The sequence below is a fragment of the Silene latifolia genome, chromosome 6 (genome assembly GCF_048544455.1).
Source record: "Silene latifolia isolate original U9 population chromosome 6, ASM4854445v1, whole genome shotgun sequence".
Classification (NCBI taxonomy): Eukaryota; Viridiplantae; Streptophyta; class Magnoliopsida; order Caryophyllales; family Caryophyllaceae; genus Silene; species Silene latifolia.
Window position 1 is genome coordinate 42,672,316 of NC_133531.1, and position 72,089 is coordinate 42,744,404.

The window sequence follows — 72,089 nt, forward strand, 5'->3', positions numbered from 1 at the left end:
AAGGTCACTCGAGGAGTAGTTAACTGGAAATGTGTGGCCACGCTCGGAAGGTATCTATGGTAGATAATTCCGGTCAGACAGTTACTCTCCAGATCGAGGAAACCACTCAAGATATGATCAAATGAAAGTACGACCTGAGAGACACTTTGCATTGAGTGGGAGATTGTAATAGGACAAGAGAATTGGTGACGCACACTTGTCTCGGACAAGTGGGAGATTGTTGGAAAATGTGTCCTCAACAATAGTCCGATCACATGATTTAATATCATAATTAAATCTCATATTAAGAATATGTAAGGGATGATTTATTATATAATGAACTGATCATCATTAATCGGTAATGATTGGCTGATTAAAGTTTGGCATTACTGTCGTATGACGGTGGTGGTCAGTTGATCCTTTAAGGTCACACCTAAAGGACAATTCCCTTAATAGATAAATTGATTAATTGTATGACGATACAAGGTGATCAATTCCTTAAAATTGAACAATTCACTTGTGAGAAAGAATATTGATATCTTATTGTAATGGGATTAAATAAGATTTATTTTAGTAATAAAAATGCTTTATTACTAAAATTTTTTATTGTTTGAGAAACAATAGAGATAAGAATGAATGGTTAATTATAATTATAAGATATTGTGAATTATAATTATATGACCCATTTTATTTATGTGATCAAGTATCACTAGTCAATTTGTTGTATGTAATTTAATTAATTTGTAAAATGATATTTATGTGATAAATATGCATTGAATTAATTAATAACATGTAAAATATTATATGTGACATATTGTGTGACAAATGACAAATTGACAAAATAAAATGGTAGTCCATTTTATGGAGGATGGACCGAAATGGAGGGAGTGTTAGTGGGTTTTGGTTGTTTTTATTTTATTTGATAAAATGGCATGATGATGCCTACCTAAAACTAGCCTTACACCTACTCTTACACATCTTACACATCCAATTCTTGTGAAGACAAAAAGAGGAAAGTAAGATGCCCCTTTGGACACACCCTACCCGGCTTCACCTCCTCTTTATGAGAACTTTTGTTCTCATTTTACCACCTACTCATTCATTCACTTCCTCTACATGCAAAAACTCTTATATTCTCTCAATCTCTCTAAAACAAGGTTTTTAAGATACACAAGCATTTGTTCATCCATTCTAATATCACAACAAGATTAATAGTGTAGTAATAGTAATAATATTAGAATCATTTTAAGGATACTAGTTTATTAATCTAGTTAATTAGTATACTAGTTTAAGGGATAAGTCTTGGGTGCAATCTAAGGAGGATCTCTACTTTGGGATTTTGGAGGATCATCCAACACATTAAGCTCAAGAATAAGTGAAGGATGGTGACTTTACTTGTGCCCTATATTTTGAACCATCTCACAATGTAAGGGACATTGTTTTTCTCATAAATCTTACATTTTGTTATGCATGCACTAGATCTAAAGAACAAATAATTAAGAAGTTAATTAGTTCACTATTAGAGGGGTCTAATAATAGGTAAATAAACCTAACAGACGTATCTTACAAGGAATTAGGGGCAAACTGTTTGGGCCAAATTCCGTATATTGGCCTAATAGGGAGCAAGCCGATCAACACTCTCTGAAGCATGTTGGGCCGAGAAGATTAACAATAACAAATGGCCCGTGAGCAAAAGTGACCCGCGTGTTACCATCAGGGAGAATTCAGAGAGATCAGGGAGAATAGAATACAAGGTCGCGTTATGGAAAGAAGCATGGTAGGGCTAATATTGCTTGCCATAAACGGAGTAGGACGCAACTAGGGTTCCTACCCTATAAATAGCCAAGGAGACAAGGAAGAATATTCATTCAAGAACTATCATGCAAACATAACGCATTGTACTAACTAGACTATCGAGTCGTCTCCATAGTACTCATTCTCATACTCAAAGCTAGTGCAATCATTGGAAGGGTATCGTCCCTTCCCGCGGTTGTTTCCCACATTGGGTTTTCCGCGTCACCAAATCTCTTGTGTTAAATCTCTATTTACATCTTTAATTTCCTTATTTAGCCTTAACGTAAACAAATCGATCGACATACAACGAATAAGACCACATTGACCTTACTTAACCTAATTCGGTAGAAAATTACCAAAACAGTAAATAACTGTCTTTTCAACATTTTGTACGAGTTTTACATCTTTTTTATATTTGGAACTTTTCTCCCAACCCGGTCATTGAAGAATAAGACGATATAACTTTAGGCCTGTAAGAGATATTGATAGAATGGATGTCTACCATGTTGCAGATCAATCAAAATGTGAGTATTATTTCAGTTTCTACATAATACCCTCTATTTTTTCAAAATCTATAAGGTACCTCCGTGTTATTTATAGTTCCACATGGTGCCCTTAATCAGAATTTCCGTTAACTTTTCTGTCAATTAGTCATTTTTCCGTCAAACTTGTTTGCTTAATCCACAATTAGCGCCATGTTCATCAATACACATATTTATTAACCCAATTAATGTTCCGTTTTCTCTTCACCCACTATCTTTTTCACCACCATCCCATCATCTGCTCATGATTTTCTTTCTCCTTTTGCTACCCACTTTTCTGCAACTTTTATTTTCTTATTTTAACAATATTTTTGGTAGTTTAGAAGAGAATTGAAGGTCGTGGTATTGGTGCAAAAAAACGAGCATATCTGTAATACTCCGTATTTATAAGTCTTGGGGTACTCTATCGAGTAGGCCTTACTCTGTCGAGTAAGGGTAAGTTGCGAAATAAAATAGTTTCTGACCTGTTGGGTACTCGATCGAGTAGCTGGGGCACTCGATCGAGTAGGGGGGTACTCGATCGAGTACCTTGGGTACTCGATCGAGTGTCCGGTTTTACGGGGGAGTTTTCTCGGGTTTTGTTAATTACGCGATTAAGGTATTTAAACATATTCGTAATTGTTTTAAATCACTTTTTACAAAACCTAAAACCTGTTTAAGAGAGAAAGCAACTAGTTCTTCTTCCTAATCGCGTTCTTGACAATTCCCGGAGTTCAGACGGTCAGTTCGTATCGTAGTTCGTATCGTTGAGTTCCTTGCGTCGAGGGTAAGATCTATGTACCCTTTTTATTGTATTTCCTTTGAATTGGTTAAACCCTAATTTAGAGATTGGGGGTTTTTGTGTAGATTGTGATTCGGTAGTGTTTGTATGTTTGTATGATAGGAGGAGGTTTTGTAGAAGAGCCTTTTTGATACAGCTGTAGAGACCGTCTGATAATTGTGCTTTCCAGGTAGGATTTCTACTCGGTATTAGTCCCATAATGGGATATTGGTGATGTCTTTGTAGTTAGTTGTTGATATGATGATTGTGATTGTGATTGTGATTGTGATTGGTTTCTATGGCTCTCGAGATGCGTTCTCGGCTGAGTGGGGTCACTTGCGGGAGTGACTTCACGCCCTAGTTTCGCCCTTCGTGGAACCCGCCACGGAAGGGGATGTGCACATTAATGGGACAGGGTTATCGCTCGGTATGACGAGCGGGGCTTAGGTGGGAACGGCTGCGGTCCCCCACTGGCAGGGCTGGTCCAGTGGACAGTTAGTGATTGAGTTGATTGGAGTTGGATTGGTTGTGTATGTGTGACAGTTAAGCTGTCTGCTTATCTTATTGTGACATGTATGTTAATTGTGTGATTAGTATTGACCCCGTTTAAATGTTTTAAAAACTGTGGTGATCCATTCGGGGTGGTGAGCGATTGATTGACGGTATATCTTGATACGCGTGGGGATCTAGGCTGGGAATGGAGTCATCATATATCGAGTCTTTAGTCTTCCGTGTGTTTGTTAGGGCAGTTCCTTTCGATTGGTTTATAGTTTGAGAAACAGTTGTATTTTGCTTACGATTGGTTTTGTAATGTGATCACTTAAACTTATTCAATAAAGTATGTTTCTTCATTGTCTTATGATTATCATGCCTCGGGTAACCGAGATGGTGGCATCCTTATACCTGAGTGGTCCTGGTAAGGCACTTGGAGTATGGGGGTGTTACAAATGGTATCAGAGCGACGATCCTGAAACCTGTAACCAATGAACTTAATGAACATAGGGAGTCAATTAAAATGAACCCGGGGTAAAAGTTGTAGGAGCTAGTGCAAAGGCTTGGGAGACGTCCTAAAGTCGCAGGGGTCGCCCTACAATTTTGAACCGGTCACATGGGATATGAGTCGGGATCGCTATGTGCATACTTTGTGTGTTGTGTATCTGTATAGTAAGGTGTTGTATGAATCAATGGATGTATACATGTGGAGTATGTGAGATGTGTAGTGAAGGATAATGATGATATGATTATAATTGTCATTGATTGAATACATGAATTGCAAGACGGTTGGTTTATAATGTTGTTTTGAATTGGTTGGAAAAAAAAAAAAAAAAAAAAAAAAAAAAAAATGAGTTAAGGAATTGCATGAGAATATGAAATTCATGTGGAGGACATGTTTATGTGATGGAAGTGGATTTTCTACTTTTGCTATGTTAGTAACATGTGAATAGGGGATTTCATGTCGTATATTATGTTATTGTGTACGTGAAGTTATAAAATAAGAGCATGTGAGTAAAGCGTGATTGACAAGTTAAATGATCTATGTGCATGATGAATGTTGTTGCTTGGCTTTGAACATAGTAACATATGATTAGCAATACTGGTGTTATGAGTTTTGGGTTGTTTTGTTTACCTTGTTGTCGCTTACGTTGTTTGGAACTAAAATCAAATAGTGATGTCGTCTGATTACAACAAAGTTGTCTTTAAACTGTTATAACTTGAGATGCATAAATGATTTTAATGTGATTCCAATTGGAGGTGATAGCTTGTTCTTTTACGATTCTAACGATAGGTCACACGCCCAAACGACCAAGAAATGAGTGAGTTATGACTGTTTCTGGCTGGACAATCTTGAGAATTGGGGTACTCGATCGAGTATCCTTGGTACTCGATCGAGTAAGGGGCACTCGATCGAGTACGTTAGTTACTCGATCGAGTAGCCCTGGTGATTTGTTTTACGTGCTTCTGATCTTGACCTACTCGATCGAGTAAGTCCCTTACTCGATCGAGTGGCTGGCTATACTCGATCTAGTGACCCCTGTTTTGGGTCATATGCTTATCTTTTGACTTCGTTGCATATTATGTTTAATTCAAAGTGGTTATTTTACTTCTTTATGCATTGTTTTACATGTATGTTGGTCTTGACGCGTAAGTTATCCAATCTTGTGGTGTAGTGAGTGGCACTTGTGGTGAGTATGAGTTCGGTGGGAGGACATGAGTTATACGTGGTTGTAATAGATAGTGGAAAAAGAAAAGGAAGATTGTCATGGCTTAATTGAGACATAGAGCATGTTTTCTGAGATGAAATGAGATGAGTGATACGAGTGTGTGTTGAGTAACGTAAAAGTAAGTGAATGTGGGCAATGGATGATGTGAGTATAAGGAACGTGAGAATGAAAGGATTGAGAGTAAGGATATGGATAGTGACAACTTGAGATGTGTAAAGAATTATGGAGGGAGGTAGTTAAGAGCCGTGTGGGTTAAGAATATACATAATGAAAGTTCGTTTTAAAGGGGTTGAGAAGAGTGGTATATAGTGAACTTTGTGGAGACATGTCGCGGGGTGGAGATTTGGCTTTTTAAGAGATGAAACTATTGTGGTTTTTCCTTGGGCAATTAGCGGTATGAAAGGAATTTTGATTTCTAGAGATGTAAGAAGGGAGATGCAATTGTTGAACAGTAAACGTTGATTCTATGGATGGATTAGTGGCAAGGGTGATTGATGACATAATAAGAGAATATTTGTGGTAAGAAAGAGGGAGATGATATCGATATAAAATAATGGGATTTGAGTTTTGGAGCGATGAGAAGGTAACTGGTGCACTAAAGGGTTAGATAGAAGTAATAAGGAGTTTAGCTATTAAATTGGTATTATTGAGTGTAAAGAGAAAAGAAGGATAAAAGTAAAGTGAGGAAAATGTTCCCTGGAGTTATGTGATATAAAGGTAAGGAATCATCGAAATGTGTGATAGTATCACGAGGATGTTAGCTGAAGGTTATATAGGAGTTTCAGGACAACATGATTGATAATGAGTTTCGAGGAATTAAGGGAGTAAGAAGTTGGTGGAGTATTGGCACGATACGAGATATTTGGTGGAGAGTTGGATAACAATACAAATAAGATAGTATTGGGAATAATATTGAGGTAATTTTGTGGATGGGTTTGTTGTTCGTTATTTGGAATGTTAACCAAAAATAGGAGAAAAACCATGTTATTTTGATATGAGTGTAAGAGGTTTGATATACGAGCAGTGGTGGCCTTGTGGTGTTACCACTAGTGGTTAAGAGTGATGGTATATTAGAAAGGTAGCAATTCTAAAGAGTTGATTTGGTAGGGACTTGATTGTTGTGTATGATTGTGAGAGGGTATAAGATGTGGTTAGATGAGGCGGATGCTAATAGTTGAATAGTAAAGGTATGGTTATATTTGGCGGGAAGTGATGGTTGTGCGAATGGGGGAATATGTTATGAGGGCATATGAGTTAAACTCGGGCGACAGTAACCTTTATCGAGTGGTAACTTACGTGGTCGGGATTGACTAGTTGGTTGTGATTACGGGTCTATGATATGTGTAAATGTTTGTGTGAGGTTCTGACCTCACAAGAAGTGGTATGGTGTGATAATTATAAAGTTGTTTTATGAATGTTCTGTAATATATATGTTGGACACGGTAATCTAATTGAATGATATCCAAAAAGGTAATAATTTGATTAATTGACATGGCTAGTTATAATTTTATGTGTATTAATAACACATGTGTATTCCGTGAAATGGTAGAGATGATGTTCATGAGATGCTTATCTGTGTATCCATATAATATGTTGCGTGGTGACTTAATAAAGTGGATTTGAGTAAGTTTTTCTTGTCGAGAAGTTATCTTTGAGTCGGTGTTTATGGGAAACGTATGCGATTGTGATATCTATCGGTGTGGTTGTGGTGCCTCGGGTGGTGATCCGGGCACGGTACATAGTGCTGTGATACGGGTATTTTCGCACTACGGTGTGGCTGTTGGTGGCGGTATTGTGATGTCGTCACCGGTTGTGGTGGAGTAGGCGGGATGATTATGATTCGAATTTCAAAAATACATACCGATCATACATAGATTGTTGTTTTATTTGTTGTTGTTTCTGTGAGTTTCAATTTGGACAAATAGACTATTGTTTTGTTTGCTAATGTTTCTTACAAGTTTCAGTTTGAGAAGGAGGGTAGAGTTTAATATAAAGAGAGTTGTATATGTTTTCGTTGTTGTCATGGTATAGTGACATTCATTCATGGGACACGGTTGTGAGAGGTTGTTACAATAATTATGATCTTGTTCTAGTTAAGGTTTCGATAGACACGGTAATGGCAAGTGAGTCGTAGAACATGTGTGGTAATGACCCGAAAGATGCAGGTGGTTCATAATCTTTTGTTGAGAAAGTGAGTGTAGGGTATTGGGAATTAGTGTCATGTTAAGTTGTGTATGAGTTTTGCGGTAATGGAAGAAAGAACTTGAGGATCTAGTGTGCGTGTACGTAACGAGTGTGGATCGTGAGTTATGCTTCTGGGAGATAAGTGCCTTACATAGAGAGGTATGTTGTTTTGCAGTAATAATGAAGAGTTGGTATGGTGATTTTGCTACGAATTTTATGGTATAGGTTAGGTGGTATGCCAAATGAGTTGAGGTATGAGAAATGTTTATGTATGGGAGCCTTTGATATAGGAATGGTGAGTGTTGGGTTTATAGGCGGTTATCTATGACATGTGATGGTGATGAAAATAATGAGAAGATATAGTTAAGGATATAGTATTAGTGAGTTACGAGGACGTAACATTTATCTCAAGAGGAGTAGGATGTGATAAAAGAAAATTTGATGATTGTGCATGTCTTAGTATAATTCGAAGTAGAGTTGTATATATTGTGGTTGATGTTGTTAATAGGCCATGGCCGTGCTTGTAGTAGCGTGATGTTTAGGAGTGTGAGAATATTTCACTAGTGTTGTGATTGGATGATGAGGTTATGAGTGTGAGTAAACTTCGAGGACGAAGTTCCTTTTAAGGGTGGTAGAATGTAACATTCCGTTTGAGGTCTATGAGTGTCTTGGTATTGGGTTTGATAGTTGATGATATTATGGAGCTAGCAGCATTAGAGGATGGTAGTTGATTATGTATGGAGTGGGTGTCGTGAGAGATATGTATGGGGTAGATACGATATAGTGAGTCATGTTGTGGAATAAACATAGTTGGTAGAATGGGGGTTAAGAGTTCATGTTCTATGTTTGGTCGAGTTGTTGAGTTCTTAGTTATGTTGTTGTGTCTGGGTCGAGTAAGTATGGTTGTTTTTAGTGTATGGGTTGAACTTCGGGGACGAAGTTCTTTTTAAGGAGGGAAGACTGTAATACTCCGTATTTATAAGTCTTGGGGTACTCTATCGAGTAGGCCTTACTCTGTCGAGTAAGGGTAAGTTGCGAAATAAAATAGTTTCTGACCTGTTGGGTACTCGATCGAGTAGCTGGGGCACTCGATCGAGTAGGGGGGTACTCGATCGAGTACCTTGGGTACTCGATCGAGTGTCCGGTTTTACGGGGGAGTTTTCTCGGGTTTTGTTAATTACGCGATTAAGGTATTTAAACATATTCGTAATTGTTTTAAATCACTTTTTACAAAACCTAAAACCTGTTTAAGAGAGAAAGCAACTAGTTCTTCTTCCTAATCGCGTTCTTGACAATTCCCGGAGTTCAGACGGTCAGTTCGTATCGTAGTTCGTATCGTTGAGTTCCTTGCGTCGAGGGTAAGATCTATGTACCCTTTTTATTGTATTTCCTTTGAATTGGTTAAACCCTAATTTAGAGATTGGGGGTTTTTGTGTAGATTGTGATTCGGTAGTGTTTGTATGTTTGTATGATAGGAGGAGGTTTTGTAGAAGAGCCTTTTTGATACAGCTGTAGAGACCGTCTGATAATTGTGCTTTCCAGGTAGGATTTCCTACTCAGTATTAGTCCCATAATGGGATATTGGTGATGTGCTGTAGTTAGTTGTTGATATGATGATTGTGATTGTGATTGTGATTGTGATTGTGATTGTGATTGGTTTCTATGGCTCTCGAGATGCGTTCTCGGCTGAGTGGGGTCACTTGCGGGAGTGACTTCACGCCCTAGTTTCGCCCTTCGTGGAACCCGCCACGGAAGGGGATGTGCACATTAATGGGACAGGTTATCGCTCGGTATGATGAGCGGGGCTTAGGTGGAACGGCCCGCGTCCCCAGCTGGCGGTAGTCCGGTGGACGATCGATGATTGAGTTGATTGGAGTTGGGTTGGTTGTGTATGTGTGACGTTAAGGCATGCCTTATCTTATTGTGACATGTATGTTAATTGTGTGATTAGTACTGACCCCGTTTAAATGTTTTAAAAACTATGGTGATCCATTCGGGGGTGGTGAGCAGTTGATTGACAGGTATATCTTGGATACGCGTGGGATCTAGCTGGGGAATGGAGTCATCACATATCGAGTCTTTAGTCTTCCATTTGTGTTTGTTAGGACAGTTCCTTTCAGTTGGTTTATAGTTTGAGAACAGTTGTATTTTGCTTACAGTTGGTTTTGTAATGTGATCACTTAAACTTATTCAATAAAGTATGTTTCTTCATTGTCTTATGATTATCATGCCTCGGGTAACCGAGATGGTGGCATCCTTATACCTGAGTGGTCCTGGTAAGGCACTTGGAGTATGGGGGTGTTACAATATCAGTGTGTGGTTATTTTGATTAAGTAAAGAATAAATATGAGTATTATTGATTTAATTGTGTTAATGGTGAAAATGGTGGAAGGTAGAAGAAGGATTAAGAATATTAGTTATGGTGAGGTGATTGAGGAAGAAGGTGGATTAAACATTAAATAAGGGTATAAAAGTCATTCATCTACCTAATTAGAAAATTTAACAAATAACTGAACGGTTTTCAAAGTTCAAGGTCACGGTTGGATTTGCTTGTTGAATTTAGGGGGTATCATGTAGAACTTTAAAAATCAAAGGGTACCTTATAGAATTTGTAAAAATTGGAGGGTACTATATAGAAAAACCCTAATTTATTTATAGTACTCAAGTTAATGTGTAGAATTAGTCTTAGTTATTAGACTGTTAATGAAATGTATTAGTGTTCGTAATTTAGTCAATTTGGAGTTGTACTAATAATTAATAGGTATAGAGTTGAAAACTCCATATGTATACGTGTCAACGGTGACAGATTACCAATGTTTTTGGATATGAAAATAATTCATTTGGATCCTCTTCATATGGAGAGTCCATTTCCTCTCCCAAATCTATTTAATAATCATTTTCCCTCCGATTTTCATTTTCCCTTTATTTCTAATTTTTATGCATAAAGCTAAAACTCGTTAGATGTTAGAATGCGATCTCAACCATAAAAAGGAAATGGACTCTCCACTTCTTTTTAGGAATGGAGAGGATCTTCCTCGAAAATAATAGGGAGCAAACTAATTACGAGTACAACAAATACGTCATAAAAAAAATTAAAAAGACTCACGCATATGAATAATTCAAATAGTGTCTTATTAAGATAAATAATTCAAATAATATCTACACTATTATCTTACTAAGATTTTTAAGTTAAAGATGGAACATAATAAAATAATGATTTTGCTTTTAGCTATCAGAACATTAATATCATAACTGAGACAACGTAGCATAAAGTTACGATTATGAACACACTTTTCTGATACTACATTATACATGATAGAGTATTACAAAAAGGCTCGTGCATCGCACGGGTATTAACTCTAGTATATATATAAAAGAGAGTTTTTTCGAGCGATCTGAGAGCGTCCACATCATCAAAAATTAATTTAGGAAAGTATCATAAATAATAATTTTTGATGTAAAAAATAAAGTGGAGAATCTTTTAATTATTATAATATATATATTTCCTAAATAATATTCAAGTGATATTTCCAATTTTTATATCAAACTTTTACATTTGACTTGCCAAAAAAGTATCGTTTAAAAAATTATTAAAATAATATAATTAGCTTCGTGGTAAAAAAAAAATGTTATCATTAGAGTATAGATTTCATATTCTTTGCACATATTAAAACTTCTTAGTATGTAAAATTGTGTACTTTTTAGTATGTTTTGTCTCACATTGGAAAATAACGTAGGTGTGGTGAATATACTACATATAAATAGTAGAATTGTCCCACATCGAAAGATTAGTATAAGGTGATGTGATTCTATGATTATAAATATGAGGCATATTTGGAACTTATGTATCCACCCAAAAAACATTGAGTCTCATAAATATTATTTTAAAGAACTCTTAAGATTTTCTATCATTATCTACGATATGATATAAAAAATAAAGTGGAAATTGTTGGGAATTATCCGGGAAAAAGTTAAGAACATGAACAAGAAAATAAAAAAATACAAAACTAAAGGTTTTACTAATGATAGACTCCTGACACAGTACAAAACTAAAAATTTTACTAATGGTTGTCTTCTGAATGCAGTAATAGAGCGTTAGTGAGTCGTTATATGTACGATGTAGAGATCCATATCTAATGATCGAGACTAAGTGATTTTACCTTCAAAGAAAATTAATATGTATACAATAATGGGTTTTTTAAGAAGAGACATGTACTTCTTGGTATGTTATATCTTTCACATTGAAAAATAATGTAGGCATGATGAACATACTACGTCTAAATAATTAAATTATGTATCTCACATCGAAAGAATAGTATATTGTAGAGTGATTCTATAAATATAAATATGAGGTATCCTTGAAACTTAGTTATTAATCCAAATTTTTTGATATAAAAGATATGTACTTTTTAGTATGTTATATGTCCCACATTGAAAAATAATGTAGGTGTGGTGAATATATTATGTATAAATAATAGAACTGGCCCATATATATACATTTTCTATATTATATTAAAGTGATGTTTATAATTTTGATATAAAAATTTTATATTTCATTTGACAAAAAAGTATCGTATGAAAATTATATAATTAGATTGTGACAAAAAAATGTTATCATTAGAGTGTAGATTGTATTGTATTTTCTCATTATTAAATCGGGTTGATGTCAAAGTAGGTGCGAAAAAAAAAGGTGTACTTAGTATGTTATTTGTCCTACATTGAAAAGTAATGTAAGTGTGGTGAATATACTATGTATAAATATTAGAATTGTCCCACATCGGAAGATTATCATAAGGCAGAGTGATCTTGTGATTATAAATAGAAGTCATAACCCAAAATCTTTTGATTCTCTTAAGTATTGTCAGAGAGAGCTCTTGAAAGAGTTTGTATTACCGTCTCTACAATAATGATTTATAACCTAAGTTAATCTTTGAAAAATCTTTTAGTTATTATAATATATACTCTGTATTTCTTATTTTATATTAAAGTGATGTTTCTAATTTTTATATAAAAACTTTTACATTTCATTTGACAAAATAATGTCGGTAACAAAATTATGAAAATTATATTATTAGATTCATGGTAAGAAATGCTATCACTAGAGTATATATAGATTTTATATAATTTGCACATATTTAAGATGGTGTATTTTATAGTATGTTATATGTTCCATATTGAAAAATAATATAGGTGTGACAAATATACTACATATAAAAAATAGAATTTTCCCACATCGAAATATAACATAAGATGGGTGATTCTATGATTATAAATAGGAGACATCCTTGGAACTTAGGCATCAACCCAAAATCTTTTGAGTCTCTTAAATATTGTTTTGGAGAGCTCTTAAAAGTTTATATCATTATATTTTCTACCTATAGATTTTATATGTCCCACATTGAAAAATAATGTAGGTGCGGTAAATATACTACGTTTAAATAATATAATTAGAATTGCGTTATCATTAGAGTATATGTTCGTATTTGTACATATTTTAATTATGATAAAAAAAAAATAGAAAACAAACCTATGAATATTAATAGACAATAAATAGTATTTGCTTATTATTAAATCGGGTTGGATGTCAAATTAGGTTCAAAAAATATGGTATACTTTTAAATATGTTATTCGTCTCACATTGAAAAATAATGTAGGTGTAATAAATATATACTACGTATATATAGTTGAATTGTCCCACATCAGAAGATTATCATGAGGTGGGGTTATCCCATGATTATAAATAGGATTTATACTTGGAACTTAGGTATCACCCCAAATATATTGAATCTCTCAAAGTATACCTATTATAGGGTTATTTAATGACAATACTCTGAACTATGAGGGTTCTTCTCATAATACTCTAAACTTTAAATTAACTAGGAATACTACCGACTAATACATCATATCCCATGTAATAGAATGCCCTCTTTTTTACCCGATGCAGCAGGTAACTCGTAAGATGGCACCCAGATTTTGCTTATCTAGAAACTTCATTTCTTCTTCCCTTTACATTCTACCTAAATACAACATTTTGATAAAAAACATGAATCTTCAATGGTTGATACATTCACTAAAATAAACACCAATCCAGTGAAATACCTCCATTTTCAAAACTTCTAACACATAAAAAAATTACAAATCTTATACCTTTACCTTCCATTTCCCTTTTCTTATTCCTTCCTTAATACTCAATGCGCCATTGTTGATCCTTCATCATCTCTGTTCAAATCACTTGATTCATTCAAAGCGACCTAATCTCAATTTCGCCCCTAATTGATTCCATGATAAAAACTTTAAATCAATTCTATTGTTGTTATTTATCCTAATTTTTTTCACCGTGCTCGACTTTGTTCAATTTGCGTGGATTTACTATTCTCATTATTTGTTCAATGTTATTAAATAAACAAAAACCTGGGTCTGATTGTACTATTGTGTTAATAAATGAGGCAAGAGAGAATAACAGGTTGATGAAATAAAGTTATAATGGAGGGTAATTAAGTGATTTACTCTTCTCTTTTTGCCGAAAAATGGATTTGCTATGAATTTTGAGGCAGGTGTTTACAAAAGGTACAAGATTTGTAGTTTTTTTTGGCAAATTTAACAAAAATAACCCAACTTTTAATATGTCTTCCAGAAATAACTCAACCTTTTAACTTAAACAATAATAATCCAACCTTTGTATTTTTGTCAAAAAAATATCGTCCCAAAATCTCACCTAAAGTAATTTCTACCTAATATTGAGAAATGATATTTTGTAAAATAGTTTCATAAATCTTTATATAAAGTTTATTTTGCGATATCATACTTAAAAAAAAATTATAACCAAAAAATTTGAAACATTATAATTTCCTTAGTTATAAATAGAAAATTAATAAATAAAACAAATATATAATTTTTTGAAAAAAAAATAGTTTGAAAAAGATTGCAAGTTTCAAACTTTTTTTGTGATTTCTCAATGAATAAAAAGTTTGGTGAAGATGAAAGTTTGGATCTTTTTAATTTTCTACTTGATTATTTGATTTTATGTAGTGTTAATAAACTTTATATAAAGATTTATGTAACTATTTTAAAAAATATCATTTCTCAATATTAGGTAGAAATTAGTTTAGGTGAAATTTTAGGATATTTTTGTGACAAAAATACAAAGGCTGGATTATTATTGTTTAAGTTAAAAGGTTGGGTTATTTCTGGAAGACATATCAAAGGTTGGGTTATTTTTGTTAAATTTGCCTTTTTTTTAGGTAGAAGTTTTGAAAATGGAAGATAAAGGAGAAAGAGTGACTGAATCAATTAAAAAAAAAGTTTCTAAACAATGGCAACCGGTAGAACAGGTAACCCTTCTACCTGTTTCAATGTGTGGGATATGCTGTATTAGTTGGTAGTATTCCTAGTTAATTTAAAGTTCATAGTATTTTGAGAAGGACGCTCATAGTTCAGAGTATTATCATTAAATAACCCTATTATATAAGAGACTTTAAACATAATCTTGAATTAAATGTTAAATTTTTAAAGTTGTAACATTTTTTTAGCTGGGAGAGAGGCGATAAAATGGTCAATATTATAAGGGAAATTTTTCATGGTACCCTCGAATTTTGGTAAATTACACATAATACCCCTATGAGTAACTAGATGAGTAATTGAGCATCCCATGCTATTTGTGTTTTATTTTTTAAGTATAAAAATGTTAGTTTATTAAATAAAATATGGATTTAGGAATTAGATGATGAAGTGTTTGTGTAATAGATAACAAAAGAAAAAGGCGTCACAAGTCATAGGAGTAATGACGTTATGACGGAAGTTGTCAAATGGTATTCTGGGAAAGAAAAAGGTGAATACAGGGGTACCATTTATATAAAATTAAAATTAGGGGTAGCATGTGTTATCTATCAAAGTTCAAGGTTATCATGAGAAATTTCCAATATTATAATGATATAATTAATTAAAATTTCATTTAAAATAGAGAGATATTCGTACCAATAAAACAATAAAGGAGGTATCATTTTTTAATTGTTATTTTATTGTCACGCCATCAAACTTAACGTCCATTTAACAGCCTTTACATTAGGGGGTAGCATTGGGCAAAAAAATGGAACCTCAAGGGTATCATAGGCATATTCTTAAAAGTAGGAATAACATGGAAAATCTGACAAAATTAAGGGGTACCACTGAAAATTTCCGTATCTCAATTATGATAAAAAAAATTGAAGAAAAACAACGTACAAATATTAATGGAGAGTACTTGATCATATTATTAAATTTAAATATAATTATTAGATATAATGAGTAGCAATTGTCCGTATTCGGTATTCAGGATCTGGTTGGATGTCGAACTAAGTGTAAAAAAGATGGTGTAATTCTGAGTATGTTATTTGTCCCACATTGAAAAACAATGCACGTTCGATGAATATATATTACGTATAAATAGTAGAATTGTCCACATCAGAAAAATAATCCAAGTTTGGTGAATATATTACTTATAAATAGTAGAATTGTCACACATCGAAAGATTAGTCAAGGTGGGGTGACTATATTTTTATAAATAAGAGCTAACCCACGTATATATTAATCTTTTATTTTTTTTGAAAGAGATATTTTAATAATATATAAACAAATCATTAGACATAGAATGTAAACAATAAACCCTTATAACATTTTTTTTTACATTATAAATAAGTTAATTACTCCGTTACAACGCACGTGCATTCAAACTAGTATTATATAGTTTTGGTTGAAGTATAAATTTAGAGAACACCGGAATTTTGTGAGTTTCCTTAAAATAAACATGCCCCATTTATGATATTAATTAGTATAAATATGTTAATTATTTAACATACACAAATATAATATAAGTATGTTATATTTTGGGAACTATTAAAAGGTAAATAAATCAAGCTAGATTTCCAAAAAAATATAACATTCCATAATTATTTCTATTTGATTTAATGCATATATATAATATATTTATATAAATATATAAGCCTCTTAAAATTGCATATCTAAATAGTAAAAGTAATTCTGTTATTAGTGAAAAGAATTGTAGTAACATTGGATATAGTAATATGATACGGAGTAGTAATCACTCATTTTAATAGTCTGAGTAACAATATTGGCAGCAAGCAGTGTTGTCCCATTATATCCAATCGATTTAAATAATGCGGCAAGCAGTTTTTTCTCAGTGTAGTGAAATTATCAAATATTAATGCGGCAGTAGTGAAAGTAACATTAATTACGGCGGGAGTAGTGAAAGTAACAGTAGTAATAACGAATGTAATAAAAGTAACAATATTAAAACGTACTCCCTCCTATTCATTTTAATTCTCCTCCTTTCCTTTTACATCTATTCATATAATTCTCCCCATTTCCTTATTTAGTAAAGTTTTATACTTATTTTAATCACCTTACCCCACAACAATACCCCACAATACTCATACTTTATCTTATTTTAATCACTTTACCACACAACAATACTTATTTTAATCATCTTACCCCACAATAATACTTTCCCTCTCCAATTACCTTACATCACCACAATACTTTACAATAAAATAATCTTCCCCTAAATTTGCGTGCCCTTTTGAAAGGGGAGAGTTAAAATGAATAAGAGGGAGTAATTGCTAAATCCTACACATGTTTTTACTATATCATACACACTTTTTTTTTCATCACTACCCTCCTCATAAAAATAACAAAAAAAAAAAAAAAAAATCTTCCTTCTATCTCTTCTCCAAAACCCAATCAAATTGGTAACAATTTGACAATTATAGATCTAAGTTATTCATATCACATGTAATTTTTTACATTTTATTAACAAATTTCATTATTTCATTAATATTCATCTTTTAAATTGTTTGAATTACATTTTTTTAAAAGGGTTTTTCTTATACAATTAGGGTTTGAAGGTGGGTGATTGAAGGGATGGCTGTGGTGGTTGTCGAAATAGAGGGTCGGGGTAAGGAGGATGTCGGCGACGGGGTTGTGGTGGCTGTATGGGAGATGGTGTGGTGGTCGTAGGCTGGTGAGAATGGGACTAGGGTGGCCGGTTGATTTAGAGGGACAAAAGTGGTTGCGTAGGGGCGGGAGGTTTGGGCCGTTTGGCTGGTGTAGGGGAGGAGGACGAGGGATGGCGGTATGACGGTGGCTGAGGAGGACGGCGGTGGTGAGAGTGTTTATTTTTTTAAAAAAATTTCTCATTCATTGAAGGTGGTGTGGTGGTTGGATGACCGCGGTGGCGGAGGAGGGACGAGAGGGGAGGTCGGTCGTGGCCCATGGGGGAGGAGAGGGGTCGCCTAAGCCGGGGAGGGAGTGGTTGGCTGGTGGGGGCAATTTCTTGAACTTTTTTTATACCTCTAAAGTTTGTTATTTGTTGGTAAGAATGAAAGGGGCAAAGTTGGAAAAAGTTGTAAAAATGTGTAGGATTTAGTAATATATTGTGTAGGAAATAGCAAGTCCCTATTAAAAAAACGTATATATGAAAAATTAGCTAACCAATCGATTTAAATAAAATATTAATAGCGGGAGTAGTGAATTTGTCTCGTAATTTATTTCATCGTAATTTTAAGATATGTCATAAAAAATATATTAATGATAAATTTATGAGTTATGTAACTTTAAAATAATCTTATTTAATTGAAAATAAATTTTAATGCTAAATAGAGGTAGCCCGGACGAGGCCGGGCACCAATACTAGTATATATATATAGAGAGAGAGATTTAGGATCCGACGAGAACGACTACTCGGTGAGAACGGTGAGAATGTCCTTTATAATAAACTTCATGCGTATTTTTACTTTTTCACAACCAAACTTCACCTCTCATTCTCTCCCAATCACATTTCTCCTTTATAAATCCCCCATCACCACCTACCCTCCTGCCATCACTACCTATCACTTTGTCGTCGTCACCGGCAACGATCGCCAACTCCGGCAAGCACACGTGATAGAGGCGTCATCTCTAACACCATCAGACGCCGCAATCACCACGCAAAATCAATCAAAACCAAAATCACAAAAAATGAAAAAATTGGGGATTGATCGATTGAAGAATTTTGGTCAAATCATTATGAATCCCCAGAAATTTGAAGAGAGAAAATATATTACTCAATTTATTATGAATCCTAAATCATCATCTTCGTTTGTTACCACTGCCATGCTCGTAATTGTGTTATTAATCAGCGCAATTTCCGAATTAGGATGGTCGGGAGTTAGTTCGGAATTGATCGATTGAAGAATCTTGGTCGTTAAATCTACGATTTCTGCAGATCCGATGATGTCAAATTGACGCGTTTTCTGTCGTTATCACAGGGTGGTCGGGAGGTAAGATATGCACGCACAGGAAAGTAGTTGTAGCACGTCGGAGTTGATTGTCGAGAGTTAGTTGACTGGTACTTCTCTGACGATGTCGATGTTTACCGGCGATGGATTAGTATGGTGGTGGTCATGGTTTTGGGTTGAGTTGCTATTGTTGTTGTTGGTGGTGGCGGCATGGTTGGTGGTGGTACGGGAGTTAAGGTGGGAGGTGGGATAATAGATGTGGAGATAATAAATGAGGGAGACGACGGTTGTTCTACTCCTCGCCAGTGTCGTGAGGTGGTTGGGGGATCGAAGGTGCGCCAGGATGCATGTCGGCGGTGGGAGGTGCTGGCTATGAGTGCATAGTGGTGGTGGTGCGGTGGTAGTTATGGTGGTGACTCGTAATTTGAGAAATTGTTATAAGTGTATCTAGTTAGCATATTTATTTATTTAGAGCACTATTTTTGTGTATCTAGATAAATTGTATTTTTTGTATCTAGCGTGGGGAAAAATGTACCTAGCACGGAAAAAAATGTATCTATCGTGTTAAAAAACGTATCTAGAATTATGAAAAAAAAGGTGTTTCTACGATAGTTTAAAGCATACATGGGATTTAGTTTAAAAAAAAAAACAAAAAAAAAACGTATCTACATTGTTAAAAAATGTATCTAGATTTATGAAAAAAAAGTGTATCTACCATAGATTAAAGTGTACCTCATATTTTGTTAAAAAAAAAGGTATCTAACCTATATTTCAATATATCTAGTTCATTCTCACCGTTCTCATTGAATGTTCGTTCTCACCAGATCTCACCTCTCTCTCTATACTCCATCCATTCAATCCCACTTTGCAAGTTTGCTTTTTGCACGAGTATTAAGGAGCGGATTAAAAAAGCTACTCCCTCCATACCACACCAATGATAACATTGACTTTTTCACACTTGTCGAGACACGTTTTGCAACGTAAATATCTTTTGTTACTCATTATTAAAAATTATAAAAATTTGATATTCTTATAGCATTCATGACGATAAATCAAACAAGATCTCACATGACTATATTTTGTCTTATAGATTAAGAATAATATCGAAGATTCCTTACGACCATCAATAGTGGCAAAACGGTCAATGATACCATTGGTCTGATATGGAGAGAGTATTAAAAGTAATAGGGAAAGAAAATGGAGAGGTTAAAAATATTAAAAAAATATAAAGGTGGGGTTTTATGGTGGATTAATGTGGGGTATATATGTCATTTTTTGTAAATATAGATTTTAAATAAGGATAAAATGGTCATTTTCTTAGTCAAATAAAAAAACATATAAAGTGAAGTTAAATGGATGAAAAATGACTGCTTGTAAAATGAAGTTGAATGGAGGGAGTATATATATCGCCCCCTATGTCTGACACAAGTGTCTCAGTGTTGTCCCACTAGTATAGATCCCGTGCTACAACACGGTATTTGTAGAGGTTGTGTTAGAGAAGGTTGTAAATAAAATGTTGTCATTAACTTATTTTTACATTTTATAAATCTACTATTTATCAACTCATTTTTACATTTAAAATGTCATGAAATGTATATATTAATGAATTTTTGTTTTATCAAAGAACTAATAATTTTATTTTGTAATTTTCTCAACTTATTTTAATGATTTTTTTTCTCACGAATCTAATAATATGAGTTATATTTTGTTTTATAGACAGAAAGTATAGTCAAATTATCTTCTAACAAAGATTAGCAATTTATATTTAAACTTTTATTTTATGCTAGTTAAAAAATTCTAGCTTTATGTCTATAGGAGATTATATCCCGAGTGAATATGACCCTCTACCAAGCACAACGGCGGGAAACGCAAGTGTGTTTTTCACCCAAATTTCGTCCCCTCCAAAATTCCAAAAAAGAACATCAATTCATTCATTCCCCTTCACTCTCTCTCTCTCTCTCTCTCCCTCCTTCAACCCTAAAACCCTCAATTTCCCCCCTCATTCAAAACAGTAACATACACCCCTTTTCCAAATTCTCTCTAAAATTGTGATGGCTACCGTGGTTATCGAGGAGCACCACTCACCCGACATCCAACCCGACCCGATTTCAAAACCCTCCTTCCCCGAAGACATTGACAACCACTACGGTGGTTCCCCTATCAAGTTCCTCCCCCTCCACCACGTCTACTCCGCCACCTCCCCCTCCGTCATCTCCAAAAAGGTTCGTGCTCGTAAACTTACCGATCCTTTCTACCAATTCGACCACATAAAACAACCACAACCACACCCACAACCACAACCACAACCGGAATTACGCCAGATTACGCATGTCTACTCCCGCCGGAAGAGGAAGGCGGAAATTGTCGTCAAGACCGAACCCGTGGTTGAGGATGACGATGACGAGGGTTTTGTAGGGTTTGAGGACAGCAAAAGGCGGCAACGGAGCTCTGAGCTTGTCAAATTGGGGGTGGATTCCAGTGTTTTGTCTCGGATTAATCGACCTAGGTTAAGGGAATCCAGGTTCCAGTACAATGTAACTAATGCTGCTACTACCAGCAAGTCTGTTGTAAAGAAAAGGAAGGTTAATTCCAAGGATCAAGATGATTGGAAGTTGAAAAAATGGTTCCAGTATGTTCTTCTTCCTCAATTCTCTATCTTCTTTTACTTGTCTTGTTATCTCAACTCCTAGGGTTTAAGTGTCAGCGTGTCCCAATTGTTTTTCTCTTCAGGTTGGCTTCTGATGGTGTTGATCCTGTAGCATTTATTGGATTGAAATGCAAGGCAAGTTGTTTCTCTACATTTTCTTACTTGTTCATTTTTTTGCAAATAAATAACCGCCAAAATGTTTAAGCAAATGTAGGTTTATTGGCCGCTTGATGACGATTGGTACAAAGCTACTATTCAAAGCTACAATTCAAAGACAAAAAAACACAATGTATGACCTTCTCCCCTTGAATTTTAAATATTTCTTGAGATATGTGTTCCTTTCGGTTTGATGTTATATTAAATGTAGGTAAATTATGAGGACGGTGATGAAGAAGAATTGGATTTATCAGATGAACAGGTTAAATTTCATGTTTCAAGGGAGGAAATGCGTAAGCTAAACCTCAAAGGACATAAGCTTACATCTGACGATGATCCTGATTATAGCCTACTAATTGGACTTGCTGCTACTGTGGATGAGAGTCGAGAACTCGAGGCTGGGGATATCATTTGGGCAAAACTTACAGGTGGCGACATTTTTAATTGCTTTTTCTACGTAAAAGTTGTTACTAACGGTGAAATTTGCCTACGTGGTTGCCTAACTCGTTATAAAGACCAAATATATGATGCACTCAAAAGGTATACTTCTTATAATTTTATGGTTTCTAAGCAACACGCTGATATGAATTTGGTTGAACATATTCGCGGCAACCTTACATTTATGGGGGCATGCAATTGAAACTTGTGACTCGTGAGAATATATATTCGTGAAATGGATATCCTTTTGAGACAATTTTTTTGTAATCATCAATTAAGGAAAATTAAGATTCTTTGTTAAAAAAAGTTTGCTTTTAGATGGCGGTTGCTCAATGAGAAATTTGTTGGCTCATGCAGTTATATGTTTCTTGCACTTCAACTAGAATACTTTTGCCGTTTCTTGCACGTGCAAGTTGATTGTGAGCATGCCGTTTCTTGCAGTCGTGATTCTAAACACACTTTTTATTAGCGTGCCATTTTTCTATCTTCGTGTATTGTGAATTCGCAGTCGTGATTCTAAACACACATTTTGTTACAGTAACGTCATAGCTTGGTCTCCGCCAACTAGAATACTTTTGCCGTTTCTTGCACATGCAAGTTGATTGTGAGCAATCTCCTCATCTCCTGATATCAAGCTAACTAACTCGAGAAATAATCTTGTAGGTCACGCAATGTGGCCAGCAGTCATTATGGATGAATCACTTGTTAGTGATCGAAAAGGGTTGAATAAAAGCTCAGGAGGGCGATCACTTCCTGTGCAATTCTTTGGAAGCCATGATTTTGCAAGGTTGTAAATGACTCTGATAGACTATTTAAATGAAGAGAATTCACTTAAGAATAGTATATTTGTTTCATGCTCAATAATTCTTATAACTTCCCGGTGATTTTCAGAGTACAGGTTAAACAAATTGTATCTTTTGTGAAGGGCCTTAGTTCTTGTTTCCATCTAAAGTGCAAGTCTCCAAGGTTTATTAAAAGCTTAAAGGAAGCAAAAATGTAAGTTTCTTGTTTCCCCCCTTTTATTGGTCATTATTTCTCAAGGTAAGGCTGGCAAGATTCAGTTCGTTGTTTCCTGTTTTAAGCTTTCCACGTTATTAAATTATTCTTTCCGTAGTGTCCTAAATATTGATTTTATTACTTGAAGATCCTTTCACCTACATTGACTAGGGCAGAGTACGGATCGGGTATTTGATCCAAAGTGCTAGTTCGGATCGGATATCCATATTAGAAATCCTGAAGTTATATATCCAATATCCAAACCAAATGTCTCGGATATCCAATGTTCGGGTATCCAAAATAATCGGATCGGATGCCGATATCCATCCATCGGATATCCATACTTTTGAATTTACTTTAAAATTAAGTTTGAAACACGATTATAATCATAGTTTTACATGATATTTTCTTTCGTATTCTTATTCCAATGTTCTCGCTATAAAAGTTAAGTACCGCCTAGATATTTCTCTAATATTTTAAACATTAATTAAGTTGTATCAAATAAAATTTTATTTTCTCGAAATTATACTAGAAAACTATAGTTTCGGATCAGATCGGATATCCAAATGTTTTAATTCTAATATCCATATCCAAACCAAAACCAAAGATTTCGGATCAGATATCCAAACCAAACTTAACTTTCGGATCGGATATCCAAAAATTCGGATCGGATTCGGATCAGTTTGGATAATCGGATTTTTTTGCTCAGCCCTTGACACCATCCTTTTGTCTGTTGCTCACATTATACATTTAGCTTTGTTTGACATAAATGTACTTTACCGTTGATTCATCCCTTATGATATACCATTACTTTAGCTTTCTTTTATTGTAAATTGATTAAGTTGGCTTGGTGGAGAAAATTTGATATATATGGCATGCAAGTATCGCCATTTATGGCTATTTATTGGCTTTCTTATTTGTTGTCTTGGGGGGGACTTGCTCTTTAAATAAATTGCTGGTTGTCTGCTAATCAAAGTGCCATTTCCTTTTATGCTATTAGGTGTAGTGCGCCGTTTCCTTATTCTAACTAATTGCAACTTGTGCGTTATATTTGAGGGGCACATATAATTTTATATTGATCTTCTATGTTACACCAATCAGCTATCATAGTTGATCAGGTTTCTCATTGGTCCATAGAGTCTATTTGTTGGGCTGAGGGCACATTATGATGGGCCTTGAATGTAATGTCTCAGCACTATCTTGTTTAATCTCTCTCCTTTTATATCCGCTCCCCCCATATATATTTACGTAAATGTCTCACCTGATATATAGTGGTCATATCTCGCAAATGGTAATTTCTTATATCTGTTCTGATAGTTTGTGAGACTTCAATCTCTGCACGTATCTCAAAAGTTGGACTCTTTGCTACTCCACGTCTTCTTTGGGCTGGTCATCTTGCTGCCAAGTCCTGTCTTTACAGATATTAAGTTCTTGATTCTGTTTGCTGATTGTTTGTATCCTTGTTTTGGATAGTTGATTTTAATGGTGGTTCTATAAATAAGTTTGATAATTAGAGTTTGATAAATGGCGATTTCTTCTAACGTTTTGTGATTGAATCTCTAAACTTAAATTTATTAATCCTGTAATACCCATATCTTAAATGCTAGAATTCTAGAATTTGTTTCCCTCTTGTAAATTGTGAAATGTGATGATTTTTCTGTGAAGTTGGGCTTTCTCCGTCAGGGTAGGCCACAATTGTCAAAGACTCACCTCAATAAATGAAAATGTTATATAATAAAAAATGGAGGGAGTAGATTGATTAGGTAAGGTGGATGCTTATCACTAGTTATTTAATGAGGTTAGTGTTCGTCATTTATTAATGCTCTAGGCAAACTTGGTTATCCGACCTCAGGCTGTGTTTATGTTTATGAGGGGAAGGAGTATAAATTGGAGAGGACCAAAGAACAAGTAGAGATAGTACTTTAACTTGGGTAGGGGGTTTTATTGAGTTAATTGTTTCATTGGGTGACAGTGAATCACGTAAAGTCTTCCATTGTATCATTTGGCATGAAGTTTGTTGTCCAAAGATTACGATGAAGGCTAAAGGGATTTGAAAGTTTACCATTTAAGAGGAAGCGGTTTGGAAGGTTCCATCTTCAAATATGGAGCCCAAAAGAGTAGTGACTTTAATAATTCTCTTGGTGTTGGCCTTAAAAATCTAGCAGTTGGTTTATAATGTCAAGTGCTATAGGAAATTAGAGCGTGAGCATGATATTATGTGTGACGATTATCTGTTTGAAATCCAATTTTCTTACCTCTTTAAAGTTGCACTCTTAAAGAAGCCAATGTCGATGAATTTTTTGTTTTGTGGGATAACAATGATCATAATTGCTTCATTGGAATATAAGCTCTCTGAGCTCCTCTATGTTTTGGAGGAATTCTCAACTCATCAAAGTTGTTCAGGTTGTCCGGATGATTTCGTTTTATGATAAATTAAAGTTCCTCTTTGAACAACTTGGTAAGTCACAACTTGCAACTTGTCAAAGTTGTTCAGGATGTACAGAGAATTTTGGTTGTGTCATAAATTCAGTTTTTTCTCCATAAACATCTAGGAATTTCGCAGCTTATGCTCTTGGTTAGTGTGATTGGGAGAAAAAGGCTCCCCCTACAGTTACTTTTTTTTTTTGTTGGTGCTAGTGCCTTGGGCTGTCGTCAAAGGGAAAATCCCAACCGATGATATGCTTAAGCACTGAAGTACTGGGAAGTTGTTGTGAGGACGAAGAATCCATTGATCACTGTGTTGTCTTATGTAATTTCTTTGTGGTGCCTATCCTCGTTTCTGTTTGACTTGAGTTAGACTCATCTTTGTAACCCTAGGGTCGTCTCCGCGGCATGGAGAGAAGGTTGAAAAAGGGATGGAGTGAGATTGCAAAATGAAATCGTTCAGTAGTCTTCTTTAATTTTATGTTTTCAGTACTAGAGTGAGATTGCGTATATCTGACCCCCATATACCGTCATAGAGGACATACACGACAACCTTCAAAGAATTGGACTACTGCTGTGTTTCATAAGTTATTCTTTCATTTCTTATCGATGTGTTTGTTTGATGTAAAGTTGTGATGAATGTGCTCCATCAGGTACTTGAATGATCAGAAACTTCCAAAGAGCATGCTGAGCATGCAACGTGTGTGTGTAGATATTCAGAGTAGTGATTCAGACGAAATTTCATTGATGGTATGTAATTACCTTTGGAGCTTTCCTCTCATGTAACTAAAGTTTGAAAGACTAAAAGTGCGGTTAAATGATGATATCTATTTGTCGTATTGCCCTATACGACTATACCTGATCACATCCTTTCAAGTTGTGGTCGTAATTTTAAAATTTGAGGGGTGTACTTTTGGTACATTTATTGAGTAGATCATAGAATCAATGCATTCTATCGTAAACAGGTCCATTTATTAGATGTCTTCCATAATTCCACGTTATTGTTAATGATTTGAAGGTGACATGTGACCTGCATTAAATATCTTGTTATTGTACTTGTCTACTGGATTGGTGGTGTGTATAATAACATCAATACATCACTTCTTTTATTTTACAGGACATATCCAATTCAAAAGTTACCTCCAAAATTTCTGCCCAGAAAAAATTACATGAAATGTATCAGCATTTGCCTGATGGTTACTGGCCAGTTTGTATTACATGGAAAGACCTTGATAGGTGTAGTGTGTGCCACATGGATGAGGTAACTTAAAAAACCACGTAATTTCTTTTTATCAGGGAAGTCAACATTTGTTGGTGTTTTTGTTTTCTTTCTTACATATACCCTCTGACACTTTGTTAGCTACGTTGTTATCATTATCTTTGGAAGCTGCTAATCAATTGTTGTTTTGTTCTTAGGAGTATGAGAACAATTTGTTTCTTCAATGTGACAAATGCAGAATGATGGTGAGGACCTATCATGTTATTCTTCTTTCCTTTACCGGATCTATGTCTGGCCTATTGTACTGATACTTGTACCTGGGACAACAGTGACCATCTTAAACTTGTTCCATAGCAAAAGTTCTCTTCCCAAATGAGCATTTTGCTTGCCTCAAAGTGCTGTAACTTTCTTTAGGCTAGTGATTTTAAGAATGTTTGGTCAGGTTCATGCCAGGTGCTACGGAGAGGAGTCTGTCAGTGGTATGCTGTGGCTGTGCAAACTATGTCGAGACGGAGCACCTCAATCCATTCCGCCTTGTCGTCTTTGCCCTGTTATAGGTAGACATTGCTTTGTAGTGATATTTGTACACTATGGTACCCCAACTCTTCATATTTATGTGCTTACCTGTGTCTGACGTCCAACTCTCAGATATGGGTATGAGTGCATGATACATGGATACTTCATTTTTGATCCCAAAACATGAGAGTATTAAAATAACCGAGTCTGACTATTGGAGATGCAAACATGTTAGGCACTTTGAATAGTTTAATACATTTGTATATAGATTTGTTTGTCATATTTCAATTACGTGATCGACATTCTTGTAGGTGGAGCGATGAAGCCGACAACTGATGGCCACTGGGCTCATCTAGCCTGTGCCATTTGGATTCCTGGTTTGTTAATTTACTATTGTATCTTTCACATTTTCTATTCTCCCATCGTTTCTATCTCTGACCTTATATTTTCTTTTCAGAAACTTGCTTATCTGATGTTAAGAGAATGGAACCCATTGATGGTCTAAGAAGGATTAACAAGGTATTTGAGCTCCGTTGTATCTGTGTTTAAGAGTGCCATGCTACTTTTCATATCAGTGTGCTTATTATCTACTTTTTTTGCCATTTAGGATCGTTGGAAGCTTATATGTAGCATATGCCATATTCCTTATGGAGCTTGCATCCAGGTACTTTTGCTTTTGTAATCAATTTATCATCACGATTTTTTTTTCACTCTTGTGCTTCTCCTGTTGTACTTCTGTTGATTGTTGTAAATTATGGAGAAAAAATACGGAATCTGTTTGGGCTACTGTCCTCATGGTTACCGGATTCGCTATGATATGAATACGCCTTTACCGACGTGATTCACTCTTATAGAATGTGTGATATATGTATTTTCTGCAAGCGGCAGGATAGAAATGCTCAACGTTCTAGTGTACCTGAGCGAATCCGGTAACCCTGATTGTCCTGTGTTTCTTTTGCACACCATGTCTATATAGAATTCTAGATCATTGCTTTTCTCGGTGTTTCTGAAGTAGACTGTATTAGATGGAGCCAGAAGTAATTTGATTTGATTAAACTACAGCATCAAACCTATGTGTGCAGCTTGATATATTCATAGTGGTGTCTTATGCAGCTTTTGACTATTTCAATCCCAGGTTAAACACAAAACACATCTACTTGTATGGAGTTGCTATGAATTTTTTTTTTATTTTTTTTAATGGAAAGCCATTTTACCACATTCAAGAAAGTATGAAACATTACTTTGACAATACCTTTTTTCACTGCTTCGTATTATAGTTTATCAAGGCTACAGTTCATGCTTGGTATTTCTGTTCCACATCCAACTGATGTTTAAATATAATTTGATAATATATAAAAAACTAACTCACTAACTGTCTACAATGCCTCAAAGGATCCCGCTTATGACAGGTTAAAGGGATTAATGTACAAAGATACTTGTCGTTATCCCCACAAACTTTCTGGCTCTTTGCCTCTTTGATGGCCCATTATGAAAATAGTGTCAAAAGTCCCATCAGTTGATTGCGTAAGGTCAGAATACTAGGGCACACAAGTTAGTGTGCCATTTTTCTATCTTCGTGTATTGTGAATTCGCAGTCGTGATTATAAACACACTTTTTATTACAGTAACATCATAGCTTGGTCTCCGCCATACACAGAAGCGTAGGAGGTACTGGGGTATTGATGTCATTAATTTGATGCGTGGGTCCTCTTCTGGAATGTTAAATTATATAGTATAGCAGTGAGGAATTGATGAGTGAGGTTTTGATGGTTCAGCCCAGTTCATGATTTTTGTTGGTTGCGTTGGGACTTTGGTAGGAGGGTAATTCTATGGAAAATGGCTTGATGACAAGATTTTCTTACTGGGTTTTCTAATTTAAGTCTTAGATGGTATCAGGGTTGATTGGATGTGGCAACCTTTCTTAGTGTCCTTTTGGTGTTTCCGCTTCACTTCAAGCTTTTCTTTGGGTATTTTATGAGGTTATCTTGTGTACATGAAGGGCATACTAGCCACCTTTTCTAGTATTAGGTATTTTGTATTTAAGGATTTTATCCTATGTGGCTGCCAATGTTTTTAATTCCTTGACAATGTTTTTCATGTCATTTTTGGCTCATTGTCTTTGGGTTGTTTATTTCATTAGACGTTGGAGGTTCTGCTCACTTTTGTGATCTTATTCATTACTTGCTATCTAATATCCAAAAGGGCGGAGAGTTTGTTGGAGATGTGGCTCATAAATCAAAGTAAAGGTGATGGAAGTGAAAAAGTGTCCCTATACTTCCATGTCCTATTAACTGAAGGGAAAATTGTTTTGCACGAGTGCACGACTATTTGGAGTATAGAGTGTTCAAGTGTCTGTGATTTGAAGGAGATGTGTTTTTTTACGTCTGCTTCTTTAAGCCGAAATTTGGTGCAAACCCTTGCCTTATCACATGACAAGAATACAAACCAATTTTCTAGACACGGACACGACATGACGTTTCATACTTATTAGGGGAGAATAGTTCTCCTGAAAACATAACTATGTTAAAGTTCGACCAGTAATTATTAGGGGAGAATAGTTTTTTGCCAAAAAAACTAAACCGTCCATAACTCTTAGGTACGAGTTAAGAAAACGGTAATTTTTTTTTTCAAACCAAAGTTCTTGTAAAGACAGGAATTTGAAAAAATAAAGTCACCACTTTCGGAACTCTTATTCGGGAGATATGGTGAGTCAAAGTTCATTTGGTAAAGACTTTTGACTGAGCATAACTCTCGGCTATGAGTTTACAAAGCAATGATTTTTTTTTTCTTTTTTCTCAAAACGAAGACTCTTAGAGACAATCAATATGAAAAAATTACCGGTTTGAACTCCTAGTCAAGAGTTATGGACATTCAAAGTTTCCTTGCACAAAAAGAGGGGTACAATTTAGAGCATGTTTGGCCTAAATTGTTAAAAATGGATTTCTATTTCTCAAGCTTAATTTTTTAAAAGTAGTTTTCAAAAACTAGAAGCACCAAATTGATGCTTCTATTTCTATGGGCAAAAAGATTGTTTTTTAGCTTTTGAGAATTTACTTTTTAACTTTTGCATAATAATGTGTTTGGCCTAAAAGTGCGTTTAAATCCAAAAACACTTTGAAAAGTTAGGCCAAACACACACACTTAGAAAGCAACATAGTTCAGAGGTACAAGTGAGAAAATCCCAATAAAAATTCGTATGAAGAACTACTATATGTTTTAGTGTGAGATATCGGAAGTAGTGAATACATATATAAAAACGGCCTTTTCTCAACCTGAAAAGGAATAGTCAAAGTCGAAAGATGGAGTACAATTAAATGTCCAGAAGTGTAGAAGGCTTTAGGAATAGCTGAAGAGCGTAATTACCCACCTCTGAAGAGTCAAAGTTGAAAGATACGGAGTACAATTAAATGTCTAGATGTGTAAAGAGCTATATGAATAGTTGAAGAGCATAATTATCCACCTCTGATTATGTATATAGCCATGGCCCATAGCGTTTAAGTAATCTATTTGTATATGTCCCTCACCCCCATCATGTGTTTTTGTAGATGGGCGCCATATCCATGATATCTTTTGTACATGGATGTCACCCCTTTGGTGTCCCTTGATTAATATTATATTTTATAAAAGATAAGTACAAAAGACCTAAACATCTCTTTGAATGAAAACCCGACTTTATTAAAGTTCCGGCAGCCTCACTGCCACAAGTGATGTCTTTCACTTCCCTCTATTCACCCTCTCCCTTCTTTTTTCGGTAATCCCCACCTTTTTCATCCCTTATAACGTTGTATTGGCAAGATAATTTCTATACCCTCTTTCATTTCCGCTAATATTCTCAGCGACAAATTCAGCAAAGACAACAATCCAGGTAAAACCTTTAGCAATACTTGTAAAGTGTGCTGGAGTTGTGTTGTGTCTCTCTCTGAAGTGTCAGAAGCATGTCGCCATATGACGCTCTCCAAAAATGACATTGCGGACTATGGGTTCAATTGCTAGTGGGAGATTGCTTACTAGCGCTATGGGTGTGTGCTGGGAATCCTAGTCTTGTTGACAATGATGCAACCCACATTCAAGGAAAGAAAGAGATCATAACGTTTCTAATATTGAGCATAAGCAGTGCCCACAAAAAAAGAATAAGGTGGGAAGTGAAATATTGACTAGCAGCCCCAATAGAGGATAATTTGACCGTACACTAATTAATTATAGGTATCATCTCTTGCTTAGACTAACACGTTTATTCTATGCTGCTAGAATACATAATCAGGGCTAGCTGTTCATATAAAAATATCCATCATGTGTGACATGCAATCCAGATTGAAAATTAATATAAAGGTGCATAAAAATAAAGCCTAAAAGGTGGAATTTATGGACTGTAACACGTTTGCTTTGGTGAAGCATGAATGTGACCATCTTCAGGCACAACTGTTTTGTAAAAGGAAATTCATGTCTTTGTAAATGAAAATCGTCAGACACGACTATATTGTATAAGTAATAGCCTACTTAAGTGGCCATACAAAAGAGTATCAGTAGAAGAATGAGGTGATGAGGAAGAAAGTAGGAGTTAAGTCTATTGAAGATAAGATGAGGTTGGATTGTTTAAGTTGATTCGATCATGTGAGGTGAATTCAAAGATTTCAGGATTAAGGAAGTGAAAAGATGTGAGCTGTAGAGAAAGTTTGAATTAAAACAAATACTCGTGACTGAAAGCAGTATGGGTTTGTAGAAAATATGGTATTGAAGAGGGTATGGTTTGATTAAATAAATTTAATTTATGTGGACTTTGTTATTTCTTTTTTACAAAAGCCATGCTTTCTACAAGATTGTTTCTTTTAATCTGATTATATTCTGTATTATTTTCCTATTGCGTTTTGTAAAACTTGTTCTCTAGATTTTTCTTACATTTTTTCGTATTCAAAAATCCGTTTGAAGGTGTTAAGGTTTTCCGCCATTGTTTAATAGACTTAGGTTTCATTGTTTAGCAGACATTGCTTGTCTTTGAATGGTGAATTTTGATGACATTTTGTTTCCCCCCCTCCATTCTCTTACTCTTTATAAGAAACTAGGATATTTGTAAGAGATTGATTCTTGGGGAGACAGCTTGTTAATTGCTTTTTGACTATTTTTGTAGCCCGAATTAATAATTATCTATTAATTGTTATTGCTATTACAGTGCTCCAATCCTACATGTCGTGTTGCTTATCATCCGCTTTGTGCACGTGCAGCTGGCCTTTGTGTTGAGGTAATGTATCTCTTTTTCTTAAAAAATACATTTAGGGCCTTCATGCATTACTATTTCTTTAGAATCTCCTCTAGACTTGGTAATATGATTGTCAGGCAATGTCACCTTCTTTCCCATTTCGTTTGCTTAACTTTGCGTTATTTCATGTTTATACTTGTTCAGCTTGAAAATGAAGACAGACTTCATCTTATTTCTTTTGATGAAGACGAGGAAGACCAGTGCATTCGTCTATTCTCCTTCTGCTCAAAACACAAGCAGCCATCTAATGTCCGCTCCATTGGGGATGAGAAAACAGGAAAAAAACCTAATCAGGATTTAAGCTACAATCCACCATCTAATGAATCTGGCTGTGCTCGCTGTGGTATGTTACTGTGTATCTTAGTCATCAGTATATTAAGGTTTAACAACTAATATTTATGTATTCAAACAATTATTATTATCATTATTATTTTATTTCATTTCCATTTACTTTTCAACTTTCAAGCACAGTAAAGTTTTATATCTTCAATTTCTTCATTGGAGTCAGGTGATCCATTAGACCAACACGTATCTTTGCTTTCTTTTGTAGATACTCATAAGATTACTCTCGATAACCCCGAGCATAATTGTACAGCTTTTGCTTTGCTTGGTGTACCATAATTGATGCCCTCTCCTAAATATAAAACAATGATTAACCCATCTTGAATTCTATTTCCCGAGGCATAATTCTATAGAAGGCAATATAATAGATGGCCAATAAATCTTCTTTTTCCTTACCGCATGAAGAGTCCGGGAGTCACCATTGGACAAGTTGCTAGTGTGTACAACTATGTTTGCTTATGTATTTAGTTTGATGTGCTGTTTTTTGAGTATCACCTTCATTGTTGTATGGACAGAACCTTATGATTATTCTGGGAGAAGGGGACGTAAAGAACCAGAAATTCTCGCTGCAGCATCAGTAAAACGTTTATATTTAGAGAATAAGCCATATTTGGTTGGTGGCTTCTCCCAACACGAGTCTCTGACAGATATTATAGGCTCTAAGTTTTGTGTTGAAATTCAAAATAGAATTTCAAATCAGGGTGGTTCGCAAAGCATACTTTCAATGGCTGATAAGTATGAGTACATGAGGAAGACATTCCGGAAAAGACTAGCATTTGGTAAGCTCACTTTCTCTTACTTCCACTTCGAACTTAAGATACCTAGAATACTTAATGTTTTCATGCATGCTTAATTGAATGTTTTTCTGATGTTAGTCATGTGTTGCTTTTCATTACAGGAAAATCTAAAATACATGGATTTGGGATCTTTGCAAAGAGGCTACATAAAGCTGGGGATATGGTAATTGCTCTTTCTCAAGGACTTAGGTATTTGATATAATCTTGAGTGTAAAACTTATACTGCAATTTGGTTCAGGTAATTGAATATACTGGTGAAATTGTGAGACCACTGGTGGCTGACCGAAGAGAACACTTTATCTACAATTCGTTGGTGGTGAGTTTGATGATTCACTTGTAGGCTTATATTTACTGGATGTTGTATTTCATATGGGAGTACCTTGTACTATGCTGATCATAATTTTTGTACGACGATAAATTTTGTTCTTATTTAGTCATCGCTGAATATAGAATTTGGTTCTTTTGCACAGACCCACAGTACCAAGAGGTGATATATATTATCTGTCACGTGTCTTCTGCAGGGTGCAGGAACCTATATGTTCCGGATTGATGACGATCGCGTTATTGATGCCACAAGAGCTGGAAGTATAGCCCATTTGATTAACCATTCATGCGAAGTAATTACTCTGTCTGATTTTTTTTATTGGATCCAGCTTTGTTCTTTGTCACTGTTGGTGGATCCAGCTTATTGATTTTTTTTGCTGTCTTGCTTCTATGTGGGATTCGACATAATATCAATGAAATGAGTTTTTTTAATAAACTGATCATGAAACTGAACATTATTTTAGGTGGTTCATAAAATTATACTCCCTCCACTTTCCTATTTTCTTCCCATTTGGCTGCACGGTCTTCAATGTGATACTTTGACCATGATTTTAGTGCATTTAAATGTTGATATTTTTGTTGAAAGTATAATTTTGTGGAAGACTTTTGAATTACCAATCCCAAACCCCAATCCTTCGCCATTACAATCCTAAAATTAAAACTTCTTTAATTCTCTTGCATTACCATATCTCGGATTAACATTTCATTGAACTTGTCTCTCGACGTCTTCTTTTTACTTTGTTTCCACCACAGTAAAGTTATATTTGTCACTTTATTTTGTCAATTTGTCTATTCATTGTTTCAATTTCATTGAACTTGTTGACCCTTTACTCTAAAAAGATAAGAAGAGTGCATTTTCTCTCAAAGGGAACAACTTTATTGATAAATCATTACTGTTTTGTACTTGAATGATTGAACATCATACAACCAAAACCTAGGACAAAAGTGATTTTCTCTCGAACTTTATTGATAAATAATTACTGTTTTGCACTTAATGATTAAACATCATACAACCAAAACCCAGGACAATATCCCCTCCTTTTTGGGTGTCCACATCTTTTGCCTTTAGCCTCGGTAACTTAGTTTTCATCGTCTTGTTTTGCTCACGTAACTACGTAAGTACAAAACTTATCACGCTTTAAGTTGCTTATTCTCCGCCCACATTTTCTTTATAACTTTCTTATGCCACGGCTTCACAATATCCACGTGAACTCCTGTACTCCACAATATCATAAACTTGAATTGCAAGTGGATGCAAATGAATCAGACCTAGTCGACATTTTCTGGAAAAATACATACAACAAATAAAGACTATAAACTTTAAATTCAATTTCCCCTAAATTTTGCATAAACCCTAATTTAAAGAGATGAAAGAAATTTGGAAACAAAATACATAAAGTGAAGAATAAAGAAGAGAAATACCTTTTCAATTAGATTTAGAGGATGAGTAGTTGGGGTTGATGTGCAAATTTGGGGTATTGAATTAACAAATTACTGATTTCGATCTATTACTTTGCTTGGTAATGGCGTTTTATAAATTCAGGAAGGAGTTAAGGTATAAGGTAAGGGGAAGGGTATAAAGGGAATTTCTTGAGGATTTTAGGCAGGGAAATTCAAATACGCCGGAAAAATGACGTGGATTCGTTAGCAAACGTTAATGGAGTTGTTTTTTTAAGTCGGTAGCAGATATCAAAAGTATTTATGTTTGGTAGTAGTTATCAAAAAACCCTAATTTTTAAGATATTCAAGGACAAAGTATTGAAATTTTGACCAAAATGTCAAATCGAAAGAAAAGAAAAAAACGGAGGGAGTAAAATTCTTGATGCAACATCACTAGTATTGGCTAAGAAAACGTTGCCAGGATGTGCAGTGAATATGTGAAATGTGATTTTGTCTTAAACATTAAAATTGAAAATGTGAAACCGTGTGTAATCATGATAAATGGCTTTCGGAGATGAAGGATTTTATAACTCGTAAACAAGTGGCTCATCCCATTTTTTTTGTTGATTTGGTCTTTTGCCAACTATTATCTGGTGAGTTACAGTGTTCATGGTCAAGGTTGACGCTGTCTTTTTGATGAAAATGCTTTTTACTCTATAGAGTTTTGTAATATATATGTGGATTTTCTGCAGCCTAATTGTTACTCGAGAGTTATAACTGTTTGTGGCGATGAACACATCATAATATTTGCCAAAAGAGATATTCTTCAGTCGGAGGAGCTGACCTATGACTACAGGTTCTCAATTGCAAGCTAACTATTTATATAATTCTTGGAATTTACAATTATTCCTAAGGCTGACTTCTATGTTGCAGGTTCTTTTCAATCGATGAACGGCTAGCATGTTATTGTGGCTTCGACAAATGTCGAGGGGTAGTTAATGATATTGACGCAGAGGAGCAGACGGCTAAATTATATGTCCCTCGCAGTGAACTGACTGATTGGAGAGACTAAGAACTGTAAGCTAAACTGATGCCTTTTTTCATAGATTTCTTTTTGAGTTGTGTGGTGGAAATGTTTTCATTAAGAGGATAGTACATCTAAGTATAACAAAAGAAGTTGTATCAGTTAATAAGAAATTACAGGCGTTTCTAATTAAGTAGTTGCGGACTTGCGGGTTCCGCGTTAAGTAGCCTTCTGTCTCAGATCCATTTCCAAAATAAAGCTAAAAACACAACCCTATCTCAGCATAATCCAGAAAGTGACTACAAATTGAAAAGTTTGAGCCATAGTCCTAACATGGCATGAGTTGGCTATCATGAATCACTATTTAAAAAAGTCAATGAGAGAAATGATGAAAGGTAAAAGTGAAGGAATACGTAAAATAAATTTATATCATCAAAGGTTGGAAAGTAAACAAAATTGTGGAGATCATTTAAAAAAATAAATAGTTGACAAAATCTACACGAAACAAAGAATACTTAGAAACAATCAAATAAAAAAATAATTTTGCGCACACAATTTTCTCTAGTCTTTCCTTACATGTCACCATCTTATGTGTTCCCCCCGTTCGTCTCATGTATATCAGTAAATTTCACTTGCAAGTTGCAAGAATCCGCCTAAGTACTGAGTCTGCCTGAACTAATTTAATTTTGTCGAAGAGCATTAGAAAACTCTTGATGAAGAAAAAGACACGATCCACACTTCACTCTCTTAGTCTCTTTATAATACTCAAACATTGGGATTAAAACCAGACCAAGCTAACATGGCTACAATACCTCACCAGTATTAGTCTTCATCAACATCATAGTCAACCAAAAGCAGTTTCTAGGGTAGAGAAATGATTTTTTAATCCAAACCCATACATTTATAAAGTCAAAAATACGCACCATATTGAGAATGAAAGTCAAAACAGCAGGTTTTACTGTGAATAACTCTTCTCTGGTGAGAATCTAGGTTGCCTGTTACCAACATGATAGTGTACAGTGAAAGCAGTTGCATTTTTGAACATTAAAAAATGCCGCCTATGTGAGGAACATTGTTGCAATACATTCTTCACTGGCCATTATCTGGCCTACTTATTTTTGTAAAATCTGACTCTGTTCTAGTTTAAGACGTAAGACACCAGAGGCTTGATATTTTTTTGAGAGTTGAAAAATAATTTCCACTGGCAAGCATGAGCCACAAAAGTCCTAACCGAAGAGTCTCACCTATTAGCTCTCAAGAGAATAGTAACTAATACGACACCAAAGAGAAGATTACTCTAATGGAACACACCATAAACACTTAACAACGCCGCACTTACCTCCTTGAAGTCTATGCATAATTTCCAACTAACAAGATGATCTGTCCTCAGCTTGCTGACTACAGAAACACTCTTAAATTCTCTCTCCATTTTTCAACCATCAGAGGTAGTTTGTCTTCTGAATGAGAAGTTTGTTCCTTTCCACCACCTAACTGTTTTGCCACCTTAACCATCAGCGAATCGCAAAAGACTTTTATGTATTAGGATTTTGTCTCAAAGGCAAGGGGCCAATTCATTATTTGACATTCAACTATATTGCTAAATGCATATGGCAAGTGCTTAATTACCACTAACTCCGCATTTTGCTAAAATAATTTTTATGCCAAGACACGAGTTCAGAGACTTGTAAAATTCGCATCACATATTGACATGTTGCAGTATTCCTATATCCACTAATATGAATAAAATTGTAGCATCCACACATTCCAAATGAGTAACACCTAACTCATCTCTTCCTATTCTAATAACTTGCATTATTTGACATTATAATAACTGAAACGCTGTTTCAGGAAGACCAAAAATGATAAATGCATTGATTGCTCGTACTTTAATGATTTCAGTAGCTGAGACACAGTATACTTCAAAGCTAAAAGACACAGTATACTCAGTTGGTGATGGAAAAGAGGTTGGTTTATGTATGTCATGACAGAAGGAATTCTTACTTTTGGTTGTTAAATCTGCTATGTATCCTCCCTTCTCATCATCAGTGGTTATAATTATTGCTACTAGCTATTATGATTGACTGTTGATCATGATAATATCATGTTTTGGAGTTCAAACGCTAGGTAATTATTTTGGGAATATTCCAGTTCTGTATATCGAAGTTATACTTTTGAAGAGTTGAAGTGGAAGGAACATGGTATTCTTTCTTTGTAGAGAAAAAAATGAAAAAAAGGGGCATTAGATCTACATTGTAGACTACCAGTTATATTAGTACTCTGTATCAGCTATACAAGTTAGTACGCTAAGTTTCTTAAAGAAGCGGTCCACTACACTAAGCATTCTTAAATCCATGAGCCTCACAATTTTTTTTCTTCAAATTTAGAAGTTTCAGTTAGTTTCACCTTGTACAGAGGTGTACCATCTATGGGAGTTGAAGTGACTGGCTGACTGCTATTCATGAACAGCATATGCCTACATTTTTGGGCTTCTCCAAGTGACTGTCTTCGATTGGAAAACAGCATGTAAATAGACATAACAAAGCTAAAAAGATTTAATAGAAGCACAAATCAAAAGATTCTCTGAATCCTTAAATTTATCTCAATTAATCTTTCTTTTGAAAAGTGGGTGTTTGCACCGGATAATCGAGGCTGCAGTTGATCAGGCTACAACAGGCTACAACAAACTCTGATTAACTCAAACTCATCATAGCCACACATGCACAATAACGGTCAACTAGATTCCACTTACTACTGCACTAACGATAAAAAAAACTATTAGAAGAACTGAGAATTTTCAGCAATTTACTGATGTTCATTACCCTTACTCAAAACTTTAGAACTGAAAAAATAAGTTGGTTATCGTTGACAAATAGCCCCTTTGATTTTTCAATAGAGTTTTCTTTTGGGGTGATTAATAGAAACAGCAAAAACTTATATTGGGTTAGTTTGAGTGTCTAGAACAATGGATTCAGACTAGACGGATATTGTTTAGAGTTTACTGGATATAGTTGCCTTTCACGTTTTTGTATATAAGTTGCTGTTTCAATCTCTGGGAGTATGAAAGATACGGAGTAATATACTAAGAGGCATCTTTTACAATCATAAGCTCTATGTATCATTTCTATAGAAATCAGCTTGGTCATTTTCCTTCCAAGGCTATATGGAAATGGAAGGGCCTTCAACAAGCCCCTTTTCCCTTCGTTTCATTAAGTGTGCTTTAAAGTTTAAACATCCTTGGTGACGTTTGTTATAAATGCCATTTCATCCTGGCTAAGTTTTGGCTACCTTTGCAAGCTTCATTAAGAATCTATTTATCCCATTCTCCTTATCCTTGGGTTTTTCCTATGTGTAATCTTGGAGAGCCTATACAATCTTCCCCTTCTGAACATCCACCTACTTACTCCCTTGCTTTCAGATCTGTATAATCAAAATTGCTGCCTTCTAAATTAGCAAGCTGATACGTCTCTTCTACTTTACCTTTTGCAGAAATCCCTAACAATCAATTGTTGCAGCCTATCTGAGAGATTTTTACAGTTGAAGACTGCATGTCGCCCTTCAATCTGCTCAATCTGAAAATACCTTTTTCTACATCTTTTGCCTAGAGCTATGGTTCCTGTGCAATCATATATCTTCATTGTGAGACATGGGAATAGTATTCTAAGTTTTCTTTTGCTGTCAACCTATTAGCTTGCCTTTCTTAACATTTAGCTTTTCAGACTATAATTTCAATGGAAGCCTTACATTCTGCCATGCGTCTTCTGGTTTTCATCCGCTGACAGCGATTTAGTGGCTGACCAAAGACATAGGAAACCTTTTTTATTTTTTTTGGGGGGGGGGGGCTAAATGCTTTGTTAAACCAATCAAGAAGCAATTGCGGGCAAGGAATCCTCGGTAGTCCAAATGTGTATTCGATAAACATCACTTAGAGCAATAGCAAGGTTTTTTTGGTAAATTTATTAAAAATTTGTATTTAAAACTAATACAACTAATATAAAAATGATAAAACTCATCTAAATTTGAAAATATGTGAATAAAATATGCTTATATTTATTTTAAAACATAAATTTGCCACATGATTAATTACTTAAATAATTACCATATAAATATAATCACTCCTTGTCATGTATGTGTAACAATGGATGAATCTAATACTTCGTTAAGCGTTGCATTATTGAGTATATAAAACAAAAAAATGCTTATTCTTACTAATATCATGTATTAAATTAGATAATTATAAAAATTAAGAATAATTATACGTTTATAAATAGAATTAAGAAAAAAAACATTTGTAAAAAAGCGTTAATTTGATCCGTTTCCGACCCGAAACCCATATAAACCCGACTCGTACAAACCTGAAATAAACCCGGCTCATATTTTACCAAAACTCGAAATCACCGAACTCGTAACCCGCCCGCCCCTGTTTGGTAGGGTCTACCTCTACCCCATCTTTGACTCTCATCAACAAGCTATCGTACCCTTTTCTCCACTCACCTTAACCCAAACCTAAATCCTCCAATTCGGTGACCACCTTCGTTCGTGATATTTTTCGACATTCTCCTCTATAGTCCACCGCATAACGAGATTTCGAATCTACTCATCTCTGACTCTAGACGTCCTCTCCCAACGTCCTCGTTCCTCCCTCATTCTCGATTTATGACATTACCCCTGTTTTCCCTCTGCGTCTCCTCTCTTTACGTCTTCTCTCTTTGTTCACTAGAATTGGCAAATGACAAATGAGTTGTGTGGGTGTTAGTAGTTGTTAATGTTGTCCGGTGTGGCTAGTTGGTGGAAAAATGTCAGTGGTGGTGATGCGGGAGCATTAGAGAATAATGAAAACGAGGTCCTAATTAGTCGAGATATTTCCAAGATTTCAAAATTGCCTCAAATCAAGTATGGTAACTTGGAAGGGAAACGAAGGAGAAACGTGAAGCATGGCACGGTTTCCAAAGACGTGTGTGGTTAGAAGTTGGAATCATTATTTAGTGTGCTTTCCTAAATCTAGTCAGTTTGTTATTAGTTGTTATTAGTTTGTTATTAGTTGTTATTTATTTTCTAAATAGTTTAGGTAAGCTTTATTTCCTAAATAAATCTAGATAGAATAAGTTGTTATTTCCTAATCAATTTAGGGAAGTTTTATTATCTTCTATTAGGAGTTAGGAGTCATAGAGTCGAACTAAAGCATGTTTAGGGCGTTTGTAGTAGCTATAAATAAGGTACTGTTGGGAAATTAGCTCCAATCTCCCACTCGTAACGGACGCAACCAATCAACAAGTAAACCGTAAAAGTAAATAAATGTAAGCAATAATAAGATGAGACGGTATTTAGGGTCAAACCCATAGCAAAACCTTCCAACCAGAAGTAAAACCACTAGCCAAATCGACTAGAATCCACTATAATAATATAGTACCATAATATAGTACGAGTACAATGTAACCGTCCCCGTCCCGAATTAAATACCAATTCGAAATCCACAATAATATAAGATAACATCCTCTAGCCCTCCAGTAATATTAGTCAATGCTACTAATATCACCCTTAGAGTAACCTCCTAAATTATTGTATAAAAACAACCGTTGTACTCCACCTCACCCTCGAACCCCGACTTTTAGTCACTTTGTTTGATTAAATTTTGTGAGATATATTTTCCAAAAGAATTGCATCTTTTATATAGCATGTGAAAGTGACGTTATGATATACCATCATAAATCACTTCACGTTACCAACACATGAATTAAAAACAAATTCATATGATTTTCAACTTTTTCACGTAATGTTAACAAATGAATTAATATTCATTTAACATCACACAATGTTACATGTATTTCATTAATACATGTAACACTTCGTAGCTCTTTATTTTCCATGTTATCTTCGAATTGACTAATATAATTACTTATTGTTTGCGAACACCTTCCATTAAACTTTCGAGTTTAATTGTTGATTCTTCCTTAGGAGGTTGAATTCGTGTCATTGCTTAAGTCCTTGCGTGGTTTAAAAAAGCGTGCATGAGGCGCGCCTAGCCGCAAGGTGCAATGAGGCCCCAAGCAAATCGTAGGCGCATAGAGTGCAAAAGGCACACCTAAGGCGCAACTAGTGAGGCGCACCCAAGGCGTACACGAGGCGCATTAGTGTGCATTTTCATATTTTTTTTCAAAATTCTTTTATTTTACCCTTCTTTTCTCCTCTTTATCCTTAATTTTCACTTTTAAAAACATGTTAGCCCTCTTTAAAACAAAAAAAGGGACTATTCTCGCACAAAATTTTATTGTAAAATATGGATGTTCTTTTGAAAAATCAGTGCGCCTCGTGTGCAAAAGGCGTGCGGCTCTGTCGCCTTAGCCCGTTGGGACCCCATCACCTTAGTGCGCCTTGCGTCTTCTCAAACTAAGCGTCCAAATTCACAAAATTGTGATACTCCGAGAAATTAAAGAAACATCTTATGAAGAGGTTTCTTCCAAGGGATTATGAACACGAACAATACTTAAATTGATGTATCTTGAACGAGATAATTCGTGGCCGACTATGACAAAGAATTCAAGTTCACCATAGTATGCGACCTAGAAGAAAAGGTGGAGTTAAGGATGGCACGTTTCGTTCGTGGTCTCAATTCGGCTTTGGCTCAGCGAGTCGAAATTCAAAACTGTTTACGATGTGTGTGGAGATGCACTCAAATTCGAGAAGTTCGGCAAAGGAAATAAGGCCTACAACCCTTCCTACTCAAAGGGCTCAAGTTTGTTTCCAAAACCACCAACTCAATGCTAGGGATACACGAAAGAAGGATCCTAGGGATAAAGGGAAGGGAATATAGGTTATAGGGATACACGAAGGAACGAAAGAAGGATCCTAGGCGAAAAAGGGAAGGGAGTACTAGGTGAAACCAAGGATATTTATTTCAGGAGATGCTTTAAGTGTCAAGGATATGTCGACATATTGCTAATGGATGTTCACAAAAGCGTGCTCTAACGATTCAAGAACTAAGCAATCGCAATCTGATTCCTAACTTTGTTCTATCTGAACAAGACATGTTTCACGTGATTGACCCATTGAGTGATGATGAAGGGAAGGTATTGGTGATTCGAAATCTTCATACAAAGGTAACACAAATCACACTCGTTGGAAGGTACAAGACAAACTTTGCAATCTCGTTATCGATAGTGGGTCATGTACTAATGTTAGTGGCTAAGGATTTGGTTGACAACCTTAACCTTCAAAAAAGGAGTCATCCTAAACCATATATGCTACATTGGCTTTCTAACGGGAACAATGGTGTTCATGTTAGAAAGCAAGCTTTGATTTCTTTAAACTTTGGGACCTTATAATGATGAGGTATGGTGTGACGTGATACATATGAGTGTCATATTCTTTTGGGTCGACCATGACAATTTGATCGAATGGTTAGAACACGAAGGCAGGAGTTATGTGTATATCATGACTAAGGGAAACCTTTACCACTAAGAATAAGAAACTTAGTCCAACAAAAGGGAGCTTGTTTTTAGTTGCGAAAGAAGTCGAAGAAGTTCAGGTTACCGCGAATTAAACATCAAAGGTGATTCAATTTGATTCTTGGAGGAGTGTTACCTAACAAGCCATAACAAGCTCGTAACCTAACAAACCCGCTTATAAGTGCAATCCCAAGGAAGCAAAAGAGTTAGAAAGGCAACTATACAAGAGTTAGAAAGGCAACTATACAAGAGCTAATTGATTGAGGCTATGTTCAAGAAAGTTTAAGCCACACGTATACCTAAAAAGGATAGAACTTGCGTATGTGCATTGATAGTAGGGCGGTGAACAATATAGCCATCAAGTATCGATTTTCTATGGCAAGGTTAAGTATTTATTTCCTATGCCAAGGCTAGATGATATGCTCGATGAACTTAATAGTGCGTGTGTGTTTTCAAGATCTAAGGAGTGGCTATCATCACATGAGGATTCACGAAGGGGATTGAGTGGAAGGTCGCGTTCAAAACGAAACAAGAGTTGTACGAATGACTTTTTATACCTATCGGTTTATGCAATGTACCTAGTTTGTTCACGAGACTTATGAATGAAGCTTTTATGGTCTATAGCAAGAGCGAGGAGGATCATAGGAAGCATCATCTAATTGTGTGAGACACTAAGAAAGCAAAAGCTATTTTACAAACTCGAGAAATCATCTAATTGTGTGTGAGACACTAAGAAAGCAAAAGCTATTTGACAAACTCCAGAAGTGTACCTTCATGGTTCCTAGTGTAACTTTTATTGGCTATAGGTGTAGGAAAGGATGGTGTAAGCATGGATCCATCAAAGGTTAAGCTATTCAAGCATGGCCGATACCTAAGACAACCACGGCGGTCAAAAGTTCCATGGGTCGGCGTTGTTCTATAGGCGTTTTATACAAGGTCTTAGTTCGATTATGACGCCTATCACAGAATTCACGAAGAGAAGAAGGGCGAGTTTGTGTGGACTCCTAGTGCACAAAAGGCGTTCTAGGAAGTAAAGAATAAACTTTGTTCCGCACCTATTTTGGCTCTTCCAAACTTTAAAACTTTTTTTTTTTTTTTTTTTTTTTTTTTTTTTTCGGTGAAATGTAAAATCTTCCATTAAGAACAAACAGCTATTACAAGCTACAATTTAGAACAAACAATTACAACAGCCATTGAAGGCCATTACACATACAACTGCAAACTAGATAGCCAATTTTTATCACTAACAGTAATGCCTGAGCTAATCCTAGTGTGCACCCACAGTTTGACTTCCTGGAAAATCAACCTGCCAAGAATTGTAGGCCTAAGTATACAACCTTCGATCCTTGCTTTGTTCCTCTGCATCCATAGGTGAGGTGATACTGAGCAGCCATAAAGACACACAGCAACACCCCCTTCTTTACCTTGGATACATGGCAACTCCCCAGCCAAAGAATAACATTCCCTACTGGCAATGTGATTCCACAAAAACTGGCCAGCTCCAGTAGAACCTGTCTGCTATACTCACAGCTCTGAAACAAATGATCACGAGTCTCAGAATCCTTCCAACTCAGCAAACACTTATCATCCTCTGCAATATGTAAGGCAAACAACCTGTCTTTTAAGAGCATGGCTTCCCTTGCAATTGGCCAGCCCATGAACTGGTGTTTTGGAACACACCAAGTATTCCAAACAGTGTGATGCCACTGCACAGTCTGAAATCTATGCCTCAGCATCTCATATCCACTACTCACAGAATATTACTGTCCAACATCCACTGCCCATTGGTACATTAGAGTAACCAGATGCCAATTGATCCCTAGCTTTGCAGATACATTTCCACCCCCAACTAATGTCACCTGTGGGAATGTACTGATCCCATGCCACTCCTTTTAAATAGACATGACTGATCCACTTCACCCACAGCCTATCAGGACAGAAATAAATCCACCAAACCATTTTGCCAATTGTTGCCATATTCCAGCTCAGACTATCTCTAATTCCCAATCCTCCTTCCTGTTTAGGACAACAAATTTTTTCCCAGCTCACTTTAGGCACTCTCATATACTCAGAATTCCCATCCCAGAGGTAGTTCCTACAGATAGCATTGATTTTGTTTAACACCCCCTTTGTAATAATAAAGATCCGAATGTGATGAAAGTGGATGTTTAATACGCGTTCTTTAGCAAGAAAATGGGAGAAACAAGTTAAACTATTCGACTTATGAGAAGTAGCTCTATGTCATAGTAAGAGCTTTGGATCATTGGTGTCATTTTATGTCCTAAACCCTTCGTGTTACATTTGGATCACGAGGCATTGAAGCATATTCACGGGCAGCAAAAATTGAATTCAAGGCATGCTAAATGGGTAGAGTTTTTGTAATCTTTTATTTTGTCATCAAAGTATAAGATGGGAAGCTCAAATATAGTAGCCGATACGCTTTCGAGGAAGAGGCAAATCTTGTTGATAGATCTCGATGGAGATTGTTGGGATTCGAACACACAAGGAGTTGTACCAGGTTGATCCGAACTTTTTTAAGGAGATAATTGAACCTACGGGGTTATACACCTTGCACGTGGGCTATTTGTTTAAAGGAAATCGATTTTGTATACCTCAAAGAATTGCTAGTTCGAGAAACACACGGAGTGGCTCTCGCTGGTCATTTTGGTACTAACAAGACTTATGACAGAACCTCAGATGCTCAAGAATGCATAAGATATTGTTATAAGATATTGGTGCAAGGTTTGTGGTGTGTCAAAAGGCGAAGAGTTCTTTCGCAAAGGGGTAATACATGCCCCTTATCTATGCAACAGAGCGAGGTGAGCATGGATTTCATAGTTGGTTTGCCTAGAACTCAAACGTGTTCCCAATCACGGCGTCCTTCTTTGGTATATGGATAAAATCGAACTAACATGAAAGGATTCTTGTTAGTTTTCTCCTCGTCAAATCGAACTCCATCTCTTAGAACTCGAACATGTTTGGGAACACCTTCTATTGAACTTGCTAGTTTAATTGCCGATTCTTCCGAGGTTGAATTCATGTAATTGCTTAAGTCCTTGTGAGGTTGAGAGTAATCACACAACTTGTGTTACCCTGACTCTTCGACACGACATCGACACGGGGTGTCGTGCCTGACGCGTGTCGAGTGTCGGATACAACTATTTTTTGCGGATTTTATAATTTTTTGGTCTAAAGTGAAGTGTCGAAGTGTCGTGTCGGCATCAGACAAATAGGTGTTAGATACGCGACACGGCAGCTAAGTGAAGTGTCGGAGTAACATAGCACACAACTACCCTCAAAATTATCGTCCAAATTCACGAAATTATAACACCGTGTATTTTCACAACTTTACTACAATAAGTCTTTAAAATTCGACTAAGTTGTACATAAGGTGGAAAATTGTTTGGGTTAATACGAGGGATATATGGTTTGTTTTAATACTTTCCAAACCTTTTTACTCAAGTCCTTTTTTGTTATCATCATCTATTTCAAATTTCAATGACTTCTGTTTAAGTTTATTTTATTTTTCTGCGCACTTTATATTTACATTTATTTAGCTATTTTTACTATAGTTAAGTTTATTTTTTTGTTTTAAAATTTGCTAGTAATTTATTGATTTATTTTATCTATATTCCTTTAAAAACAATAAACCCCGTTTACTATTTTCCCGGAAAGCTTTTATTGGCAAAACTCGGTTCAGAGGACACCGGTGCGCTTAAAATGTGTTTTTTTTTTTTCTGTGTGTGTTTTATGTATTTATACCACCAAGTATATCGCAGTTGTATCATGGTCTCCATTTGCCATTTCCTTTCAACATTTTCTTATTTGTTTTCTCTCGTATTTCACATACGCAGCCGGTCACTAACAATTTTGAGATTGAACTTTTTTTTTTTTCTCGAATCAAAATACAATTCAATGAGGTGAAATATGAAAATTAAAGAGATATTAAGTAATACCGTAAAAAGTAAAAAGTCGATATATACCGCACATTCTTTGTGCGGGATCTAGACTAGTTTTGATATTCACACTCTGTCGTTATATTTTTTCTGAAGTTCTTGATTGCTATTGGATCTGTTTCCTTACTACCTTTAGCTCCGCACCAAGTATACACTACAAAATACCCCACATCTTCGTACCTATTTCAGTCACTTATAAATCAGTGAGAGTCATTCTGTATGCTTTTGATTGATGGGAATGTGGTTTAAATTCGGTAACTTGTATGATTTGGATTGTGTGGGACGTTCTCTTCATTTTATATGCATCTTCTATACTACTCTTTTTTCATACTTCAGTTCTTCATACTACTCTTTTTTCACTTGCAGGAAATTGTTCAAAATTTTTGCAGTTGGTGAGTTGGAGGGACTCAAATAGGACAGTCATATCCTGTAACTATTGAAGAGCAAAATGTTACAAAATCGGTAATTTTTTGTATTTTTATTTCCTTATTATTGCATGTTGTGCTTTGGAGCTCGACATTTTTCTTTGCATAAAAAATGAGCGGCTTTGATTGTCTTCTGTTGCAGATGTGTAATTTTCCTCAAACAGCAAACTTATTTATACTGTTACGTAAATTAAAGATGTTATTTGCGGATATTTAGATAGCTTAGCTAGCAAAGGCAATCATTTGGTTGTTGTATCTATTAAGACGGTTCAAAACCCATTAATCAAAGTGTTCTTGTATCTCTCAGAAATTGTATTCGATAGAGATTTTAGCAATTTGACTGTAATCTTGTTACTTGTCATCACATCCATGCTCTTTAGAAACTGGGCAATTCACGTCCTTGAGTTAGAGGGCCTAACTCGTAATTCAAGTCGTGGTTTTCAATCAGAATGAACAACCTTGACCTATTTATGTTAATTTAGAATGGCAAAAAAAAAGACTATGAATTTACTCAAGTTTGCGCTAATTTTATTTCTTGACATTCCAAAATAATTTGGTATCTTGAGTTTAGTGGCTAAAGAAGCACAATGAAACCAAAATTCAACACCTGGAGTATCAGTTTCTTTGGAAAGTTATAATTCATCTCAACTTATTGATTGCTAGTGCTAATTATTTACAAATTTCGTTGTGCTTGTGAAATGATGGCATTAATCTGGATTAATCTTTTCACTATCACATTTAAATAATGAATGTGGATGGAAGGCGTATGCTATGAATGTGTGACCATGTATGGAAAAAGTGGTTAGAGCAATAGTTGTGCCAATAGAAAAGATTATTTGGTCATGAGGATACGAATTAAGGCCTTTGCTAGGTGGCTTGAAAATTTGAGTTGGAAAAAGATTGACAAGAATAGAAGACCTAAGAAAATTTGGATCATGCTGAATTGGTAATTGAGAATACTTGAGGTCAAAGAATGTATAGTGATACTGTGATAGAGAGCACTATAGCGGAACTAGTGAACTTGAGTTACGCTTGAGCATGGATCAATATTAGATTTTCCAATTTTCCGATGGGGTATATTTGCTCCCAAAATTCCTCTGTATACTATTAAAAATTCCATTTGAAGTACATTGGATATCCAAATTTTAGATAATCTAAATATAATGGATCAGATAATTAGGGCTTGAATCATTTAAACCATGACGAAGAAGATCTTATAATCAAGTAATGAGTCGTACAATGATGACCCAAAGTTATCGTCAAGTATTAACCAATAAATCACATTGAAACACAAAGCCAACCGTCATGGTATAACTTAACCAAGGATGATTTTTGGAAATGCTTAGTAATTAGTTGTAAGAAAAGTAAAATAAACTGCTGAAAACCGTAATAAGAAAATGTGAGAAAAAGAAAGAAAACAATAAAAAGGAAAAAAAATAAATGGAGGACAAACACAAACCCTTATGAACTAGACCTCAGAGGGCCTTGGGGCGCGATCTATTGTGCGAGACAAGAGGCCCCTGTCTCAGGTCAAAGTAGATTGGTTTTGGCTCAATCCTTCCATGTTTAGATCGTGTTATATATTGTTCATGTTTATTTATGTCATAAAAACATTAAAAACATGAAGTAAATAAGTTGTTTACACCCTCATACTTACATGTTCGGTTGCTAATGAGAAATCCGATAATGTGTACTTTTGCAACTTGGAAAGCCCTATTTGAAAACCAAAGTTTGTACGAAAGAGTGTTGCTTTTAGTTGTTGATTGAGTGTAGTTATTCATGTAGGTCGGTCAAGTGTTTTAATGCATGATGACGGTACCAAACAATGTGTAAGACTCGTGTTTAGGATCGGTAAGTCCAAAACACGCGTCAATTTTTTACTTAAGGGAGTCGAGGTCTAGAATGTTGAGGGAGAAAAGAAGAGGCGAACTCTCGCGTAACTTAAAATAAGGCACGAATGAGGGTATTTATAGAGGATTGTGTGGTTTTGGTTGCTTGGGGTAGTTTTGAGGCTACGTGGCTCAAGAAGAGCCCCTTTAGGCGCGAGCATGTCAGCGACACAAGGAGTGTCATGTCCGAGTGTCATGTCCTTTTTCCAAATTTGGATTTTCTCTTTTGTTCTATCCTATGTTTTGTTGGTTGTGTTTTGTGGTGGTTACCTTAATACCGTTTAAGTACTTGGATGTTATTTGGGGTGGGTTGTTTTTTGTATGTTGGACTCGGGTTTCGAATTTTGAGTCGGTTTTGGGCTCGGAGTCGGATTGTACTCTAATTAATGTCATTCTGATGCCGTCGTCGTGCATAAAACATTCTAGGTATTTATAAAATGTTTTGAAAACTTTTTCATTTTCGAAAATCGTTTTTCGAGCTTCCGGATGTACCGTCGTACTGGATGTCGATTAGACGTTGCGATTCCGAGACACGTTGCAGTCCGATAATCATCGGGTGTTCGTTGGGATTCCGTAGATACATGGTATCTACAGATTCCCCACTGATAATCGGGTTTAGTCGTCAAGGCCGAATCAAACAAATTTATAAATACCCAATTAAAAACAAGTAATAATCGGGGTCAAACACGAGAATGGCGGGGATTTGTACTTGGTTGGTTGCAAATCTTATAAATGAGATGTCGATGTGATTAACTTAACTATTACTACAATCAAAAGAGAGCAAGATTAATTAAAGTATGAGATGTAAACAATTGATGGAAAACTTGGATATTCGGGTTCACCCAAGTAAGGTAGACTAGAAACGATGTTAACAAGATCTGGGTAATTAATGGTCTAGGATTAAGGGACTCTAATTACTTAGTCTCTCCTAAAATTGAACACAAAGTTGTCACTTTGATTATCAACTCATCACAAACACACTATCAAGCATCCCTAAGAACTCTCATTCAAGGAAATACTAAGCATATATTGATAAAAGGTGTAAACTAACAACAAAGGTTAGATATATCACTAACAACAAAGGTTAGGTGTAGATACCCATATCCGTCGATACAGGAATTTATAGACTTCCAACAAACACCCGATGATGATAGGACACATGTATTATTTAGTTATCATTGTCATTATTTGGAGTTCGTTTTACGATGTAGAATGAGCGTCGTCGATGAAATATTTTATTAATGATATTTAATTTAAACGTTTTAATTTGTTTTATTAAATTTAAATGATGTTTAAATTTAATGTTTTAATTCATTTTATCTATTTGATTTGAATTTGTTTATAAATCTATTTTATTGAAAATAAAATAAGTTTTCATTTGAAAAATCAATTTGTAATGAATTTCGTTTTAAATCGTATTTGAAAAAAACTCGATTTTTAAGGCGGTTTTACACGCGATTTCAAGCTCGTTTATCACCCGATTTGGGCATGAATTTCGATGCAACTTTGGCCCAATCCCCTCTCCTCCAACCCGTGTTCGAATCCCAGCCAAATCCTACCCCAAACCCCTTGTTTAGCCCATCCAAATCTCGTCCAAAGCCTACCCCAAACACCCACAAACCGAAACAACCTTCATCCCCCCTTCTTGTGTTCAGCTCAAACCCCAACCCAACCCTTTCGAAACTAGCCTATGACCCATGTCCGCTAACACCTAGCCATACCCAACTATCCCTACCATATTACCATGCCTTGCCCACCAAGAAAACACACCCTAAACCCTCGAAATAGTTGTTGGACAACAACTATGCAAAACAGGCACTACCTGCTCCCTTGCCCTCTAAACCCTGCGAAACCCCCTTCTATCTTCCCTATATATATACTACCCTAACATAAACCACCAGCAAGAAACCACAGATACCGAGCCCTAAACAACCCTAAAACTCGACTCGAATTAGCACAAAAAACAGAGCAGAAACTTGCTCTTTTGTCGTGGTTTTTCCAGCCGATATAACCACCCATTCAAGCCTCCATTAGAACCTCTAAGCTCTACACACATCCTATTACCATTAACACACAACACTCAAGCAAAACAAACCCTAAAAGGCCCTCGAATTCACACGAAAAACAAAGTATTCAATTACTCTGTTTTCGTGTTTGTTCTAGCGCAGACCTGCTTCTTTCTCCCTCGTTTTCGTGCCCAATCCCTTGAAACGAGTCCTTATCACTTAAAAATATTTAATATATGTTCTTTCTAGTTTTCAAAACATCTTTCCAATCGAGTTTTCGTTGATAAACGAGTTTACAATTCAAGTTTCAAAACCGCGGTTCAGATTTGGAAAAAACGTGTCGCTTTGCTTTGTTCTTTGTCGACGACGGCCCCTTAAGATAATTAATACGATCGATTACGACCCAAGACGGTGTCAATGGTACATGTGGGTTGAGGGTGCATCAAACCCTCTTTCTTTCTCTCCTATTTTATTTCTTTATGTTGTTTCTTTTTTCGTTTGTTTTGTATATTGTTTATTATCGTTTATCCTCTAACTAATTAAGAAACTTGTTTAGTCCGAGTATGAGTTAAAGTACCAACATGAACACCCGCACTGAATCGAGTTTAAAAGGGCTTACTCGTCAGTGATCGATTGTCCTCACTCGTTTACAGATCCTCATGTTCAAGGTAGCACATTAATAAAACGAATAACGACGTTGTTTGTTTCTCGCGTTTTGACTCCTTTGCCTTCTCGTGTAAATCGACTTACCCTATGACCACCGACACTTTAATTCAACCTCTAGTTCTTAACATATATTTAATTTAGATGACTTTAGATCGTTTAAATAACCTAATTAGAAATGTTAGGTGGCATCGACATAGCTATTAAAACCGACCACAATTCTATAACATAATTGAACTCTCTCTCTTTTCACTTGATTTCACGCTATCATAGAAGTGCATGATTAGCACCTTCTTATTAAAATCGACGATTAAGCATTAATCTTGTAATTTATTGACCTAATTAGAACTTTTAGGCCGTGTAGAATGCACACCCATGTGACACCTTCTTACATCGTTTCAGTCTCGTTTTCTAACTTGTTTTCCCAACTCGTTTGGCAATTGATCTAACTAATGAATCTAACCTAGGAAATAGGATGTTTTTATATATTTATTTGTTTTCTTTGGCCGTATCTTAGGCCATGTTCGTTGGTCCTAGCGTCGGTTTATTTACGTTCTTCTTTATTATTGTTTTGTAGTTTGTAATTTATATTTCATAATTTGTTTATCGAGTTGTAACTTTCAAGTTTGTTTTGCTTTTTTATCGAGTCAAAACCTCTTCAAAAACCTTTGTCTTGTTTGGTTAGATGGTTGTGCTCCCATTCATGTAAGAGCGTAGTAAATCGCATAGTTTAAAGCAACACGGTATGATTTATGCTAATTCATGCTTTGTTGTGTGACTTAATATCTAATTCGATAAGATTAAGCGAAAGCACGCACTACGAGGAATGACCCAAGGTCGTGTAAGCCGTGGGCTGCCCCCCTTGTGCACGTTTTTCTAGGCCAGAGTGGTTGTGTATGTGTCGTGAGTTAATGTCATGTATAGCGTTGTATTTTAGATCGAGTTGTATCTTTATTTTCTCGTTGTATCGGCATGAAATGCCTGGATTTTAATAGGATAGATCCCAATGGCTCCCCCACTCCCCTTAAGCCGTGTATGCGCATAATTTATTTCAAATCAAACAACATGCTAAAATAACTTTAACAAAGTTAGTATTTATGCATTAAACGACATAGAAATTATTGTCACATGTTTGGGTTTAAAACGATGTCTGCATATCATATATCGTTGTAGCTACGCCCTTGTTTGAGATCCGATACTTGACTTAGTAGAGGCTATTATCGAAACGGGCAGGGTTAGGTGTCCTTATGGGCTTCCTGACACGTACCTTCAGCCCTCACTCAAGATCTATGGTTTGTGGATCCGTTTAAATACCATTGGATTACGAGAGTCATTCAATCGAGTGCTATAGGGTACAAGTCTTTATCTTTAATCACTCGTAGTCGATTGACTTTATACTTTTCGATGAAAGGTGTAAAGTTGACTTGAACGGTTTCAGGTTCCCATAAAACATGGTGGCAACTCTAATTTGTCTTAATTTAATTCGAAGGAACCTCGAGTCGATATGTCCCTGTGGATCCCGCGGACGCAGCTTCCGCGGGCATTGTCCACGTTAGTCATTGACTCAAGAACACAAATTTCCGAGTTCATCAACGGTGGACAAAATTTCAACATAAAAATTTGTTTTTGGACAACAATAATGGTGTTGAAGGTTTATCATGAATTAAACAAAAAAACATGTAAATAATCCATAAAACCTAGCATTTAATGTAGATCTAAAGAAAATCGAATTGGAGAAAAATGGAGAAGGATGAACACCCTTACATTGTTAAATTAGCAAAAATTAAGGAAGTAAAATGGAATAGAAATCCAAGCAACAAACAACTATAATGGAGTTTCTGAATTATTTTTAGAGATTTTAATGTTGAAGATATGAGGAAAAATGAAGATATGAAGAAGATGAGATAGAGAAATAAGGAGTTTTACATGAGTTAGCAGCCCGTCAGGTCCACTCGGTCGAGTACCGAGTGCACTCGATCGAGTGCAGCTCCACTCGATCGAGTGACCATCTCCGGAAGTTTGCCAGTTTCGGGGATTGTCCACTCGGTCGAGTGACCGGGTCCACTCGGTCGAGTGACCTCTACTCGGTTGAGTTTGCGCTCGTTCTCACTCGAGTGACTCTCTAAGGCTTTCAATTCTCGATTAAATTGAACGACGGTATTCCTGCAACACAAAGAAAGGTTCAGGAGTCCACCGACTATCGGTGACTTATTTCGAGTTGGCTCATACGGCATCATACTCGCCGTCCTTGATACACTACTTTCATACTCTTATTTACTCTACCAACAATAATCAATATTCATACTCTAATGATAGTACTAGTAAGTTCAAACACGCATACGATATCAAGGATCAAAGAATGGAACACCAACATGCATTAACCGCTTTCAAAACATGTTACACACACACACCAATACACTCACCCACACACACTGTAAGAATGCATCATTTGCCACAACACACATGTGATCGCTCCACATTTCACATAGCATTATCCATACTCATAACCACCCACGTAGTGACCAACAGAGAATATGCACTAGTTTTGATATGAGGGCGCCTACTCATTCAAAACTGACCTCTTATTTTAATCACGTCAGATTCGACACACCTAGGTTCATTTTGGTTTATTCGTTTAGGTTTCAAAATCGTCTCTTTGATACCACTTTTTAACACCCCATTCTTACCCAGCCAAGGTAATTGGAGGATGTTACCATCTCGGTTTCCCAAGGCGGTGAATCGGAGTTGCAACTAAGAAACATTTAAATATAAATATAAATGATAAATTTAGTGAATTACATAACAATAAATAAATTAATAGATACTTAATACAGCTCATGACTACTATACTCTTCTAACAAAGCGAGGCTCGACTCGAATGTGACCAAGGTTCGTGGCTTGTCCCGTCTCCCACGTGATACCAATTACAACCTGTAAATGACTGCTCTCCATATGATTGGAAATATCATATGGATCGACACAGGCCACCCTTGAAATAGGTGAAAATTTACGCACAACCACACACGGTCAGTTTTAATAAATAAACACAAGACACGATACAATATGTATAAGTATGTAACATGCCAATGATGTGAATGAGCCACTACTATACAATCACCACGCCGGTACCGGGACACACCCATGTGTATCCACAACCACCGGTGCCAGGGACACGCCCACGACACCACACCACACAAATAGGTACCGGAACACGTCCGTAGTACCGGGCCAGGGAGCGACTCGGATCCCCTGCCAGGTGTCGTGCCTCAACCACACGAGTCCCTCCGTAACTCAAGTCATTAATGTGCACATCCCTCTTGGAGTGAGAAACTCCAAGAAGCGACCCGAGCATAAGACGGTCTCCTAACCGTCTTACGTCTCCTCAACAACAACCACATCCTCAACATGTATGACAATAACCAAGACATAATATGCGATACCACATATCCAATAAGACTAATTATAAAATACACTTTCCAAACATGTCATGAACATCTATTACTCAATTAACCCGACTCCTTGAGTCATCATAAACCAATATCATGTTATAATGCATTCCAATAACATAAGAGACTCACCAAGATCCTCAATACTACCATGTGCTGTAATACAACTCATAATATGCAAATGATGTAAAAGACACACAAACATGTATACACATTATTGAAACAAAGTAGGATAAACCTACCTTTTAGCATACTCCATAAGCAATCCAATACAAGCAAGATCCGTCTTATAAAACTGTCTCATAAAACCGTCTCATCCTACAATACCACATAATAACTATCACAATATATCCTATACTATTATGCATCACAAATTCCGTTATTATTACTGTAATACCTCGTAATTTATAAGGTCGTACTCGACCGAGTAGACAGCCCACTCGATCGAGTGCATCTCACTCGATCGGGTGGGGCCCCGAGTGGAATCTGGGAAATGGCTAGAAGTTTCTGAAACAGCGTCACTCGATTGAGTGGAGCTTCACCACATCGAGTGAACTGGGCACTCGATCGAGTGACCCATTGTTGTCCAGCTATTTACACGAGGTTGGTAGGTGGTATATCACTCTCAAAGCCTCATCTATTCATATTTCTTTCACTAGTAGCCACCATCACCTTACTCTACCAGTCTCTAAAACCTTTAAAAGAATATCATATACCTTATCCTCAAGATCTAGCACACACTTCTTGAGGAATCCATTCCCAAACCCTTGTTCTTGCCATTTGTTCATAGTGTGGTAAGATTGTGTTCACTCTTATCCACTTTGTCTTTAATTAGTAAATCCTAATTAATTAATATGTGGTTTATAGGGTTATGACTAAAATAGTGGGGGTAATTAGAGAGTAATTAGTATTGTTATTATTGTAATATGTTGTAGTAATAGCTAGATATGGATTATGTAGGAGGTGACTTCATTGAGGAGCACTTCTAGTCCTTAGCTTGAAGGTTGTGGAAGATTTTTTTTTGGGAAAATGTAAGTATCATATTAATTGCATACAAAAAAATTTATTAACTAAGGAGATAGCCCTAGTTAATTACAACTCGACACAATTCGTTCTAACCATATTTTTGCTCTACTAGCCTTTCCTATTACATTCCGACTCCTCAAGTTCAAGACCATCCCTGTTCACCTGTTTAAACAACATGATTGGTAAGAACAAAATGTTATCCACTCTACACCTGTTCCTAGTATGCCAAATTTCATACATCAGATGTGCAATGCCTGAAGCTATAACCTGTTTGGCCAACAAAGAACGTCCTCTGTCCTGCAACGGCCATTCAATCACTCCTTGTTTTGGAATTGAAACCTGTAACCAATCTTCAAAGTGGGATAAACACTGTCTGCTATATGGACATGAAAAGAAAAGATAACCATGACTCTCCTCCGCAGCCTCGAGTAAAATGATTAGATGGTCCGTAATCAGCCCAAAACATGCTCGAAAAACTAAACAAAACAGCAACAAATTGCAACAAAATTTAAGACCGTCACAAATGACACAAAAACAAGAATAAAAAGGGACCTAAAACCGGGCTAAGGATAGGACGGTCCCGGAAACTGTTTGGCTTTACCTCGCCCTCGTATTATCATGAGTAAACGAGAAATGGAGGTGGAGCCACGACCAAGAACAAACCCAACTAACAAACAACATATTACAAGACCCGAATGACAAAAGAAACAGTCAGGCGGACTGTTGCTTTAGGATTGAAAACAGGCTATTTTTTGTGTGTTGTTTGCTCTCGATTTGGAGGCTGTTTTGGAGGGTTTATTTGTGTGAAAGATAGAAAGATATGACTTAAACAAGATTACAAAGCAAGCTTAGGCCTAGGATAATACTCTTCCAAAGCACTAAGCAAATGGATAGAGTTCATCTCCAAACACTAAGTAATGGAGGTTGTTCAAGCACAAAGCAAAGAACTAAAGAAAGGGTTTTTCAAAAACCTCATAAATTCATTTCTCATAAACTTCAAATCTGATTTTTACACAAGGTAAGGGCTCCTTATATAAAGCCTCTAATATAATCCTAGCCATCCATCTAAAAAGTAAATCTAAAGGCTACAATTGAAAGCATAAATGGACAAAAGTACAAGTAGATAATTTACACACAAAAGCACAACAAATGGGTGCAAAATAAACAGCATGGCAGCCTGTTTAGGCGTGACAAATGCCGCCCCATTTGGTTGTTTTTACTTCTTCAATTGCTTTGGCCTTTTGCTTGTACAAAAAGGGGACCATTTGTTGTCATTTTCTCCATGGAATCTTGCAATTGTGCTCTTCATTTATCTTGCAAAAACCAACTGTTTTAGCACAATTTAGACGGTTGCCACATTTGCTTCAAACTCCCTTTGTTGAGAAAAGTTTGTCCTCAAAACTTTCGCGGTTAATAACATAGTATAACAAAAGACGATTTCAAAAACAAAAACATTTTCAGAAAAAGGTAGTGTAGATGATAAAGAGGGAGACAACAAGAGCCCATTCTAAGCAAGCACACAATAAATACTTAGAACCCCCTTGTTAGCAACCTCGATTCAACCCATACACAAGTGCTTGAACCAAAGCCAACACCCCCAAATCAAGCCACGCACAGATTTGCGGTGTCACACCCTAAAACACCAAGGACCACTATTTCCCGAGAACGTCTTGGTTTAAGAAAACGCAAGAGCCGAAGCTCTGATAACAATTTGGAGTAAAACGAGTAGGTGGTCCGTAATCAGCCCAAAACAAGCTCGAAAAACTAAACAAAACAGCAACAAATTGCAACATAATTTATGACCGTCATAAATGACACAAAAACAAGAATAAAAAGGGACCTAAAACCGGGCTAAGGATCGGACGGTCCCGGAAAACGTTTGGCTTTACCTCGCCCTCGTATTATCATTAGTAAACGAGAAACGGAGGAGGAGCCACGACCAAGAAGAAACCCAACTAACAAACAACCTATTACAAGACCCGAATGACAAAAGTAACAAATCAAAGGATCGTTGTTTTTTAGGATTGAAAACAAGCTGTTTTTTTTTGTGTTGTTTGCTCTCGATTTGAGGGCTGTTTTGGAGGGTTTATTTGTGTGAAAGATAAAAAGATATGACTTAAAAAAGATCACAAAAACAAGCTTAGGCCTAGGATAATACTCTTCCAAAGCACTAAGCAAATGGATAGAGTTCATCTCTAAACACTAAGTAATGGAGGTTGTTCAAGCACAAAGCAAAGAACTAAAGAAAGGGTTTTTCAAAAACCTCACAAATTCATTTCTCATAAACTTCAAATCTGATTTTTACACAAGGTAAGGGCTCCTTATATAAAGCCTCTAATATAATCCTAGCCATCCATCTAAAAAGTAAATCTAAAAGCTACAATTGAAAGCATAAATGGACAAAAGTACAAGTAGATAATTTACACACAAAAGCACAACAAATGGGTCCAAAATAAACAGCATGGCAGCCTGTTTAGGCGTGACAAATGCCGCCCCATTTGGTTGTTTTTACTTCTTCAATTGCTTTGGCCTTTTGCTTGTACAAAAAGGGGACCATTTGTTGTCATTTTCTCCATGGAATCTTGCAATTGTGCTCTTCATTTATCTTGCAAAAACCAGCCGTTTTAGCACAATTTAGACAGTTGCCACATTTGCTTCAAACTCCCTTTGTTGAGAAAAGTTTGTCCTCAAAACTTTCGCGGTTATGAACATAGTATAACAAAAGACGATTTCAAAAACAAAAACATTTTCAGAAAAAAGGTAGTGTAGATGATAAAGAGGGAGACAACAAGAGCCCATTCTAAGCAAGCACACAGCAAATACTTAGAACCCCCTTGTTAGCCAACTCGATTCAAGCCACACACAAGTGCTTGAACCAAAGCCAACACCCCAAATCAAGCCACGCACATTTTGCGGTGTCACACCCTAAAACACCAAGGACCACCATTTCCCGAGATCGTCTTGGTTTAAGAAAACGCAAGAGCCGAAGCTCCGATAGCAATTTGGAGTAAAACGATTAGGTGGTCCGTAATCAGCCCAAAACACGCTCGAACAACTAAACAAAACAGCAACAAATTGCAACATAATTTAAGACCGTCATAAATGACATAAAAATAAGAATAAAAAGGGAACTAAAATCGGGCTAAGGATAGGACGGTCCCGGAAACCGTTTAGCTTTACCTCGCCATCGTATTATCATGAGTAAACGAGAAACGGAGGTGGAGCCACGACCAAGAACAAACCCAACTAACAAAGAACATATTACAAGACCCGAATGACAAAAGTAACAGTCAGGCGGACTGTTGCTTTAGGACTGAAAACAGGCTATTTTTTGTGTGTTGTTTGCTCTCGGTTTGGGGGCTGTTTTGGAGGGTTTGTTTGTGTGAAAGATAGAAAGATATGACTTAAACAAGATCACAAAGCAAGTTTAGGCCTAGGATAATACTCTTCCAAAGCACTAAGTAAATGGATATAGTTCATCTCCAAACACTAAGTAACGGAGGTTGTTCAAGCACAAAGCAAAGAATTAAAGAAAGGGTTTTTCAAAAACCTCATAAATTTATTTCTCATAAACTTCAAATCTGATTTTTACACAAGGTATGGGCTCCTTATATAAAGCCTCTAATACAATCCTAGCCATCCATCTAAAAAGTAAATCTAAAGGCTACAATTGAAAGCATAAATGGACAAAAGTACAAGTAGATATTTTACACACAAAAGCACAACAAATGGGTCCGAAATAAACAAAGATGGCGACTGTTTAGGCGTGACAAATGCCGCCTCAATTGGTTGTTTTTACTTCTTCAATTGCTTTGGCCTTTTGCTTGTACAAAAAGGGGACCATTTGTTGTCATTTTCTCCATGGAATTTTGAAATTGTGCTCTAGAATTATCTTGCAAAAAGCCATCTGTTTTAGCACAATTTAGACGGTTGCCACATTTGCTTCAAACTCCCTTTGTTGAGAAAAGTTTGTCCTCAAAACTTTCGCGGTTAAGAACATAGTATAACAAAAGAGGATTTCAAAAACAAAAACATTTTCAGAAAAAAGGTAATGTAGATGATAAAGAGGGAGACAACAAGAGCCCATTCTAAGCAAGCACACATCCAATACTTAGAACCCCCTTGTTAGCCAACTCGATTCAAGCCACACACAAGTGCTTGAACCAAAGCCAACACCCACAAATTAAGCCACACATAGATTTGCGGTGTCACAACCTAAAACACCAAGGACCACCATTTCGCAAGATCGTCTTGGTTTAAGAAAACGCAAGAGCCGAAGCTCTGATACCAATTTGGAGTAATATGATTAGGTGGTCCGTAATCAGCCCAAAACAGGCTCGAAAAACAAAACGAAATAGCAACAAATTGCAACATAATTTAAGACCGTCACAAATGACACAAAAACAAGAATAAAAAGGGACCTAAAACCAGGCTAAGGATAGGACGGTCCCGGAAACCTTTTAGCTTTACCTCTCCCTCGTATTATCATGAGTAAAGGAGAAATGGAGGTGGAGCCACGACCAAGAACAAACCCAACTAACAAACAACATATTACAAGACCCGAATGACAAAAGTAACAGTCAGGCGGACTGTTGCTTTAGGACTGAAAACAGGCTATTTTTTGTGTGTTGTTTGCTCTCGGTTTGGGGGCTGTTTTGGAGGGTTTATTTGTGTGAAAGATATAAAGATATGACTTAAACAAGATTACAAAGCAAGCTTAGGCCTAGGATAATACTCTTCCAAAGCACTAAGCAAATGGATAGAGTTCATCTCCAAACACTAAGTAATGGAGGTTGTTCAAGCACAAAGAAAAGAACTAAAGAAAGGGTTTTTCAAAACCCTCATTAATTCATTTCTCATAAACTTCAAATCTGATTTTTACACAAGGTAAGGGCTCCTTATATAAAGCCTCTAATATAATCCTAGCCATCCATCTAAAAAGTAAATCTAAAGGCTACAATTGAAAGCATAAATGGACAAAAGTACAAGTAGATAATTTACACACAAAAGCAAAACAAATGGGTGCAAAATAAACAGCATGGCAGCCTGTTTAGGCGTGACAAATGCCGCCCCATTTGGTTGTTTTTACTTCTTCAATTGCTTTGGCCTTTTGCTTGTACAAAAAGGGGACCATTTGTTGTCATTTTCTCCATGGAATCTTGCAATTGTGCTCTTCATTTATCTTGCAAAAACCAACTGTTTTAGCACAATTTAGACGGTTGCCACATTTGCTTCAAACTCCCTTTGTTGAGAAAAGTTTGTCCTCAAAACTTTCGCGGTTAATAACATAGTATAACAAAAGACGATTTCAAAAACAAAAACATTTTCAAAAAAAAGGTAGTGTAGATGATAAAGAGGGAGACAACAAGAGCCCATTCTAAGCAAGCATACAATAAATACTTAGAACCCCCTTGTTAGCAACCTCGATTCAAGCCATACACAAGTGCTTGAACCAAAGCCAACATCCCCAAATCAAGCCACGCACAGATTTGCGGTGTCACACCCTAAAACACCAAGGACCACTATTTCCCGAGAACGTCTTGGTTTAAGAAAACGCAAGAGCCGAAGCTCTGATAACAATTTGGAGTAAAACGAGTAGGTGGTCCGTAATCAGCCCAAAACAAGCTCGAAAAACTAAACAAAACAGCAACAAATTGCAACATAATTTATGACCGTCATAAATGACACAAAAACAAGAATAAAAAGGGACCTAAAACCGGGCTAAGGATAGGACGGTCCCGGAAAACGTTTGGCTTTACCTCGCCCTCGTATTATCATGAGTAAACGAGAAACGGAGGAGGAGCCACGACCAAGAAGAAACCCAACTAACAAACAACCTATTACAAGACCCGAATGACAAAAGTAACAGTCAGGCGGACTGTTGTTTTAGGATTGAAAACAAGCTGTTTTTTTTTGTGTTGTTTGCTCTCGATTTGAGGGCTGTTTTGGAGGGTTTATTTGTGTGAAAGATAAAAAGATATGACTTAAAAAAGATCACAAAACAAGCTTAGGCCTAGGATAATACTCTTCCAAAGCACTAAGCAAATGGATAGAGTTCATCTCTAAACACTAAGTAATGGAGGTTGTTCAAGCACAAAGCAAAGAACTAAAGAAAGGGTTTTTCAAAAACCTCACAAATTCATTTCTCATAAACTTCAAATCTGATTTTTACACAAGGTAAGGGCTCCTTATATAAAGCCTCTAATATAATCCTAGCCATCCATCTAAAAAGTAAATCTAAAAGCTACAATTGAAAGCATAAATGGACAAAAGTACAAGTAGATAATTTACACACAAAAGCACAACAAATGGGTCCAAAATAAACAGCATGGCAGCCTGTTTATGTAACACCCCTGATTTTCGGCTAAATTAAAATCTAACTTTTACTTATAAAACGCGCCGAAATACAGAGATATTATAATTAATATACAAAGTTTTTCTTACAAAATGTCCATCTCAAAACAAAATATATAAAATGTAAACAAACTTTTACAAAATATTAAATAAAATCTTGTCTTGAAATAAAATCCTTTTTGAACAAAGAAATGAAGACACCCGAAAGCAAAACCAAAGAGACAGAAAGGAACTACCCCATGACGAGTAGCCCCGAAGGAGAAAAACACGTCACCCGGAAAATGAGTAATGTATAATACCTCAATATAAGCAGAATAATTTTTGGTCATGGCGTGGAAACACGGACATGTAAAAATAAAAATAAACAGAGAGAATAATAAAAACACTCCCCAGAACTAACTAGTACCTCAAACCAACTCGTGTCTAATTCCATAATAAATTAAACTCTCGTCCCAATAATTAATCAAGTCTCATCTCATTACTCTGTCTCACTCATTACTTCGTCTCATAATATAATGCTCCACTGTAACCAGATATCATATTCTCATCGTCGTTCCTAAGCCAAGGACAAGGGGTGAGTGAACTGGCGGATAAGACCGCGAAACAATATTTCCATCTCAATATCGGTTTCAACTTAAATAACTCAATAACTCAATAGCTCAATAACCATGGTCACGCTAGACCGTAAACATAACTCGGCACATAGGCCCCATAACTCATAACTCAATACCAGTAACCAATTTCCATCTCAATTTCAATATCAATATCGTCAAATATTCCATTAAAGGAACTGCTCAACACTTAGAGTAAAACTCTAAGCTACTCCCCCACAAGTCAAGGTCAAAGAAAACGACAATTAGAATACAATACAAAAACTTATTATAACTCAACACGAGAAAAGTATTATCCAAAATTCCAATTCCACGTATATCATTACGGATCAAACGCCAATATCAATCTCAATTATTAACGTGGATCATGATAACTCTCAACATGATTATGCCAACATGATTCTTCTCAACTTTATAATCTGACTGCTTATAAAACCCAAACAAGTATAATTCCCAACCTTGAATTAATTTTTTTTTTGATAAAACCAACACCAACTTACGGATATTAAACAACCTTTTTTCACATGTGAACTATTAACCCGAAACAATTCCTGCTATACTGAAGTATAATATTACGAACCCATTACCGTGTTAACCAAAATAAAACTGATAACAAGAAGATTATATATACTACTACATATTATATAACAACACCGCAATTAGTTTAAACATATAAATCACAGTGCACCAAGAATAGTTAACAAAATCACACAACCTCGAACGATAATAATAATAATAGGATCGGTAGAATCGTGTTACCTTCAACCGCAAAAATCACGCCAAACTGCTACTATTACACTTCAAAAAGGTGACAAACATTCATACTGGCTGACTCCATAAGGGCAAGCGGATGAATTTGATCAAACGAAATTTATTAAGTTGCACATGGTGAAGATGTCAAATTTGTTAAACCAATTTAAGGTTCATGTAATATCCACAGGTCAAATAAGAATTGAGCACTTCTGTTAACAATCACATGGCTGATCATCAATATTGTATTATAGAAGTCTAATGGGAATTTGGTGGAGGCGTTTGACGGAATTTTGCGGAAGAGGGTTATGAGTTCTTTTTTTTTTGTTTTTATATGAAAAGAAATAGAGTTTCTTATATCATAGAATTCCAAGGTGATAAAGTAAGGCTGATGAGAAAAAGAATAGGAACCGACTTAAAAGATGGCAAACACATATAAAATTATATCTTAAATCTTTTAATAAAATTCAAGTATTAAAATAAATATTAAAATATTTGGAATATTACAATCTTCCCCTCTTAAAAGAAATTTCGTCCCCGAAGTTCAAATTAAGAAAAACAGAACTAGTTTAAAGTTTGAGTGGTATTACAATCCACCCTCCTTAAAAATAAAGTTCGTCCTCGAACTTAAAAGTTGAAAAAAAAAAACATTTTTTTTATTATCTGTTTCGAATATTAAGAAAAGTTGTAAAAGTGAAAATGAGCGGTGCTAAGTTATGACGATCTCAACACCTAACCAAGAAAGAAACCGCTCTGATACCAATTGTAACACCCCTGATTTTCGGCTAAATTAAAATCTAACTTTTACTTATAAAACGCGCCGAAATACAGAGATATTATAATTAATATACAAAGTTTTTCTTACAAAATGTCCATCTCAAAACAAAATATATAAAATGTAAACAAACTTTTACAAAATATTAAATAAAATCTTGTCTTGAAATAAAATCCTTTTTGAACAGCAGCGGAAGACCTGAAAGCAAAACCAGCAGACAGAAAGGAACTACCCCCATGACGAGTAGCCCCGAAGGGAGAAAACACGTCAGCCGGAAAGCTGAGTAACAGATAATACCTCAATATAAGCAGAATAATTTTTGGTCATGGCGTGGAAACACAGACATGTAAAAATAAAAATAAACAGAGAGAATAATAAAAACACTCCCCGGTAACTAACTAGTACCTCAAACCAACTCAGGTCTAATTCCATAATAAATTAAACTCTCGTCCCAATAATTAATCAAGTCTCATCTCATTACTCTGTCTCACTCATTACTTCGTCTCATAATATAATGCTCCACTGTAACCAGATATCATATTCTCATCGTCGTTCCTAAGCCAAGGACAAGGGGTGAGTGAACTGGCGGATAAGACCGCGAAACAATATTTCCATCTCAATATCGATTTCAACTTAAATAACTCAATAACTCAATAGCTCAATAACCATGGTCACGCTAGACCGTAAACATAACTCGGCACATAGGCCCCATAACTCATAACTCAATACCAGTAACCAATTTCCATCTCAATTTCAATATCAATATCGTCAAATATTCCATTAAAGGAACTGCTCAACACTTAGAGTAAAACTCTAAGCTACTCCCCCACAAGTCAAGGTCAAAGAAAACGACAATTAGAATACAATACAAAAACTTATTATAACTCAACACGAGAAAAGTATTATCCAAAATTCCAATTCCACGTATATCATTACGGATCAAACGCCAATATCAATCTCAATTATTAACGTGGATCATGATAACTCTCAACATGATTATGCCAACATGATTCTTCTCAACTTTATAATCTGACTGCTTATAAAACCCAAACAAGTATAATTCCCAACCTTGAATTAATTTTTTTTTGATAAAACCAACACCAACTTACGGATATTAAACAACCTTTTTTCACATGTGAACTATTAACCCGAAACAATTCCTGCTATACTGAAGTATAATATTACGAACCCATTACCGTGTTAACCAAAATAAAACTGATAACAAGAAGATTATATATACTACTACATATTATATAACAACACCGCAATTAGTTTAAACATATAAATCACAGTGCACCAAGAATAGTTAACAAAATCACACAACCTCGAACGATAATAATAATAATAGGATCGGTAGAATCGTGTTACCTTCAACCGCAAAAATCACGCCAAACTGCTACTATTACACTTCAAAAAGGTGACAAACATTCATACTGGCTGACTCCATAAGGGCAAGCGGATGAATTTGATCAAACGAAATTTATTAAGTTGCACATGGTGAAGATGTCAAATTTGTTAAACCAATTTAAGGTTCATGTAATATCCACAGGTCAAATAAGAATTGAGCACTTCTGTTAACAATCACATGGCTGATCATCAATATTGTATTATAGAAGTCTAGTGGGAATTTGGTGGAGGCGTTTGACGGAATTTTGCGGAAGAGGGTTATGAGTTCTTTTTTTTTGTTTTTATATGAAAAGAAATAGGGTTTCTTATATCATAGAATTCCAAGGTAATAAAGTAAGGCTGATGAGAAAAAGAATAGGAACCGACTTAAAAGATGGCAAACACATATAAAATTATATCTTAAATCTTTTAATAAAATTCAAGTATTAAAATAAATATTAAAATATTTGGAATATTACAGTTTAGGCGTGACAAATGCCGCCCCATTTGGTTGTTTTTACTTCTTCAATTGCTTTGGCCTTTTGCTTGTACAAAAAGGGGACCATTTGTTGTCATTTTCTCCATGGAATCTTGCAATTGTGCTCTTCATTTATCTTGCAAAAACCAGCCGTTTTAGCACAATTTAGACAGTTGCCACATTTGCTTCAAACTCCCTTTGTTGAGAAAAGTTTGTCCTTAAAACTTTCGCGGTTAAGAACATAGTATAACAAAAGACTATTTCAAAAACAAAAACATTTTCAGAAAAAAGGTAGTGTAGATGATAAAGAGGGAGACAACAAGAGCCCATTCTAAGCAAGCACACAACAAATACTTAGAACCCCCTTGTTAGCCAACTCGATTCAAGCCACACACAAGTGCTTGAACCAAAGCCAACACCCCCAAATCAAGCCACGCACAGATTTGCGGTGTCACACCCTAAAACACCAAGGACCACCATTTCCCGAGATCGTCTTGGTTTAAGAAAACGCAAGAGCCGAAGCTCCGATAGCAATTTGGAGTAAAACGATTAGGTGGTCCGTAATCAGCCCAAAACACGCTCGAAAAACTAAACAAAACAGCAACAAATTGCAACATAATTTAAGACCGTCATAAATGACATAAAAATAAGAATAAAAAGGGAACTAAAATCGGGCTAAGGATAGGACGGTCCCGGAAACCGTTTAGCTTTACCTCGCCATCGTATTATCATGAGTAAACGAGAAACGGAGGTGGAGCCACGACCAAGAACAAACCCAACTAACAAACAACATATTACAAGACCCGAATGACAAAAGTAATAACAAAGTGACTGTTGCTTTAGGACCGAAAACAGCTATTTTTGTGTGTTGTTTGCTCTCGGTTTGGGGGCTGTTTTGGAGGGTTTGTTTGTGTGAAAGATAGAAAGATATGACTTAAACAAGATCACAAAGCAAGTTTAGGCCTAAGATAATACTCTTCCAAAGCACTAAGTAAATGGATATAGTTCATCTCCAAACACTAAGTAACGGAGGTTGTTCAAGCACAAAGCAAAGAACTAAAGAAAGGGTTTTTCAAAAACCTCATAAATTTATTTCTCATAAACTTCAAATCTGATTTTTACACAAGGTATGGGCTCCTTATATAAAGCCTCTAATACAATCCTAGCCATCCATCTAAAAAGTAAATCTAAAGGCTACAATTGAAAGCATAAATGGACAAAAGTACAAGTAGATATTTTACACACAAAAGCACAACAAATGGGTCCGAAATAAACAGCATGGCAGCCTGTTTAGGCGTGACAAATGCCGCCTCAATTGGTTATTTTTACTTCTTCAATTGCTTTGGCCTTTTGCTTGTACAAAAAGGGGACCATTTGTTGTCATTTTCTCCATGGAATTTTGAAATTGTGCTCTTGAATTATCTTGCAAAAAGCCATCTATTTTAGCACAATTTAGACGGTTGCCACATTTGCTTCAAACTCCCTTTGTTGAGAAAAGTTTGTCCTCAAAACTTTCGCGGTTAAGAACATAGTATAACAAAAGAGGATTTCAAAAACAAAAACATTTTCTGAAAAAAGGTAATGTAGATGATAAAGAGGGAGACAACAAGAGCCCATTCTAAGCAAGCACACATCCAATACTTAGAACCCCCTTGTTAGCCAACTCGATTCAAGCCACACACAAGTGCTTGAACCAAAGCCAACACCCACAAATTAAGCCACACATAGATTTGCGGTGTCACAACCTAAAACACCAAGGACCACCATTTCGCAAGATCGTCTTGGTTTAAGAAAACGCAAGAGCCGAAGCTCTGATACCAATTTGGAGTAATATGATTAGGTGGTCCGTAATCAGCCCAAAACAGGCTCGAAAAACAAAACGAAATAGCAACAAATTGCAACATAATTTAAGACCGTCACAAATGACACAAAAACAAGAATAAAAAGGGACCTAAAACCAGGCTAAGGATAGGACGGTCCCGGAAACCTTTTAGCTTTACCTCTCCCTCGTATTATCATGAGTAAAGGAGAAATGGAGGTGGAGCCACGACCAAGAACAAACCCAACTAACAAACAACATATTACAAGACCCGAATGACAAAAGTAACAGTCAGGCGGACTGTTGCTTTAGGACTGAAAACAGGCTATTTTTTGTGTGTTGTTTGCTCTCGGTTTGGGGGGCATTTTTGGAGGGTTTATTTGTGTGAAAGATATAAAGATATGACTTAAACAAGATTACAAAGCAAGCTTAGGCCTAGGATAATACTCTTCCAAAGCACTAAGCAAATGGATAGAGTTCATCTCCAAACACTAAGTAATGGAGGTTGTTCAAGCACAAAGAAAAGAACTAAAGAAAGGGTTTTTCAAAACCCTCATTAATTCATTTCTCATAAACTTCAAATCTGATTTTTACACAAGGTAAGGGCTCCTTATATAAAGCCTCTAATATAATCCTAGCCATCCATCTAAAAAGTAAATCTAAAGGCTACAATTGAAAGCATAAATGGACAAAAGTACAAGTAGATAATTTACACACAAAAGCAAAACAAATGGGTGCAAAATAAACAAAGATGGCGAATGTTTAGGCGTGACAAATGCCGCCCCATTTGGTTGTTTTTACTTCTTCAATTGCTTTGGCCTTTTGCTTGTAGAAAAAGGGGACCATTTGTTGTCATTTTCTCCATGGAATCTTGCAATTGTGCTCTTCATTTATCTTGCAAAAACCAACCGTTTTATCACAATTTAGACGGTTGCCACATTTGCTTCAAACTCCCTTTGTTGAGAAAAGTTTGTCCTCAAAACTTTCGCGGTTAAGAACATAGTATAACAAAAGATGATTTCAAAAACAAAAACATTTTCAGAAAAAAGGTAGTGTAGATGATAAAGAGGGAGACAACAAGAGCCCATTCTAAGCAAGCACACAGCAAATACTTAGAACCCCCTTGTTAGCCAACTCGATTCAAGCCACACACAAGTGCTTGAACCAAAGCCAACACCCCCAAATCAAGCCACGCACAGATTTGCGGTGTCACACCCTAAAACACCAAGGACCACTATTTCCCGAGAACGTCTTGGTTTAAGAAAACGCAAGAGCCGAAGCTCTGATATCAATTTGGAGTAAAACGAGTAGGTGGTCCGTAATCAGCCCAAAACAAGCTCGAAAAACTAAACAAAACAGCAACAAATTGCAACATAATTTATGACCGTCATAAATGACACAAAAACAAGAATAAAAAGGGACCTAAAACCGGGCTAAGGATAGGACGGTCCTGGAAAACGTTTGGCTTTACCTCGCCCTCGTATTATCATGAGTAAACGAGAAACGGAGGTGGAGCCACGACCAAGAAGAAACCCAACTAACAAACAACCTATTACAAGACCCGAATGACAAAAGTAACAGTCAGGCGGACTGTTGTCTTAGGATTGAAAACAAGCTGTTTTTTTTTTGTGTTGTTTGCTCTCGATTTGAGGGCTGTTTTGGAGGGTTTATTTGTGTGAAAGATAAAAAGATATGACTTAAAAAAGATCACAAAACAAGCTTAGGCCTAGGATAATACTCTTCCAAAGCACTAAGCAAATGGATAGAGTTCATCTCTAAACACTAAGTAATGGAGGTTGTTCAAGCACAAAGCAAAGAACTAAAGAAAGGGTTTTTCAAAAACCTCACAAATTCATTTCTCATAAACTTCAAATCTGATTTTTACACAAGGTAAGGGCTCCTTATATAAAGCCTCTAATATAATCCTAGCCATCCATCTAAAAAGTAAATCTAAAAGCTACAATTGAAAGCATAAATGGACAAAAGTACAAGTAGATAATTTACACACAAAAGCACAACAAATGGGTCCAAAATAAACAGCATGGCAGCCTGTTTAGGCGTGACAAATGCCGCCCCATTTGGTTGTTTTTACTTCTTCAATTGCTTTGGCCTTTTGCTTGTACAAAAAGGGGACCATTTGTTGTCATTTTCTCCATGGAATCTTGCAATTGTGCTCTTCATTTATCTTGCAAAAACCAGCTGTTTTAGCACAATTTACACGGTTGCCACATTTGCTTCAAACTCCCTTTGTTGAGAAAAGTTTGTCCTCAAAACTTTCGCGGTTAATAACATAGTATAACAAAAGACGATTTCAAAAACAAAAACATTTTTAGAAAAAAGGTAGTGTAGATGATAAAGAGGGAGACAACAAGAGCCCATTCTAAGCAAGCACACAACAAATACTTAGAACCCACTTGTTAGCAACCTCAATTCAAGCCATACACAAGTGCTTGAACCAAAGCCAACACCCCCAAATCAAGCCACGCACAGATTTGCAGTGTCACACCCTAAAACACCAAGGTCAGCCTTGTATATGGGCATCTTATAACTCATTTGCGTATTGACTGTTGTAGCTGTGACTGTTAATTTTTGACTGCATTAAATTGGTTTAAGTAGACAAGTTATATCTAGCTCTGAGTTTTCATTTCCATTCCATTAGTTTGCGTTTAGTTTGCTTGGGAACAAGCAAAGGTTTGGTTTAGGGAGATTTGATACGTGCATTTTATATAGGTATTTTGTACTTCATTTGCACGCATTTCAATGCATTTTGTGTGGTGTTTGGCTACAAATGTCCC

At 36.0% G+C, this 72,089-nt stretch overlaps 1 protein-coding gene across 3 annotated transcripts; it reads left to right on the forward strand.

The window, feature by feature from the left end:
- The first annotated feature begins 20,595 nt into the window (after window positions 1–20,595).
- Window positions 20,596–48,606, forward strand: LOC141586767 (histone-lysine N-methyltransferase ATX2-like). Of its 3 annotated transcripts, none has more exons than XM_074408093.1 (24): window positions 20,598–21,380; window positions 21,482–21,533; window positions 21,613–21,687; window positions 21,766–21,982; window positions 22,656–22,779; window positions 22,884–22,988; window positions 26,066–26,162; window positions 26,530–26,673; window positions 26,829–26,876; window positions 27,074–27,188; window positions 27,459–27,524; window positions 27,605–27,666; window positions 27,755–27,811; window positions 32,315–32,383; window positions 32,546–32,744; window positions 33,259–33,522; window positions 33,642–33,703; window positions 33,779–33,856; window positions 34,062–34,157; window positions 35,997–36,100; window positions 36,178–36,406; window positions 39,684–39,904; window positions 48,033–48,128; window positions 48,234–48,606. In XM_074408093.1, exons 1-21 carry the CDS (start codon window positions 20,803–20,805, stop codon window positions 36,314–36,316), a joined length of 2,751 nt encoding a protein of 916 aa, XP_074264194.1. In that variant the 5' UTR covers window positions 20,598–20,802; the 3' UTR covers window positions 36,317–36,406; window positions 39,684–39,904; window positions 48,033–48,128; window positions 48,234–48,606. The 3 variants fall into 3 exon arrangements, with proteins under 3 accessions (XP_074264191.1, XP_074264194.1, XP_074264193.1); XM_074408092.1 differs by having other exon boundaries at window positions 36,178–36,321; window positions 39,755–39,904; XM_074408090.1 differs by lacking the exon at window positions 39,684–39,904 and having other exon boundaries at window positions 20,596–21,380; window positions 36,178–36,321.
- Window positions 48,607–72,089: the final 23,483 nt, after the last annotated feature.

What these genes read in the sequence shown, in the direction of transcription:
- LOC141586767 (XM_074408090.1), top strand. Translation starts at nt 20,803, where the DNA reads ATGGCTACCGTGGTTATCGAGGAGCACCACTCACCCGACATCCAACCC. An exon ending in TTATTGGATTGAAATGCAAG is followed by an intron (nt 21,534 to 21,612) that starts GCAAGTTGTTTC and finishes AAGCAAATGTAG; the next exon opens with GTTTATTGGCCGCTTGATGA. An exon ending in TCGTCTTTGCCCTGTTATAG is followed by an intron (nt 27,189 to 27,458) that starts GTAGACATTGCT and finishes ACATTCTTGTAG; the next exon opens with GTGGAGCGATGAAGCCGACA.